This window comes from Grampus griseus, assembly GCF_964374135.1.
Source record: "Grampus griseus genome assembly, chromosome: 16".
NCBI lineage: Eukaryota > Metazoa > Chordata > Mammalia > Artiodactyla > Delphinidae > Grampus > Grampus griseus.
Window position 1 is genome coordinate 65,450,629 of NC_139010.1, and position 72,089 is coordinate 65,522,717.

The window sequence follows — 72,089 nt, forward strand, 5'->3', positions numbered from 1 at the left end:
TGTAACACAGCCATCTCTGATCCCTCCGCTTGTTAGCATTTGGTCAAGGGAGCCTATAGCTGATAACAACACCATCCTGTCTGGAGAGAGTGCTGCCTCAGGACGTAGCTGATCCTATATTCGGGGAGCTCTGATTGTTATAAAGGCAGAACACATGGTTAATTCTAAAAGATAAAAAAAGGCTTCCGGAGGTTTAGTCCTAAACAGGTGTCAGGAACCAACGACAAAGATCGCCCAGAACTCAGGCGTGCCTGCGTCTGACCTGTGCTTTCTCTTCAGCACAAGTAGGTATTCATCCTGGTCCTGGTGCAGCGATCCCTTACAAATACTGCTCACGTTTTCCTGGTGACACAGGAGCAACGTCTGTGGATAATGAGCTGTTAGTCACATACATCGTGTGCCTCTATAATTGGTGAAACACCCTCTGTTGGTTCCTATTTACACCTGCCCTCTGTTGTAGACTGAAGGGAGTTCATCTCTGGCAAAGTGGAGTTTTTGGTAGTTAATTGTGGTAAAGAGCCGTGTAACCTGCTTCTTCTTAATCCTTTACGTGTTTTCAAAACCAGAAAATTCTGATGTTTGAATCTCTAACTTTGGTTTTAATACAGAACACAGTGAGAGATGGATTCTCTTACGGAGAGCGGTTAGAGGAAAGTTATGAGGATGCAGGGTTGTGATGGACAGGGAGATATGGTTCTCCACACTATTATCCTTTTTTTTTTTTTTAAATTTAGAGGATCCAGCAAATCATGTAAAAGTAATAGGTCTCATTATAAGGCCATCATCTAGAGAGATTCTTTCTCCCCCAGACATTATGGAGCTCTTAAATTTTGCAGCTGAGAGTGGTAAGTGATGAGGTGCAGAAGAGCAGTTGCCTGTGGGCAGCTCTGCTGAGGCATATGTAGCAAAAATAGCAGCATGTGACTTTGGAGGGCTGTGGATACTGAGGCCTCCTGACACTGTATATAAGAGAGTGTTAATCTTCCTGTGTTCCTTGAAGCATTTACGAACTGAGAAGTAGAGCCTTACCTAGTGTGCCAGTTCTCCCGTGGACAAGGAGAGCGGTGGTACGGGTACTCTCCTAAGACCACAGTGGCCACACAGGGGAAGTCAAGACCTTCCAGACAAAAGCCAGGGGACAAGAAGCCAAGCCTTGATGTCTTATCCTGGTCTCTGTGCAAGTGTCCAGGGTGCCACATGAGGGGGTCCCAGGGATCTGAAGCAGGGCTTGAAGGATCACAAAGGTGCTTTGCTAAGTCATGGGTCACAACTGGGAGAGACACACATAGCACAAGGCAGACAACCTGAGTCCCAAGTCAGGCAGAAGCAGCCATATGAACACTAATTCCAAATGACAGAGCCAGGCAGGTGGTTAAAATTCTGGGAAAAACTCAAATGTCTGGCAGGAGGGTACTCCTGGAGAAATGAAATAAACACAACATTTTTATGTATATGAGGAAGCCACTTCATCCCAGGAGTATGTGTACACCTCTTAAAGTGGGGAGTTATCCTCAGTCGGGGCCTGATGGGGTCTTAGTAATAAAGATGCCTCTGAGGAATGAGTAGTAAGAGGACACTTCAGTGGTTCTCTCCTGCAGCAGCAATGGCTTGGATTCTCTCAGCTGGAAACCCTTTCAGCTTGCCTGGCTCACTGATGGTAGCAGAGCAAGGGCAGCATCTTAGCTCCTTGATGCTTTTGTCATTTCAGTGCCAGGATGGTGTTTTCTGTGTGTCACCTGTGGTGACTTCTCAGTAAAGATGTGGTGGTGAATCCTGGGTCTGCTCTCTGTCCCTCTGCAGTGTCAGTGACCAATAATTAGTATCTCTCTAGAGATGTACACAGGAAGAAACTGCAGAAACAGGGCCACCAGGAGGTTATTGGTGCCTCATTAGAGAGACTAAACCTATATCCACATATATCCCATTTTTTGGATGTGATGCTCTAGGGAAAGCAGGGCACAAGCCAGCACCCTGGCATTGCATATCCTTCTCTCTGGTGCCTGCCTTTTTGTTGTTATTGTTCTGGTTTTCAGATTCTAAGAAGAACCCTCAAACTGCTTTAATATTTTTTGGTACAAATTTGATCTTCTTATTTTAATTGTTGAAGAATAATGCAAAAGTAATCTTGCTGAAGCAAAGGCATGTGCTGCATGAAGCTGAAAACTCTGGCAGGGGCATTCCCCCCACCAGAAGCCAGGGTTTTCTAGCTAATGAAGGCAAAACTATCAGAGTCTTAATGATCAAATTCCAGCTGCTAGAATAGTATTTGAAACATCTTTATTGTTATGAGAATGTATTTATGATTGGCGAATAAAAATATCAAAGCTGTGTGCCTTCCCAGTCATCTTTCTTCCACAGAGCTGTTTGTGTGTCAGGTGAGCTGTTTCCAGGCCTGGGGGCAGGAAGTGCTGGAGCAGCTGCTACTGATGGGGCTCTCTGAGGAAGCCTCAGTTGCAGGGGGTTTTCTGGGCAGAGGCCTCGAGAATCCCAGCACTTTGCCTGGATTTATTGTAACTTTTTTTTTGGCATTATAAAAATAATTTTTGACGAATACTTTTTGTAATATATTTTTGTAATGATGGTTACAAGAATTTATTCACGTGTTAAAATTCATATAACTTCCCACCAAAAATATAAATTTTTGACAAAAAATAAAATAACAATTAAAATAAAAAATATTAATGATATAAATGAATGATATTCAAACTTTAATGTGAAAATCTTTAACTTTCATATAGCTTATATATACAGTCTTCCTGATTTCTTTCTGTTAGTGGATAAACATACTGCACGTGAATAAATATGTTTAAATTTATATACGCAAACATGCGAATTGGATCATAATATACACATATAACCTAATGTTTCACTTGGTATTATTTTTTAGCCATCTCCCATATTGATAATTATGTCTACCTCATGCTGTTTAATGACTATATACAATTCCATTTTATAAACTCATTTATTTAACTATCTTCATTAAACCTTAAACTCTGATTTGAATTACTTTAAAACAAAATGAACCAAAACTTACCTTTGGTCATTCACTGAAGCAAAGTTGGCCATGTCTGTCGCTTGCTCCAACTGGAGGCCCAGAAAGTGAAATAAACTAATCTAGCAGAAGTTCAAAAATCAGGAAACATGAACTAAACTAATCTTAAGCAGCATGTTAGCCATACTTTGAAATAATATGCTCAAACTGATTTTCTTCAACCTCTACCTTTTAGGTATTCTTAAAATTTAAAGCAATATTGTTAATCTGAAAAAGCACTATAAAAAATGTCCAAAAAATCTGGAAACACAAGGGCAGTGCTGTGTTTATGGACTGCAGATAAAATGTATTTATCATCAGAGCTATGATGAGTAACGGAAACAATATTGGTTATGCTAATAAGAGCTTATTAATGGTATATAAATACTTAAACATAATCTAGGCAAAATTCTTTTCCTTTTTTTTCTTTTTCCAAGAATCCTTGATTTCAACCTGATGTCTAGGTGAAAGGAAGTTTCAGAGCTAGTTCTCAGTTATATTTGTAACCAGGACAAGGAAGAATGGATATGATACTTCAGACTTTCAGGATATATTTGATTCACTAGAGATCAGTTGTTAGATGCCTTTGGTTTATAATTGCTTGTATTTCTAATTTGTTCCATAAGAGTGGACTTAGAGAAAAGGTTTCTCCTTGAATAACTAGACACATAGTGATCATGTCATTCAGTCACTTCCCTCCCCTTCTCCGATAAGTCTAGGGACCTCCTCTTTAGAACTCAATTGTTATCTCCTCTAGGATACCCTGAAGGTTTCTCTTTCTTAGAAAATGGAAGCTATGAATTGCAGCCGATTTGTAGTTTAAACAGACCATAACTCAAGTGGGTTGGCAACTCCACTGTTTGTTCACCAGGCCATTAAGCCTGTCACTTCCCAAGGCAGGCTTCAGAGCAAAGTTTGATTTAATTGGCCAAGCCCAAAGAAACAAAAATTTCCAGGTGCTTTATGCCTGAAGCTTCATGCTTGGGTTTGCCTTGGCTTTTGGCATTTAGGTTCAAGAGAAATAAAGTAGGTAACATGGCCCTATAAAGATTGAGAACCAGGATAAAACTGTAATTTCACAAGAGGACAAAGGGAAGATTGGGTAATAAAAATGTGGGTCAAAATAAATAGTTTTTCTCACTTTTATGTAAATGATACAAAATTTTGGATGGAAAAAGTGGGTACTAGACTAAAGTTGGTGAGTTACCCCATGAGGGTAGGTCTTATTTATTTGATTTGCTTTCTTTATCTTCGTTGTGAAGTTTATATCCTTTTCACAAAGGAGTTCAGATATGAGGATACACTCCTTCAACACACAAGTTAGTAATTTCGTAGGAGTCATTTCTGCCTTTGGTAAAAAAAAAAAAAAAAAAAAAAAAGCTTCTCATCCATGAAGGACGTGCCAGAGAGAGGTTATTCCTGCCCAACCCCTTCTTAATTACTGCTTATCCAGCTAGAGCAACAGGGTCTTTTATGAGAAATTGTGCAAGTTTTAAATGTTGGCAACTGATCACCATTTAAAAACTGAGTAGTTTAATAGTATAATCCATGACCTGAATTTGGCCCATGGGCTCCAGGTTAAGTATGACCTCTTAGACTGCAAGCTTCTTGAGGAGGTACAAAACTATCTCCTTTTCCCCAAGGCCTGTTACACAGGATGCTGAGTGAATGTTTTCCAAACGAATAGATTATTATCAAGAAGCAACCATAGTAACAACTGAAGTTGTCAGTGGTAGCCACTAAGACTTAGTTATTCCCATCACAGTACCTTTGAAAGGACACACTGATCATGATCCGTCTCAGAGCAGAGGAATTCTTTTTAAGCCGGGATGTTCTGTTTTCTGACTGCATTGTTGGTCTCTAAACAACAGTATGCTTTGAAGTTGAAAGGGACCCTGTGTGTCATCCAGGCAATCTCCTCATGTTACAGATGAGAAAACAGGTCAGAACTGCAGACATAGTTCAATGTCATAATGATTCCTAGTCTCCTGGCTCTGAATGCAGAATTCTTTGCAACAGGTGGTGATGTTCCTTTGGCCCTAGAATGCCCCAAATCTGCCTTACAATACAGATACAGATATACAGGTATATCCTCTGCCTCTAATCCTTCTCCTGAAAGGCCACCAACTCCTATGTATCTTCAAATCCTTCCTGTGGAGTCTATTTCAGATCTCAAGTTGTGTGTTTCCTGATGGCTCCAGTTGAAACTCACTCCCCTAAATCTCTTTAGCATTTACTTTCCTTTTGAATCTTAGCCAACCGTTCCATTTTATTATCATGTGGTTTTTTTCAAGTCTCCCCAATGATAGTAGTAGCTTCTTGGGTCACAGTGTCAGACATGTAGAAGATACTTAATAAATTATTAATAAAATCAATGAACAAAATTTCTAACATTTACAGAATAGCAGTGAAAGTGTGCAGACCTGCCAACGATTACTAGCTGCACGATCTTGGGCAAGTAGCTTAAACTTCTCCGAAATCCAGATATTTAATTTAAAAAATAGATAAGAATAGAACCCACCTTAGAAGGTTGTAGTAAGAATTAAATGAAACGAAATGGTGAATGTCAGGCCTGACCTCTTTGTGTAGAGCAAGTTGGGCTCTATGAGAGGGCCTTCTGTTTACCCCATGCATCACAAGGGCAAAAGCCTCCGTATTTGGGCTTCCTTTCACAGTTTGTAGGTACAGTTTGATAAGATAAAGAATAGCCTCCAGGGGTCCCTGACGCTGAACTAGGTTACTGTTTAATTTAGCAGCCTATAAACAATCCTGGGTCAACCAGGAAGAACTTTAATACTGCAGTTATAGTCACTCACTGTATTTTTACATTTTATGCTCCTTCAGGGTTTGCAAGCTCCCTAAAGTTTACATTTTGTTCAGATTCTCAGTCTCATAAAGTCCTGAAAAGAGTTGGGGAAATGGGTTTAATCCTGGGCATTGTTTCTTTTATTGGAAATTTACAAGGAGTGCAAAGAATAATGGTGTGGCTGCTGCATAGTTAAGATTTGATTTGGAAGAAGAATAGCCTCCCCAAGTTGAATCTCTGATTTGACTACAAAAGGCCTTAAATGTTTTAAAAAATAAAATCCCACTTTCAAAGGGCCCAGCTCTTTTCCACTTTCCTCATTTTCTACTGTTACCTCCTCTTACCTCTTTGGTCCCCTGGTAACTGCTTCCCACCTCACTGTTCTACTAAGACTATTTTTAGGAACTCACCAATTCCCTCTCAGTAGGGTGGCTACACATCCCCTTTTACACCTGTTGTCTTGGCATCATTGTTGAGAACACTGCTTTTGGTCTCCAAAGTATCCTGATATGGATGGTAACTTGAAGGATTGCCTATGTCTTAGTCACCAGTGACAGAGGCACTTAGTCTTCAGTCTCACTGATCCTTCTGTTGTATGTGCCACAGTGGGGACTATTGGTGTAGAAAACATTATTTCTTTTTACATTTTTAGAATACATTCTTTTTGACAACAGAGCCATATGGGTATAAATCCTGGCTCCTTTACCTATTAGCTGTATGACTTTGGAAAAGTTCCTTAGCACGTGTGTATAATTATTTTTCCGTAGAGTAGGAAACAATAGGAGTACCTTCCATACAGGGTTGATATAAATGGGTTCAAAAGTAAAGTTTCTAATATAATTGGCATGATGCCTAGCACAGTAAGAGGAAATCATCCTCTTTGTCTCTTGCTTCTGGAAAGCTCTTGGCTCTGACAACTTCCCACAGTCTCCTCTTATCTCTGTGATATGTCCTTTTTTCCTTTTCTGTCACCTGCTACTTTCTATTTATCTTGCTGTCCTCTGATGTCCTTGGCTGTGACTGTTCTGTTTGTGTGTGTGTATGTGCACACACACAGGAACATGGCCAGAGCAGTATATATTGCTACAAATGAACAACAGTACCCCAGCAGTTGGTGAGAGCTGAGGGGATGTAGTGAGTGTCCAGCCATGTGCTAAAATGGAAGGAGGCTGTAGTACAGAGGAGAGAGGGCTCAGAGGCAAGGAGATGCAGAGACTGGCAGAGGGAGGGAGGAAGAGCTGTGCTTCAGGTGAGAAGTCTGAGGCAGGTGGCAGCCATGCCTATTTTTTTTATCTGCTTGAGAGACAAGGTTCCATACTGGAGATATCCAGGATATGAATGATCAAAATAGGAAAATCTTCAAGGTGTACTTTTAGAATTTGGAGGAGATTAATCTTTCGTGGGTAAGAGGAAGAGCAGGAACTTTGGAATCAGATGGGCTTAGGTTCAAATTTTCCTCGATTTGTGGGTTATAGGACAAGACCTAGACTTCCTAGGCCTCAGTATTTTTTGTCTGTGCTTGAGAATGAAGACTTGGAGTAGTTTGACTTGGGTTTGTATTCTCGTTTTCCTAATTGATAGTTTTGTGGCCTTAGGAGAGTTGCTAAACAATCAGAAATTCCATTCCTCAACTGTTAAATGAGGATAATAATAGTGCCTCCTCACAAGATTATTGTGAGGTTGAATGAGGTAGTGTGAATAAATACTTGGCATGTCTTACAGTGTTGGTGCATCTCAGATGCTATAAATAGCTTTGCTCCTGTTGTTATTATTCCTTAGTATTCTGAAACTCAATCTCTTTATCTATAAAATGGGGATGGGAATCACTTTGTAGGGATGTTGGGTGGATTTATTGAACTACCATCTGTAAATGCTGGGTGCATAAGGGTCACTAAATAAAATCACAAATTTAAAGAAGCATGAGGCAAGGTATGACTGGGGTTAATTAAAAGTTATCGTCACTAATTACATTATTTGTATACCGCCATCCTCCTCCTTTTCCTCCCTTCCTTCCTATTTCAGAATTTGTCTCTCATCCATCCTCCTAAAATATAAACTCCAAAGGCTAAGGACTGCAGCTGTCTTTCTAACTCTCTGCCCTGTACTTGGCACAGTTCCTGCTGCATGGTAGATGCCCAACACGAAATTAACACGAAAAATTAGAGGAGCGAGAGATGAAGCTCAATGGAAATTGTGGGACAGGAAAATGCAGATTCAGTGGCTGGTAAAAAAAAGAAAAAAGAAAAAAGTTGCAGATGAGCAAAAGTTGTAAATTATTTGCAGAATCGTGAAAAATGAGGGCTAATCTGTGCACGTCCTGAGTCATGATCCAGCTATCTGGTGCCAAGTCACTGGCTGATACAGAGGTGCCACCTACCACTGGGGTCCAGGACTATTGAACTAATTTGCATTGGTTGGAAGATGGCTTTGGTAATGGAGTCACAGTAAAGGATATGAGCTTATATTTGACCCTGGAGAAGGCCGTGGATATCTAATGCAGGTTTAATTTGCCAGTTAATGTCTTGGGTGCTGGAATTCTCTAATGTTTTAAACTTATTCTGTTCACTACCCCAGCACATGGTGCTGAAGTCTGTCCAGGAACTGATTAGCTAGTTGCCATTAATGATGACAAACTCAGGGTTCCCTGTTTTGTGGATAGTATGTTTCGTCTCCTGCTTTCATACTGAAGTGTCTCACAAAAGACATCTATGCAAAGAAAAACATGAAGTAATTACTGAAATAAGACCCTTCTTTGGTCTAAAAGAGGCTACAACTCAGTGGGGTAAACTGAGTTAAATGATGCATTCATTCATTTGGGGGCATACATGCTTCAGAAGACATCTTTGCATACAACTGTGCACTGTTTCCTTTATTCCCTGCTCTTCAAAATCTCTGCCTGTGCTTTGAAAAACAAACAAGTAAAAAATAATAAAATACAGGCAAGAGAAAAATTAGGCATATTTTTATAGGAGAACCATAAAATGCTAATTTTATCCAGGTTTTTGGCCCCTGGGGGATACTTGTCCCTGGAAATGAGGATTTATTGGAAAAGGTATGTCCAGTGGGCAAAAATATAACAGGTTGTGACTTTCCAGTTTTCTTTGTCCCCTACTGTGCGCAGTGCCAGCTGCCTATAGCCAGGACCCCTGAGCTCTTATTCCTGTCTTCAATTCAAGTTATAGATTCTTTTCAAGAAAAAGGAAATAATTACAGACACAATGACTATAAATGCTGAAAAAATAAGTTAGTTTGCTAAAATTGCTTTTTCCAATCTCTGACAGTGGCTTGTTCTTCTCACCTTTATTGTTCTTACAGCAGGGACCTGTCAGACCATGTTCTAGAACTAAAGGGATGAGATGGAGAAAGTAGATGTGGTCCCTGCCATTATGGAACTGATTGGGGATAGCAATTCTGGGCATCTCTGCCCTCACCATTTATTCTTTGTTTTTTTCTCCTTTCCTTTTTACCTTGTCCTCTCGCTTCTCTGGATTTTCAGTTCATTTTTATGGCATCTTTGTTAGAAGCAAATGGGGCCCCAGAAATAAAACATCTGTGTCTGTGGGAAAATATTATGATGTATTTACTTGTGCAACTATGTTAAAAGATCTAATCTCTGAAAAGGAGGCAAATTGAATTCCCTCAGGAAAGCCAGAAATGTGGTCCTGGAGACCAATAGGAGGGAGGGAGCCTTGAAGAAGAGAAGTGTAAGAAATACAAACCATCAACTTCATGTGGTGGCTTTTCAATACATGTTTGCTGAAACGAAGCTGGTTCAGAAAGCAAGAGAGAGCTCATGTCTCAGGACCTGCAAGCTGTTACCTTGTCATCATTTTTCTCTTTTGAACCAAAAACCCAGCCTTTTCCCTTTCACACTTATAGAAGCCTATCTCTTCATTGGAAATCAGAAACTCACACACTCTAAGAAAAGCATTTGTTGAGGGAACACTCCATGCCAGCTTATGTGCTAAATATATATTTCTTCTTCTTTAATGTGCATTCTGCTATTTAACTAAGTCCTCATGGCAACACCAGGAGGTAGGTAATTTTTGTCCTTATTTTTATAGATGGTAACCTAAGAATTAGTGACAAGGTTATTTTCCAAGATTGTACTGATAATATATAAAAGAGCTAGAGTTTGAATTGCAGTCTGTTAGACTGAGACCCACCTCTCCCCATGCTTTAATGCTTGATTCTTTTATACTCACATTCTGGGAGATGATGCCTGTCGGTGCTTCCTCTTTTCCAAGATAAAATTAGGGTGCATGTACATGGTGTGCACATGCATGTGATTGTGATTGTTCCCATGTATGTGCTCATGAACGTATTTTCACGTGTATTTTAAAATAAGAGACATGATAGTCTTACCTCAGAGAATGTAGCTTTTGGCCAGGAAAGGAAATTTCCTCAGGATAGTTTGAGCAGCTCTCAAATAAATAGATGGAGACTTTTCCTCAGTCTTCTCGGGAGTCATGGTCTCTCACTTCAGTTTTTATAGGGGCCTAGCCTGCAGTTGATGAGCATCATCTTTTCAGCAGGCAGGAGCAGTGGTTTATGTTAATGAACTTCTCCTCACTCCCATACCTTCAAAGCTGAGGAATGGGAAGGCATCACAGGGAGTAAAGTTATAATCCAAGATGGGACCATGTGAAATTGACACTTTCTTACTCATCTCGGCTGCTCCCTTGTATGCCTTACGCCCCCATCTCCGTTAAGTTATAAAGTTCATTCTTTTTTTTTTAAAGCTGTGGTTTTCTTTTTTTTTTTTTTTGCAGATGTTGGGGGTAGGAGTTTATTAATTAATTTATTTATTTTTGCTGTGTTGGGTCTTCGTTTCTGTGCAAGGGCTTTCTCTAGTTGTGGCAAGTGGGGGCCACTCTTCGTCGCAGCACGCGGGCCTCTCACTATCGCGGCCTCTCTTGCTGCGGAGCACAGGCTCCAGACGCGCAGGCTCAGTAGATGTGGCTCACGGGCTTAGTTGCTCCGCGGCATGTGGGATCCTCCCAGACCAGGGCTCGAACCCGTGTCCCCTGCATTAGCAGGCAGATTCTCAACCACTGCGCCACCAGGGAAGCCCCTAAAGTTCATTCTTGATAGCATCGCAGTGAGACTCTCATGGTCGTGGTTTTATTTTATGAATTGGCATGAAGACTCGGGGAGGTAGATACTGCTTTCAGTCCTAAAACCTTACTGGAAAATAATTTTTAAAATATTTTAGTGGATTTTCTTACCTGGTAAATATAAATCCAAAGGCAGATAATGGTAAGACAAAATAAATGAACAATTTATAGAACGTGGATTTGAGGAACAGAGAGAGCTGAGTGTGAATCCTGGCTCTGGTGTTCACTAGGCCTGGGAAAGGTTTAAACTGCGGTCTTTCTGTGCCTGCATCTTCTCACCTGTACTGTATTGATAATACTTAATTTCATAAAGTTTCAGGGAAGATACAGTGAGTTAGGTGCTTAAGTGTCCAGCATAGTATTATACTAGGACCTAGTCAGTGCTCACTAGTAATAATTAACATTAACAACAGTTTCCAGCTGTACCTATTCTTTTATCAGTTACCACATACATTGGCATCTCATCATTTCATTTTTACCATACAGAGATGTACACAGCTTCATTTGCTCACATGAAACACAAGATAGAATAGCTGATTTACTTTGATCCTCATTACTGTGTGTTTTCCAAGGGAAGAGACTCTCTTGGTCCCATGAGACTCAGGGATGAGCCTGAACACTATGCTTAAGGCAGTTTCACTGACCTTCCAAGATAGAACAAAACACCTTAGGGAAAAGTGATCCTCTGTGAGCTCCCAGCTCATCCCTGGCCTTTGATCAAGGACCATAAAGAATAAGACAGCAGCATAAACCATTCCACCTATGGCAAATGCTTCATGAGTATCACGGGGTCTGCATTTGCTTATTACCCTTATTTGGACATTGGTTCTTCTCCCTTTTCCAATGCATTTTAAAAGAGCAGTAGTATTCTATTTACCAACAAGCATTTCCAGAAACTCTCTAGAATCTGAAAACTTTAGGTGCCAACCTCAGTACTGTGCTTTATTTGGTCTCTGTAATAGAGGGTAGATTAGACAACACCATTATATGATTTCAAAGTTTTTGACCTCTGAATTTTTATCTGGAAAAAAATGTGTGGAGGACTTTCTCTCTGCCAGACACTGAACTTAATCCCAAAGAGCCACTTGGCCTCTCTGAAAAGAGAAGACATAACATATAGAGACAAACTAAAGAATGGACAAGGACAGAAAATATATATTTCAAATGAAAGAAAAGTGTTCCAAAGGTAGAGAGTGCTTGAGATTCAAATGAGAGGGAGATTATCAACCGCATTCCCAGAATTTTGCCTGGAAACTTTATTTCAATGCCAAAACACATTTTATAATTAATCTGGATTCTACGAGTCACGGTTCTTTGGGGTAGGGAGATGAGGAAAGGAAAATAGGTTGAGAGTCTTGGCTCAAAAATGAGATCAGGGGACTGGAAACATAGAAATGGAAAATGAAGTCAACTTTAACAGTATTTTATTGCAATCATGGCGTCAGGTGGGGCTATGGTTTTATCTGAAGCTCAATTTGAAAAAGATTTGCTTCCAGGCTTACATGATTGTTGGCAGTATTTAATTCTTGCAAGCTATGAGATTGAGGGCCTCATTTTCTTGCAGACTGTTACCTCAACCCCTTGTCACAAAGCCTTCTCAACAGGACTACTTCTTTCCTCAAAGTCAGCCAGGGAGAGAGTCTGCTTTTATGATGGTTGTTATAATCTTACGTATTGTATCCAAGTATACATAATTAAATGGATCCTGTCACTTTTATGACACTATCAGTTAGAATCAAGTAGCTGGTCTTGCCAGCTAGAAAATAAAATCACACAAGGGTGTGAATCCTAGGAGGCAGGGATCAAGAAGGACACCCTGAAATCTATCACAGGTTTTAAATTGTTGATCTTTGAAATATTACCTTGATTTAACCAGAATGCATTGAATTGGTTCTATGTTTTGGGATCTTCTCAACAAAGTGAACCTACAGAGATGAACAAACCTCAAAGTGCTTTTGGGAAGCTTATAGTCTCAGTTTAGTAAAGAAGATAACGTGTAAATACGTAACTTGAGAATGAAGCACAGAGGATAAGAATCAGCAAAGGGCAATGGTCTTTGGAATTGGGGAGGGATTTCTTCCGGAGGGCAGAAGAATTTTTAATTAGGATGATAGGATAGACGGGATTTGGGGCAGTGAACAAAGAACAGCACAATCGTGAAAATGGACCCCAGAGATTTCAACACAGCCTTGAAGTTAGGTTTGATACCAAATATTGTCATTAAAAAAGTTGGAGGACCTTTTCTTTTCTGAAGGTTAATGAATCGATATATTGGTAACTGAGACAGCTATTACGGAGATGAAATGAGGTGGTGCTAGAGAGTTCAAGCAGAATGAAAAGCTTTGCAAGGGATTTCCTGCTAGGCCGGTGTCCTGTGAAGCAGCCAAATTATGTAGCAGTGACAGTTCAAAACCGCTTACGAAATATCTGTGGAAGTTTCTTAAAGCCATATTCCAGTTGTTTATAATCCTCCGACACGGGAGTTAGCATCCCTAGAAAGTGAACCCAGATGAAATTTGTCGCCACAGTTTAGGTTTAAAATGTGGCCTATTTTGAGCAGTGGCTTTGCTACAGTCATCAAGGAAAGTAGGTGGAATTCCCCTCAGCAAGGCCTCATCGATCATCTAGTGCTCTTCAGAAAATAGCAGTGTGTGTTAAGCTGTGATTTGTCAGGGAAAAACACAAAAGATGTTGTTTCCCTGAAGTAGTTTGTCCCATGAATATTTCTCCAGGAGAAAAGTTGTCAGTTATCAACATGGTAGCACTTTTAACAACTTTTATTTTGCTTCTTTCCTTTCGACAATTTCAAAATTATAGGAAAATTGTAAAAGTAATACACCAAAATTTCCTATAACATTCACCTAGATTCTGAAACTCTTGACATTTTACTACCTTTTATAATTCTCTAAATCTGCCATAAATATGTGTGTATGTGCAATATTTTTGAACCATTTAAGATTAAGTTAGACATGATCCTTCACTACCCTGAATACCTTTCATGTGCATTCTTTACATCAAAGGACATTTTCCTAAGTGTCCATAAAACACTTCAAAATCAAGAACTTAACATTAATAAATACAACCATCTAATCTACAAATGCTATCAATAATTTGGATAATTTTTATCAATATTGTTTTTTTACAGAAAATATCATAGATATTTTGACATATATCCCTCAGTATAATACCATAGAGTATTTGACTTGCCCTAAAAATTCTCTGTGCTCTGCCTGTTTTACTCTCCCTCCCCATCTTCTCCAACAAGCACTAATATTTTTCAAGTCTCCATAGTTTTCCTTTATCAGAACATCATATAGTTGGAACCATACAGTACGTATCCTTTTGAGACTGGCTTCTTTCACTTAGTAGTATGCATGTAAGTTTCCTTCATGGCTTGAGAGCTCATTTCTTTTCAGTGCTCGATAGCATTCCCTTTTATAGCTGTACCACAGTTTATCCACTCATGTACAGAAAGACATCTTTGTTGCTTCTATGTTCTGACAATTATAAATAAAGCTACTCTAAACAACTTTGTACAGGTTTTTGTGTGGACATATGTTATCAGTTTCTTTGGGTAAATACCAGGGAGACTGACTCCTAAATGTTATGGTAAAATTATGTTGAGTTTTGGTAGAAAATGCCAAAATGTCTTCCAAAGTGTCTGTACTATTTTGCATTCCCACCGGCAGAGAATGAGTGTTGCTTTTCCTCCACATCCTTGCCAGGATTTGGTGTTGTCAGAGTTTTGGTGTTTTTTGAGCTTTCTGCATCTGTGGTTTGGTGTCTGACACTAATTTAAGAGATTTCTCAGACATTATTTTAAAGATTGCTTCTGTTCCTTTCTCTTTCTTCTCCTTCTGGTATTATCGCATGCATGTGTTATGATTTTTTGTAGTTGTCCTACAGTCCATGGGTATTTTATTCTTTTTGTTTTGTTTTGTTTTTGTTTTTTGTGGTACGTGGGCCTCTCACTGTTGTGCCCTCTCCCGTTGCGGAGCACAGGCTCTGGACGCACAGGCCCAGCGGCCATGACCCATGGGCCCAGCCGCTCCGAGACGTGTGGGATCTTCCCGGACCGGGGCACGAACCCGTGTCCCCTGCATCGGCAGGCGGACTCTCAACCACTGCGCCACCAGGGAAGCCCTATTCTTTTTTGTTTTGTTTGTTTGTTTGTTTTTCTTTGTTCTCTTTGCTTTTTGGCTTTTAAGATTCTATTGATATATCCTCTAACACAGAGATTCTTTTCCTCTGCCATGTCCAATCTACTAATAAGCAAATCAAAAAAGTTTTTGTTACTATATATATATATATATATATATATATATATATATATATATATTGTGTGTGTGTGTGTGTGGTACACGGGCTTCTCACTGTTGTGGCCTCTCCCGTTGCAGAGCACAGGCTCCAAACGCACAGGCTCAGCAGCCATGGCTCACGGGCCTAGCTGCTCTGCGACATGTGGGATCTTCCTGGACTGGGGCACGACCCCGTGTCCCCTGCATCGGCAGGTGGACTCTCAACCACTGCGCCACCACTGAAGCCCCTGTTACAATATTTTTGATCTCAGCATTTCTTCTGGGTTCTTGCTTACTATTTACATCTCTCTGTGAACATTGCCCATCTGTTCTCACATGCTGTCTACTTTATCCAGATACCCTTAGCATATTAATTATAGGTTTAAATACCTGGTCAGATAGTTCCAACATCCTTCATGTATGGTCTGATGCTTCTCTGTCTCTTCAAACTGTGTTTTTGTCTTTTAGTATGCCTTGTAATTTTTTGCTAGCTGGACATAACCAGGTAAAGGTAACTGCTGTGAATAGGCTGTTAGTAATGTGGTGGTGAGATGGTGGGGGTGGGATGGGGAAGTAATATGATTAGGTGTAAGTTCTTAGTGAGCTTGTGCTCTGGACTAAGAACTTCACAAGTGTTTGTTTCTTTTTTTCTTCCCTCTTACGTGGGACAGGAAGGCTACAGGGGACTGAAGTTGGATATTTCCCTTCCCTGAAGTCACTTCGGCTCTGATAGTACCCCAGTAGGTTAAGCTCTGGTTAATTAGTTTTCTCAAGGACCGTCCTTGTTAAGAACATAGTGCTCTTGGAGTATTTGAAAATGGTTCCTTTCCTCTGCCTCCTGCCAGAAGCATGGGGGAGTTTTTCTCTGTATACTGTGAGACCCTGCTTGAGCTCCTGGAGGTAAATCTTATAAACTTGCATGGCTCCTCCTGTGACTGGGTCTCCCTGGATTTTTTAATTCTCAGAACTGTCTGCACAGAACTTCCAGTAATTCATCAATTACAGTTCAGGTGTTCCTATGCAGGCACTGGTTCCCATAGAAGTTTCAGTGTGCAAGTCTTGGTTTTGGTAAGTTGTGACTCACTGTATTTGCCTGTCTGTTTCTCCAGTCTTGGGGCCAATGACTGGCCCTGTGTCCTCCCACTCTTTTATGGATCCAAGGATGGTTGAGTTTTCAGTCTGTTCAGCTTTTTACTTGATAGGATAGAGTGGCAGCCTCCAAGGTCCTCCCATGTGGAACTGGAAACCAGAAGTGTTCAACACTGTTTCTCTAAGAAATTACCCAGTATAAGATAATGTATTTAATTCAGTTATGTCTTTTTAGTGTTTGAGGATCATTTCTCCATTTTTTCTAATCTTTCATGATTTTTTTTTTAAGATGACAGGCAAGTGATTTTGTCAAATGTTGCTCACTATTCAATTTGAGTTTTCTCATGATTGGATTCAGGTTACATATTTTGGCCCAAATATCACAGAAATATTACTGTGTTCTTGTTGAATCATATCTGATGTCACTATGAATGGATTTGTGTCATAATTTGTGCTAACGTTAGTGTCGCTTGGTTAAGGTTGTGTTTCAATTTCTCCTTTGTACAATTAATTATTCCAAAGAGAAAAGAAAGTAAGTATTTTATGGGGACATATTTGAAATTCTGTTAACTCTTTTTTCTCGTTACATTTCTCATTAGTTTTGACACATCATTATTTCTTGCCTGAATCAATTATTGCTATAGAAGGTGTCAAATATTTATTTTTATAATACTGTCACTCCTCCTACATTTATTAGTGGGCATTTTGCTGTAAAGAAGAGTTTCCTCTTCATCTTTTTAAACATGTATTTATATCAATATGCACTCATGGGTTTTTATTTTACTTAATGGATTTTAATTGTTTGCTATCATTATTAATTCTTATGCTCAAATTACCCAAATTGACCAGTAGAAACCTCTTGCAAGGGCACTCCTATGTCCTATGGGCCTTTTATTATTCTCTGAACTCTTTTTCTTGGTTGGCACAATAAGTTATTCCAGTTTCATCTGTGAGGTCACTATCCGAGTCTTAATGTCATTTCTCCAGTGAGCTCTGGTTCATTTTAATGGAAAATGGATTTAAAAATCAAGATCTGGGTTTGCTATTTCTACTGACTTTGCTATTTAGGTTTGCTCTTTCTACTGACTTTTCAGTGGCTAAAGCTGGAAATATTATGTGTGTATATATTACACACATACTCTTCCTACGTTTATATCTGTGTCTGTACTTCCAATTCAAATCCAACAACTTGTGGTTCATTCTAGGCTGCTACTTTCCATATTTGTAACTCTCTAATAGTGAGAAACCTGTCTCCCATTATCCTCAGTATATTTTCTTATTTGCTTATTACCCCTGTGTGTTTCTATTCCACTACGAGCTCCTTACCAGGACAGCCACCTTACTTATATGTGTTCTTGCTGTGCACTGAACACCCAGAGTGAAACTTGCTCAGATACCCACTTTGCTCAGCCCCAAATCCTGGTGGTCCACTCCTTCACTCAGCCCTCTTCCTGTTTGTCTCCAAATCTTGCCATGCTACTGTTTTTATTAGCTGCCTTCCTTACTCAGTTCTAAATCAGATCAGGCCACCACCACATTAGCTGCCTTCCCCTCTTATTCCTGAACTTCATCAACATCCTCCAGCAAATACTCACGAGGAGCCAAGGAAGATAAGAAAGAATAAAGCATGTGGTAAAAACTTTGACTCAGCAGTTTAATTGGGCTTTGAACCTAACATAATATCTCTCTGCCTAGAACATTTCTGGAACACAAGTTAGAAACTGCCATTGGAGCCACTGGTTGGTGTTCTCCTTTATGACGATATCACCACCTCGTGTGCCAGTGGTATGGGTTCTTCCTATCCACTTTCAAATATCCATCACCTTCTCTCACAAATATATTATTTAGTTAATTATGAGAAAAGAGAGGCTGTGTGTGACAGAATGTAATTTCACTGCTCAGTGTGACCAACTACTTGAGAGGGCTTTTTAGAGGTCACAGTGATTAAATGATTAAGAACATGCATGAATTCTGCTCTTGGGCTGTCTGCATTAAAAACCCACCTCTGTCTCTTACTAGGACAGGAAGTTATGTGTATGGATGAACATTGGTGTCGATCAGACAGATCTCTATTCAAATCCCAAATATATCCATAATAGTTAAATGACTTTGAAGAAACCCCTAATATCTCTGATCCAAGAGGTAGGGGAACCTGGGAGAATTTTGTTCAAGAGTTGGATGTTGAGGGGGAAACTACTGCAGTGAAGACAGCAGAGAAAGTGGGGATTCTGAGGAGAGAGAGATACTCAAAGTTTGATGAACTGTGATGGGTTGTTAGGCTGGTGTGGATGCTTTGGGGGAGGGACCATCTGGGAAGGATATTGGTCACTTAAGCAGTAGAGTTGAATTCTAACCTTCTAAGTATTCCCTATCCATGTGTGTGCTTGCCAGTTGACCCACACAGTCCAGTGGTCCTTTGCAGATAGGGGAGACAAGGAAAACTTCACTACTCACTTGGAATTAGAAATGTCTGGAGGAAAGTATTATTATTTATTTTTTTTAATTTTTAAATTTTTTTTTTTTTCGGTACTCGGGCTTCTCACTGTTGTGGCCTCTCCCATTGTGGAGCACAGGCTCCGGACGCGCAGGCTCAGCGACCATGGCTCACAGACCTAGCCACTCCGCAGCATGTGGGATCTTCCCGGACTGGGGCACGAACCCACGTCCCCTACCTCGGCAGGCAGACTCTCAACCACTGTGCCACCAGGGAAGCCCAGGAGGAAATTATTTAAGTAGAAATGTCTACACATAGGTTCCAAGCTCAATAACTCAGATCTGTCATCCTGCTTGCTCTTGGAATTTACAATAATTTCTGCTAGATCCTAACACAGAGGTCTTATTTGTGGGATATGAGTTCATTACTTGTGGGAGAAGCTTTTCAGCTGTAGTAAATGGTTCTCAGTACCCATATAGCTGTTTCTGTTACAAGGATATCCAAGAGCTTGTCCCCCTCAGAGTCGATTTTGAAGAAGGTTCTGAAGGAGTTGTATTGAAGACCCTTGGGTACTTGACATTTTGGTGTTGGTCGTGTATCAATCCATTATTTTCTGATGGATATGCCCTGATTTTTATCTTTCTCCCTAAGCCAGCAAATTACAGCAGGGAAAACCCACTTTAAAATTGGCATTCGGGACATTCTGACACATGCTACAACATGAATGAACCTTGAGAATATTATGCTAGGTGAAACAAACCAGTCACAAGTGGCAAATGTTGTGTGATTCCAGTTATATGAGGTACCTAGAGTAGTCAGGTTCATGAAGGCAAAAAGTAGGATGGTGGTTCCAGGGGGTGGGGAATGGGGAATTGTTGTTTAATGGGTATAGAGTTCCTATTTGGCCAGATGAAAAGGGTTCTGGAGATGGATGACGGTGATGGTTTCACAGGAATATGAACGAACGTACTTAATGATTCTGAACTGTAGGCTTAAAAATAGAATGGTGAATTTTATGTTTATTTCCCTGCAGTTAAAAATAAATAAGGCAAGTCATATTTTTTAAGTGGCCTTTAGATATTTAGAAAAAAATATATTTTCTGTCCATTTATATGTTGGACCATGGGAGTGAGGGTTGATATTACTGATTCCTAGGGCACCATGATATCCACTTGGAGTTTCTAGATTCCTGTTTAGCTAGAGGTTTCATGTTCTAGGACAGTGGTTGGTGGAAGTTGGGCAAGAAAGAAGAGGGAGGGTAAAGGAAGGCATAAAAAGCATAAAATGATATAATTTTAGAGTCTCTGTAACACCATGCTTTTTCTCTTCCCCTTGAAAACTCTTGGCTGAGTTAGGTTTTATGCAATATCCCTGCTTTAAGTCATTTCATTGAAAGCTGCAGTTGAAACAACATAACTTAAGTTGCCATCTCCACTTTTCACAATCCCTCCAAATCTCACCAAATGGTACTTATTTTTTTCAGATTCAAGATGCCAGCAACTTGATTTTCCATTTTTCCTTTGCTTAAATTTGTGTATTTTTGTCAGAACTCCTTTATGTGGATAAATGTGAGACTGCTTACTCATTGCTGTCTGATTTATACCTTGTTTAGTCTGAAGAAAGAGAAGTATAAGGCAAACACAACTTGATAAGCAGTACTATTAGCAGTGATATCATTAGAAGATCATTCTTTGATATCATTAGAAGATCATTTCTTAGCAAATATTAAATATTCAAAGAATATCTTGTCTACTTTCCTTAGAGAGGAGGGATATGATTTAACAGTCTTTCCATATTAGTAATTGAAATCTAAAACTATAATTTTTAACATTGGATTATATCATGCATGTTATGGTCTGGATCTTTGTGTCCCCCCTCCCCTAAATTCGTGTGTCAAAACCTGTCCTCCAAAGTTAGGAGGTGAGGGCTTTTCAGAGGTGATTAGATCATGAGGATGGATCCCTCCTGAATGGGATTAGAGCTCTTATAAAAGAGACCCAAGAGAGCTCTCTCACCTCTTCTTCCATTTGAGGTTACAGCTAGAAGGTGCTGTCTGTGAACCAGAAAGTAGGATCTTACCAGACACTGAATCTGCTAAAACCTGGATCTTGAACGTCCTAGCTTTCAGAACTGTGAGAAATAAATGTATGCCCGTAAACCACCCAGTCTGTGATATTCTGTTCGAGTATCCCAAGAAGACTAAGAAAGAAAATGGGTACCTAGAAGTGGAGGAGCTTCTGTAACAAATACCTAAAATGTGGAAGTGACTTTAGAAATGGGAAAAGGGTAGAGGTTGGAAGAGTTTTGAGATGCATGGTAGAAAAAATTTGTACTGCTGTGAAGGGACAGTTAATGGTGAGGCTGGTGAGACCATAGGAAAAAAAAAAAAAGCTGTAGTGAAAGCCTCTGTCTTCTTAGAGAATACCTAAGTGGTCATGAACAGAATCTTGGTAGAAACGTGGACAGTAAAGGTCATTCAAATGAGATCTTAGATGGAAATGAGGGTCATATTATTCACAACTGGAAGAAAGCAATCCTCGTTATAAAGTGGAAAAGAGTTTGGCTGAATTGTGTTCGTGTCTTAGTATTTTGTGGAAGGTAAAGCTTGTGAGTGATGAAACGATATTTGAAGGAGGAAATTGCTAAGCAAACTGTTGAAGGAGCAGCCTTGTTCCTTTTGACTGCTGTAGTAAAATGTGAGGAGAGAGAAATGACTTAAAGATGCAGGTGTTCGCCAACAAACACATGAAAGGATGCTCAACATCATTAATAATTAGAGAAATGCAAATCAGAACTACAATGTGATATCATCTCACACCGGTCAGAATGGCCATCATCAAAAAATCTAGAAACAATAAATGCTGGAGAGGGTGTGGAGAAAAGGGAACCCTCATACACTGTTGGTGGGAATGTAAATTGATAGAGCCACTATGGAGAACAGTATGGAGGTTCCTTAAAAAACTAAAAATAGAGCTACCATACGACCCAGCAATCCCACTACTGGGCATATACCTTGAGAAAACCATAATTCAAAGAGTCATGTACCACTGTGTTCATTGCAGCTCTATTTACAATAGCCAGAACATGGAAGCAACCTAAGAGTCCATTGACAGATGAATGCATAAAGAAGATGTGGCACATATACACAATGGAATATTACTCAGCCATAAAAAGAAACGAAATTGGGTTATTTGTAGTGAGGTGGATGGACCTAGAGTCTGTCATACAGAGTGAAGTCAGTCAGAAAGAGACAAACAAATACCGTACGCTAACACATATATGGAATCTAAAAAAAAAAAAGGTCATGAAAAACCTAGGGGCAAGATGGAAATAAAGACGCAGACGTACTAGAGAATGGACTTGAGGACACGGGGAGGGAGAAGAGTAAGCTGGCACGAAGTGAGAGAGTGGCATGGACACATATACACTACCAAAGGTAAAATAGCTAGTGGGAAGCAGTCTCAAAGCACAGGGAGATCAGCTCAGTGCTTTCTGACCAGCTAGAAGGGTGGGATAGGGAGGGTGGGAGGGAGATGCAAGAAGGAAGAGATATGGGAACATATGTATATGTATAACTGATGCACTTTGTTATAAAGCAGAAACTAACACACCATTGTAAAGCAATTATACTTCGATAAAAATGTTAAAAACAAAAAACCCAACGCAGCCAAAATAAATAAATAAATACATTAAAGAAAAAAAGATGCAAGTGTTCATCAAAAGGAAGCAGAAATAAAATTTTGGAAAATTCTCAAACTATCCTTATTGGATTAAAAAAAATGAGACCCTGTTCTGGATAGAACCCTAAAGTTGCGGCCAAATTTGTTAAGGATATTAGTCAGCCATCTAAACAGAGGCCAGTATCTGTTGTCCAAGAGAATGGAAGAGTGACCCTGAAGGTAATTTGTGGTTCCTCATGGTGACCACCCCAATCACAGGCCTGGAGTGCCAGGGCCAGGAGTGGATGCAGAATGATTTCAAAGGAGGGGCCCATCTATGGCAGTCCAAACTGAGTAAGACACAGAGCCTATAAATTACCTAATAAGTTCTCTGGGGGGGAAAAAGCACCTATTTTAGTTTATATTTCTCTGAATGTGAGGAAGAATGACATTTCCATATATTTGTTTGCTAGTTTAGAATTCTTCTGATTTTCTGTTCTTGAAGCAAGGAGTTGTGATATAGACATGTAAGAAAGGGGTGGGCTGCTGAGCAAGGTGAAATGGCCAGCATCCTGGATTTCTTTAAAGTCATGCTGGACAGTCTGTGGGGTTGTGAGAGGAAGAGGATTGGAACATTGGAATAAATAACTCTTGAGTCATTTTCCGTTCTGAGAATTCAACAATTCCAGTTGAGGGAAAGGCTACTCATATACATGCTGTGTCTGATGAAAGTGCTAAATTCAGAGTAGAAAAATCTTAAAGGTGACTCTTTCCCCCTTTTACACATTGCCCTCCTTCCCCAATTTTATTTTCTTTTTCTATTTTACTTCTTCCTAGAGGGTGTAATCTCGATAACATTTCTCTAATGGTCACTTTCTGATTAGCTCTTTTAAGCTCAGCCGAGTTCTAACCAGGCATTGACTTTCCTTCATCCCCAGGGTCTGGAGATCTAGCATTGTTGCTTCACAAAGCTGAATTTCTATCAGTAAGTTGCCTTTTTGAAGGCAGTCAGCAATAAGTGGAGATAAGTACGGGGGGAAGTGTGGTGTGTAACAGATAACTAAAAATATTGGTCAGCTAAAAGGCTACTGAATCTGCTTGCGAGCAGGGCCAATTTTATAGTTTGCTTTACTTAGAGGCAGTGATAACACAATTTAAAGAAGCACATGTTGCAAGAAATAAAGTTGCATTATTTCAAACTGTTTGGCATTCCTAAATATGAAAATGCTTTGTTTGATTTGTTTTCCCTTCCCACCCTCATGAAGAGGTCAGAATGCATCATAGTGCAAGGGCACCTGGCATGTCTCGATTTTCCCACAAGGCTCTATCACCCTGAGTGAGAACCAAAATGGTGACAACAGCCATCACAGAGCATTTATGCTAAATCCTGCATGTGCATGTGTGTAACCATTTTCTCCATATTGCACCATGTGCTTTCTCTTCCTTTCGAATGGCTTAAGCACACTACTAGAGTCAGACAGATTTCCTGACCTCAGTATTATTTGGCCATTAACTGTCTAAAGAGTTGCCGATAGCTAATGGGAAGCAGCCACATAGCACAGGGAGACCAGCTCGGTGCTTTGTGACCGACCACCTAGAGGGGTGGGATAGGAAGGGTGGGAGGGAGGGAGGGAGACGCAAGAGGGAAGAGATATGGGGACATATGTATATGTATAGCTGATTCACTTTGTTATAAAGCAGAAACTAACACACCATTGTAAAGCAATTATACTCCAATAAAGATGTTAAAAAAATTTTTTAAAAAAGAAAGCACATGGTGGAATAAGCAGCAGATGAGGACTATGTAGACCTCATCCTGGTTCTGTCCCAAAGTTGCTGAGTGACTCAGTGCGTGACTTCATATTTCTGGGCACCAGTTTCCTCAACTATCAAATGAAAAACCTAGACTGACAGTGTCTAGGGCTCCTGCCCACTCTAAAATTTCGTGAGGTGGCATCCTTCATGACTTAAAACACTAAGCGGTGCAATCCCATGTCTTCCCCGTGAAGTCACTGCTGAAACTTGGGGGATCAGAAGACATTTTGTGTTGGTCCTAAGTAGCTTAGCCTGTGGAATACAAACGAAATTGTTCCTAAAATTTCCAAGTAACCCCTTTCTACACGTCTCCACATTTATCAGTTTCTCTGTTACGAGTGATAATACGTAACTCTTTTGTGTTAAGCAGCTAAACACTGTACTGCCTAATCATGTGGGTTCTGGAATCACATGGCCTGAGTTGGAATCCTGTCTCGTTCACTTGCTAGTTTTGTAGGCCTAGGTACTTATTTAACTTATTGGACCTTAGTTTTATTCTCAGCTGTGAAATTTGTGTAATTTATAGCTACTTCATTAGGTAGACAAGAAAATAAAATTTGACAACCATATGAAGCCTAGGACCGTGAAAATAATGTGCCTAGTACATAGTGAAGATTCAAGAAATATTAACTTGCATTTTTATCTATTCAAATCGGTTTTCTATTTTTGCTTCACAGATCACTCTAAAATTTAGTAACTCTGAAAAATGATCATTTATTTTTTTCTTCTGGTTTTTGGGGTCAAGAATTTGTGAGGCACCCCATCGGATATTTCAGGTATGAGGTATCTCACGAGACTTCAGGTAGCTGTTGATGGGGGTCACTTAGACGGCCGACAAGTTTGTGCTGGCATGTTACTTTCTCTCCGTGTGGGCTTCTCCTCGGGGCTGCTTAAGTGTCCATAGCAGCTAGATTCCCCCATAGCAGGCAACCCTAAAGGCCAAGGCAGAAGTTACAGTGCCTTTCACAATTTAGACTCAAAAGTCATACACCTTCATACCCACCATATTCTAATGGCCATACCATCAGTCCTAGTTCAGTGCTGGGGAGCATGAATTTCAGGAGATGAGGGTAATTAGGAGTTATCCTATAGGCTGGCTCCCAGAGACTGCCCTCTGACCTCAGTGATTTACAGTCTCCTGTCATGAAAAGTACACTCACGACCTCTTAAAACCTCCAGACTCCTAACCTCAGTATCACATCACCTAAAAATCCATTATTCCATCATCTAAGTCCAGTCCTTGTGCAGAAAAGACTTCTTGGATACCATTCCTCAAATACAGCTCCTACACATCTGGAGACTTATGAACAAAAGACACAAGCTACACGTCCGCCACACATGCAATACGCACATGTGACATAAAGGCTAATCACCATGGGCCTTTTAATGTAAAAAAGGAGAAAATAGGAGCACATGGAGTCATTAGGTAATAGTAATTTTGAAATCCAACACAGCACATGTTGGCAGTTCCTTAAAGTCTAATTTCTATTACAGGGAATTATGTTCCAAAACTCTTGGCTCTGCCTTCTGAGTTCCTGGTTCTAATATCTGACTCATACTACTACTTCCACAGAAAATGGCTAGTGTGTGAAATTAATATAGATACTCCAGCCTCCTTTTGACTACCACTGGCGTGGTATGTCTTTCTCCATTCCTTCACTTTTAGCTTAGCTGAAGTTTTATATGTGACGAGTTTTGTTTATTTTTTTTTAATCTGGCAAAATCTGCTTTATATTTGGTGAGTATAAACCATTTACATATAAACTGCTTACTGATACTTATTGGATTAAAATTGCAAACTTGTGGAGACCTTCCTGTGACTGCTGCCCCCAGTACCACCTTCTTACACTGATACACACTTAGCCACTAACCGTTTATCAATTTTTTTTGTTATACTTTTATGTAGCTAAAGGTGTACAGAATCCAGATAAGCAACTCTCAGGTCCTATGTCTTCCTAGAGGTATCTGTCTTTCCAGATTTTGGAATAGTAATTTGCCCTAAAACCTCAGTTATCTGATGAGACAAAAAACAGGCTTTGTTTTTCCATTTTTATAGCTTTTCTTGTTAAAAGAATAGAAATGCTTGCTTCTAAGTCTTTACAACTCTGAGCTTAACACAAAGCTTCTTGCTACACTTTTAAATAACTTTCTCTGTAGTTTACTGAAACAGGTATGACATTTCAAATTTATTTAATATAGGCCATATAGAGGTCAAATTTAATTCAACTGTTGAAGCAAACTATTAGAAACCCTCCTCAAAGCATTTGAAGAACATATTAAATCTAAATATCTATTTGATGAGCCCAAATTTATCCTTTTCCAACTAATGTTCCTTTAATCCTAATACAACATCTTTAGGATTTATTTTCACACATATTTCCCAGGCATTTTACATATAAATTTTCAAAATAATGCAGTTGATTTGGTATATATTGCAGCTTCTCAGGGGTCACACTTTGTACCTCACCCTCATAGTCTGCTGAGACTTGGGTCTTGTTACAGGTCTTAAAGCAGTAAAGGGGTGGTGTGTATAGATAATGCAAATGATAATCACTTCCTTGTACCAAATCAACTTCATAGAAGAGCTTTAAAGTTTTTTTAGGCAGTGGGAAGACTATCCTACTTAGAGGAGGAAGATCTGCTTTGAATTTACAAGTCAAATGTACCTGCTTCATTAGACTCTTCCCACACGCCCCCATTCTCAATTCCAGGGTCCCATTCCTTCCCAACGGATGCCTTAACTTTGACATAAAAGACATCACAAAGTTGGAAATTCAATGCGTTGTCATTCAGTAATCTGCATGATTAGACTTTGAGTTTGGTTTTCAGAACTCTCAACCCTGCAGCTACAGATAATGAGTTTTATTTTGGGGCAGTCACAGAAACTTCTCAGTCTCTGAAACTGTCATTGACCTGGAAATTTAAAGCCCTGAGCTCATAATTTTATTCTAAGTTTTCCAGTGAATTGAAAGCAACAAATCAACCACAGTTACTCCTTATTTTCACTAAAGTGTTTTATGGACAGCATCAACTTCTGTAGGTATTTGATTACAGTCTTTAATTGATGATCATTTAATTATCATCTAGACCAATGCTGTTTGACTTACTACTGAGAACAGCTTGTTACAGCCTCTAAATCTAATCATATCAGGGAATAACTTCCATGTGACCCATAATTAATTCTGAGAACCTGTCCTTAAAGTTCTTTTCCTCTGAAACTATTTCCGGTATCAACTCCAGGGTTCAACCGAAGAAGAGAACTAGGGGGGATGATATAATACAATGTATTTATTATGACAATTTGGTCACCTACAATTTTGGAAGCTGGTAAGATGGTCTCAGTTTGTCTGTCCTAACTCTGGTTATGAACCTGAAGACACAGGACAAGTTGTTTGGATAGACAGATATGTTTGAAATGAGGGAAAGAAAATTCAACTGGATCGTGTGAGGGAAGAGTAGGAAACTGAATTTCTTTCTCTCATGGGAGCAGGTGTTGGCCTCTTCCCACTTACAAGCCTCCAAACTCACTGACCAATTAATGCTGATTATCACAGTCCTGTGTTTGCTACTTCTAACCTCTTAGTGATTTTCCCAAACTACTTTGTTTCAAGGAATGTTGCCTTGCTGGCAAATTGGAAACAAAGTTTCCCTTTGGCTCTTTGGCTTCTTATCTGTTGGGACAGGTCTGTTATCCAAGTTGCCCATTCAGGTCCAACTTGTCTTTGGACAGTAACACATTTATTCATTCAACAAATATTTATAAAGCACCGACTATGTTCTTGGTATACTGTTCAGGGTAGTTCCAGGTACCAAGAAACATTAAAAAATACCTAATAAATGTGACAGAGTCCAAGTCCCCAGACTTTTTAGTGTTCTCTGAGGGTGTGAGCTGGACTTTGAGAGTGGAGAAGTGTCACATGGACACACAGGCAGCCTGACCTGCTGATCATCCCATCTAGCAGGACAGCAGGAGGCCCACTGCCAGATAACACTTACCCAGTTAGGCAGGCAGAAGCTGAAACTTGAAAAAGGCAAAACAGGGACTTCCCTGGTGGCACAGTGATTAAGAAGTCGCCTGCTGACGCAGAGGACACAGGTTCGATCCCTGGTCAGGGGAGATCCCACATGCCGCGGAGCAAATTAACCCATGCTCCACAACTACTGAGCCTGCGTTCTAGAGCCTGCGTGCCACAACGACTGAAGCCCACGTGCCACAACTACTGAAGCCTGTGCACCTAGAGCCCGTGCTCTGCAGCAAGAGAAGCCACTGCAATGAGAAGCCAGCGCACCGCAACAAAGAGTAGACGCCCCGCTCGCCGCAGCTAGAGAAAGCCCGCGCTCAGCAACAAAGACGCAACACAGCCAAAATTAAAGTTAAAAAAAAAGTAAAATACAATAAAATAAAAGTATGTTGAAGATTGTTTTAAAAAAAGAAAAAAAACCATTCCTCTAATTTTCACAAAACTGTTATGGACCGGATCCTTGCATCCCACATTTTAAGCATCTGAGATCTCCTTCTGTTCTTTTGGATTTTAACTCTGCAAGGTTAGCAATTTTGTCTTATTTCCTGTCTTCCTCTTTTTGTTCCTCTGCAAAGAATGCTCCAAAACACACGTTTAAATTTTTATGAAGTACTTGTTTTATTATACCCATATACTGTTTGTTTGACAAACATATGAAGTGGATGTAAAGAGTTTATATGGACTTTAAAGCAGGGGTATAGCTTCTTGATTAAACATCCTATAAATGAAAGGAAGACATGTATTATCTGAAATGAAGGAAGGTTGGCTGGGAAGGGACTTTCTCCTCCATTTCCATCAGTTAATTTGGAGGCTGTTGATTTATAGGCTCCTTTGATAGATCATCTTCCTCGAGCAGGAAAGGGGAGAGTCGTCCCTTTGCTACCCCAGGTGAACTAATTACTGTAAATTATCCTCCATACTGAATTGTGATAAAATCAAAGTCCCACACAAATGAAGCAAGTTCCATGTTTTCCAGGGAAGACAGCAGAGGCCTGGCTTTTAGCTGGCTCAGTGATGAATTCCAGATGCATATTAGAATCACCCGGGAAGCTTCCTAAGGAATGCTGATGTCTGGGGCCCTACTTCCAAACATTTTCTAGTATTTTAGAATATTTAAGTGTGATATCTTGGATATAGTAGTTTTTAAAGCTCCCAGGTGAATATATATTTTTTTAAAGCCAGGATTAAGATCCACTGGTCTGCATTTTCTAAAGGACTTGACAGTAATATAGAATAATTTAGAAGTATTGCTGCGTCAAATTGAAGCTTCTTGATACTGTTCATTGTCAAATAAAACATCAGGTAATTATATCTAGCCCAGAAACATAGCTACACTGAGATATACACACACGCACACAACAGAGAAATGGACACATAGACAAATGTGAACACACTTGGAGAATTACACACACACACACAAATACAAATGGATTACCAGAGATTCAGACAGTAGAGACACATGCACACCCACAAGGAAACACACATACATGTATAACTCTTGGCACACACTGACATGCACACAACAGCATCACAGAGGTTCATGCTGACACAGAGATGCTGATAGATGAGAGAGAGATCCAGATGCTCTAAAATAGAAAAGAACAGAGACACACACTCAAAATTGCGCCCTCTGAAGCTTTTACTTCATTGCTGCATGCAGGGTCCTGGATCACCTGGATTTGCTAGTTCTTAGTGGACGTAACATAAGTCAGCTCAGTGGCACATGCCCTTCCCTTCATGTAGGTTGTGTATTAGAGAAGGCTAGGTGGGAATTGTCACCTCAAAGGAGGGAACCACATGGCAACTCAAAGGGAGAGGAGATTTTGATGAGAATTTCTGCCTCCTGTGATCTTGCAGCCTTGGGAAGGGAACAAAAAAGTCACCTGGTTTAGGGTGCTGACAGATGGGTGAGCAGATCAAAATAGCAGGTCACAATGTTAACTAATAATATTTGTGTGGCTCTCTCTACATTTACAATGTGAGTTCATACTCAACAGCTTATTTAATCATACCTACCACTTATACAGAGCTTTGTAGCTTTGATCTCCTTTTTTTTCCATTATTTGTTTGGTTGCACTGGGTCTTAGTTGCGGCTCGCTGGCTCCTTAGTTGTGGCATGCAGGTGGCATCTGCATGAGAGATCGAGCCTGGGCCCCTGCCCTGCATTGGGAGCATGGAGTCTTATCCACTAAACCACCAGGGAAGTCCCTAGCTTTGATCTTTTGTGGTCTTTGGAAAATCCTAGTTAAATAAGTACTATTATTATAGTATCTTTTAAAAAGTTCTTACTACAAAGCCTCAGAGAGGTTAATTATATCTCTGAGGTCACCCAGTTTATTTCCTGTGGCTGCATATAACAAATTACCACAAATTTGGTGGCATTAAACAACAGAAATGCATTCTCTCACAGTTCTGGAGACCAGAAGTCTGAAAGCAGGGTGTTGGCAAGGCCTCAGTGCCTCTGGAGTTTCTTTGGGAGAATCCTTCCTTGTTTCTTCTAGCTTCTGATTACTGTTGCCATTCCTTGGTTTCCTTGGCTGGTGCCTACATCACTCCATCCTCTGCCGCTGTCTTCACATCACCTTCTCTGCTGTGTGGCTGTCTAATCCTCTTCTGTCTGTACATCTTACAAGAGCACTTGTCATTGGATTTTGGACCCACCTGCATAATCCAGGATGATCTCCTCATCTCAAGATCCTTAATTACATCTGCAAAGATCTTTTTCCCAATAAGTTAACATTCACAGGTTCTGGGGTTTAAAACGTGGACATATCTTTTTGGGGGTCACCATTCGACCCCTTATACCCAGCTAGAAAGTAGAGTGTCTGAGATGCAATCTCACATGTGACTGGCCTGGGAAGCTGTGATCCTAACTAGCGTCAGACCCTGTCTCTATACAAAGGGGTTATGGTTTAATTGAGGAACTAAATAATGTTCACAAATCACTGTATTACTAGAAACAGAGGCCAAAAAACTAATCTTGCCTGAGAGAGACATTTTATTTTGACCCACATAATACTTTTTAAAAGTGTTTTCACTACCTGCAGATATTTTTGAATTACACATAAAAATCTATATTCCTGGCAGGAAAAAACAAATAGCAGAGGATCTGGCAAAACTAGGCCCACATTCTGTCATTTCAATATTCAGCATTTTTAGCAAGAGCATTTGCTCTCCATTTTAAGTCTCCCAAACTCCCAATTGCCTTAATTCAGACTCTCTTTATCCATTTAGAGTACCTGTCTGGATGCTGCAGGTATCTGTTTAAAACTCTTGTGTTAGCTAAAATTAAGTCACTAACGCATTTACACATATTTTAGGATTCTAGGGAAGGAGGAGTGGGGGTGGGGGGTGGGGGGGTGGAGCAATTAGGAAGCTTCACGAAGGAAATGGGAATCAAACTGTCCTGTAGAGAGTCAGGAATTAGATAAGGTTGGAGGGGGGTTAGAAGGAAATGAAATACAGAGACTATAAGAAGAGGAGGAAAAGGTTAACACAAAAATTAAATTCTGGGGTATTAGAGGCCTAAAAGAAGAAAATAGAGGAGAGTATTTTTGCATTAGTGTTGGGAAGGGATTATTCTCAAAGTTTATAAAGAACTCCTACAAATACAAAAAGACACATAACCTCATAGAAAAATTGGCACAAAAGAGGAAACACAAATGGCCAAGAATTATATTTTTGAACAGACGAGATAAAAGAAATGCGAAATAATTCATCCCCAACATTTATGTAAAATATATATAAAAAATTAAGTGTCTTGTAATTCCAAGGAATTAACAAGGATGTGGAGAAAACTAGGAGCTCTTTTATCCTGCTGAAGAATATATAAGTGATGCGACAGTCTTTGAAGGTAATAAGATAATAACTAATCAAGTAGAATATTTCCATACTTTGGATCCAGCAGTTTCATGTTAAGAAATTTTTAGAGATTTCCTTATATTAGAATACAAGGAAACGTATACAGACATGTTCAGTGTTGCATTGTGTGGAAGATTAAAGAAAATTATTGAACTAAAATGTTCCTCAATAGGAAAATATTTAAGTTGGTATATACTACTCACCCAGTGGGCAACTATACAGCAGTGATAATGGATGAATTCAAGTTATATATTACTTTAGCTAAATCCCCAAATCAGATGTTGAAAGAACAAAACCTTACCATTTAGCAATATACTATTTATGACAAGTGAAACTATTTATAACAAATGTAAAGACTTGCAAAATTAAAAAAAAACACATAAAGTGAACATACATGATCTAGGAGGGCAGTACAGGGGGTGCTGTCAAAATAGCAAAAGTTTGTGTAGCCTGTTCTGGCCCAGGGACACGGGAAGCCTGGGGAACCCGTGAATGCAGGTTTGGTGCTTTTATTATCTGATCAAATAGCCATCACTGCTGTTCTTTTTAAAGCCATTATTTTTGGGAAGGGGGTGAGGGGATTGACATTGTAGATTGATATTAAAAATGCTTGTTGGAAAAACATTGTCTGAAGGAAGATGGGATCCTGCAGGAGGTCTAGCTCTGAGAAGTGGAGGAAAGGAAAAAGACATGATGCATTTATCATTCTTTGTTGTGATCATGACAAATCAAAGTTCCTCAGGTAACTCACGCAACCAGCAAACATTACCTTTTGCCCGTGTGTTTGCAGTGGCAGCCTACCAATCTTTCAGTCCTCTCTCAGTCTTTGCCTCCTACGCACCAGATGAGTCAGTCTCCCAAAAGCATAGCTCTGACAATTTACCCCCAGTTCTTTATTTTCTTCTGCATAAAGTTTGGATTCTGCAGCTCACACCTTCTGGCTCCAGCTTTTCTTTCTACCCTCATTCACCCACTCACTTTCTCAACAGACGTTTCCTGAGAACTCGCTTCATGCAGGCTCCTTGGTGGGCACTGGGGACTGGGGTGTGCAAGATGAACAAAGCGTCTGTTTCCATGGACCTCATGGGCCAGTAGAGGAGACAGACAATTGAGCAATGAACCAACAATTTAGAAAATTGCACCTGGCATAAGTGCTACAAATTCAACAAAACAAATATGTGACAGTGAGTGACTAGGGACATTAGATAGGATGGTCAAGGAAGGCTCCTTTAAGGAAGTAGCTTTTGAGCTGATATCAGAGAGATGAGAAAGTATCAGCCACAGGAACATCTATGGGAGGATGTGACAGTCTTTGCTCTCAGACTTTGACCAAATTTGTCTCTGCCCTGCATACACTCTGTTCTTTGTAACTACGCTGCCTTTGCCCATACTATTTCCTGTGCCAGGAATATGTCTCCTCCCATTTCCTGCCATGGGAAATGCCTTGCTTTAAATGCCACCTCCTCCATGAAGCCTTACTTGATTTCCTCACCAAATCTTTCTCACCTTTAAATGCTTTACTGTGAATATTATAAGTCCTTTGTTTTGGAAAGGGCTGTTCTGATTACAAGTGATAGAAGTCTAGTGGAATAAGTATAAGCAAAAACAAGGGTCAAAACTACTGGCTTAGGTAAGCAAAAACCAGCATGGTCAACCATAGGGCTGGCTTCAGGGAAAACTGTGCCCCGTCGTTCTACCAGTGAATCACTACTTGTTCCTCTCTTTCATGCCTCTCTTTTCTCTTTTCTGAATATTACTTTCCTCTTTCAGGCTTCTTTTCCCAACAAACTTGGACCTATGGTTGCAGGTAGTTCTGTACTTACAGATGTAGAAATTCTGAACATAAGAGAGAACTTTTCCCCACCACTGCAGGTGAGGAAATCCCAGGGAAGGACTCTGGTTCCAGTGTACTTTGTGTTGCCTGATTATGCCTGGGAGCAGGGCTTTGGGGGAACCGAGAACTCAGACTTGGTTGTTCAAGAGTCACATGTCTGTCTGAAGCTTGCTGTTAACTTAGGGACGATGGCTACTGCTGTAATTTTCAGCTTCTCTCTCAGCCTACTTTTTATTAGTTTATTAGAATTGAAATTTTTTCCATTAAGAGAATTTTGTAAAGACCAAAATAAATGGAAATCTGAAGGTGGAATGTCTGTTGAATACGGCAGATGAATCAGAACTTCCCAGCCAAGCTGTAACAGTTTTTGCCTGGTCATTAAAGAAACATGTCGTCTTGTGTTATCCTGATGGACGATGATGCATTTTCTGTTGACTAATTCCGGATGCTTTTTGTCGAGTACTGCTTTCAGTTGGTCTAGTTGGGAGCAGTACTTGTTGGAATTAATCGTTTGGTTTTCCGGAAGGAGCTCATAATAGAGGACTCCCTTCCAATCCCACCATATACACAACGTCACCACTTTGGATGAAGACCAGCCTTTGCTGTGGTTGGTGGTGGTTCATTTCGCTTGCCCCATGACCTCTTCTGTTCCACATTATGGTACAGCATCTTTTCATCACCCATCACAATTTATTTTAAAAACAGAATATTTTCGGGCTTCCTTGGTGGTGCAGTGGTTGAGAGTCCGCCTGCCGATGCAGGGGACACGGGTTCATGCCCCGGTCCGGGAAGATCCCACATGCCGCGGAGCGGCTGGGCCCTTGAGCCATGGCTGCTGAGCCTGTGCATCCAGAGCCTGTGCTCCGCAACGGGAGAGGCCACAGCAGTGAGAGTTCCGCGTACCGCAGAAAAACAAAAAACAAAACAAAACAGAATATTTTCGTTACATTTAAGTAGAGAATCACATACAGAAATATGGTTAGGAAAGTTTTTTTCACTTACCTTATGTGGAACCCAAACATCAAAGCAAATTAGCCTCCATACACTGCACAAATCTTTTTTTGTGTTTCAGTTGTGTTTTTACCTTTCTTGAAATAATAAATTGTAATACGTGGAAAATGTTGCTTTTCTTCTTCCATCTTCAATATTAAAATGGCTACACAATAATTCACCAATTTTGATATATTTTTTTAAAATGCTCACTGTTATGACAGCTGTCACAATACAATCTAACAAAATTGTTTTGAATGAAGTTAAAGACCACTAAGCACTATTAGAAGCATCTTATGGAAAACATCAAACGAACTTTTTGGTCAATGCAATACTTATCATCTTGACCAATTTTGGACATGTATTCAAAGATTTGAAACAAACAAGTATGTTTTAAATACTAGTACCTGCATCTATCCTGCAGTTCCTGGGTGTTAGGCCCACTTAATATGTAAGAGGAGTATGTAAGTTTATGGTAAGGGTCAAGGGTGTGGGCCCTGGGAAAATGCAAATCAAAACCACAATGAACTATTACCTCATGCCTGTTAAAATGGCTATCATCAAAAAGACAAGTGAGTTGGTGAGGATGTGGAGAAAAAAGAACACTTGTGCACTGTTGGAGGGAATGTAGACTGGTAAAGCCACTGTGGAAAACAGTATGAAGTTTCCTCAAAAAATTAAAAATAGAACAACCATATGATCCTGCAATCCCACTTCTAGGTATATATCTGAAAAGAACAGAATCACTATCTCGAAGAGATATCTGTACTTCCATGTTCATTGCCACATTAGTCAGAATATTCAAGACATGACAACCTCAGTGTCCATCAGCAGATGAATGAAAAATGAATAAATGTGATACACACACAACACTCATACACCCATGCAATGGAACAATATTCAGTCATAAAAAGAAAATCCTGTTTTCTGCAACAACACGAATAAGCTTGGAGGACATTATGCAAAACTAAGTAAACCAGAAAGAGAAGAACAAATGCTCCATGGTATCATTTGTATGTGGAATCTATTAAAGCTCAACTTACAGAAATGAAAAGTACACAGTGGTTGCCAGGGGCTTGGGTGGTGGCGGAAATGGGGAGATGTTTGTCAAAGGGTACAAACTTCAGTTATGAGTAAGTTCTGGGGATCTAATGTAGAACATGGTGACTATAGTTAAGAATATTATATACTTGAAAGTTGCCAAGTTAGTAAACCTTAAACATTCTCACACACACACAAAAAGATAATTATGTCAGGTATGGAGATATTAACTCACCTTATTGTTGTAATCATTTTGTAATATATAGGTGTATCAAATCATCATCTTGTATACCTGAGACTTACACAATATTGTATGCTAATTATATCTCAATAAAACTGGAAAAAAAGGAGTAAAAGCCCTGGAGTCATACTGCTTGGCTTTGAGTCCGGCTTTCCATTTCACATACTTATTATTTCCTTACAACAATGCCATGAGCATGTGTTATTACCTTTATTTAACAGATGAGGAAACCGGGGCTTAGAAGTGTCAGGTAACCAGGCTAACTTATACAGCCAACAAGGAAAAATGGAGGGATTTGGCCCAGATCTTCCTGAATGCAAAGTCCAGGCCCTCCGTTGAAGGGACTATGACGGGGCTCAAAACTGCCAGCCTAGATCCCTTTGTCACTGCCATCTATTTCGATGACTCTTTCCTACTAAAAGAAGAGTGTTGTTTGCTAGGACAATTCATATCACGCAGAGCTGACTATTTTAAGGGCTCTCCCAAGGGGAACTTGTTATGCTGCTGAACATTGAATTTATTTCTTAAAGATGCATTTTTTAAATTTAGCTCTGATATCAAAATCAATGATTTCTAATGATCAAAATCAAATCTATATCTCTCTTGATTTTTTGACAGTGTTGATATTTTAATAGAATATTCTATTTAACTATTTTTAAATAACATCACTGCTGCTGGTTTAAATATGTGTTTTTTATGTTCAGAACCACACTGTACTTTTACATTTTACAGGCTTATGTAGTCCTTTAAATGTCCTTCCTTCTTGCTGTAACAAGTTGATTATGTCTTGATTCTGATGTTACTTATAAAATGAAACTTTGTTTTCTTTAACAAAACAGGGTTTTTTTGAGAGTTTATATATTAGAGTGATATTAATCTTAAGGAGAACTTAGCTGTGCTTCCACCTTATACATACGTTTACAAAGTTTCCATTTATTTTAAAATCATTGAGCACTGCACTCTGCTATTACTAATTAGATGCTAATTAATGTTCTTTTGTTTGCTCATTTATTTGGAATCTTCCTTTTTCTTCATATCAGGGCCACTGAAAGTGTGTACATTTCATTAATGGCTTTTATCTGCTCTTTAAACAGATTGTCAAGTGAAGTAGTTGTTTTGAAAATTATAGCAGGCCAACATCTATATTTGACAAAAACACAAAACTCTAGGGGATATTATTAACCTGACAGCAATTAATAATTTCACTGAAAATGCTTCACAGCAAGGTGCGTTATGAATTTAACTGATATAAATCATTCCTTTAAAGTTTGCCTTTAACATTGAGGCTCTCAAAAATGACAAGGAAAAGATTAAAGGACGAAACTTAAAATTCCAGAATAAATGTTTTAAAACTAACATATGTCAGGTATATGCTTTTTAATTTCATCTTTAAGTAGCCCCGATAAATGTCAGATTAGTCCCTTTTTATGGGGGAGAAGACTGAGACTTTCAAGGTTTACATATGCTGGGTTGGAGGGAGAATGCCATGCAGAGGGGGCAGCATGTACAAAGGTCCAAAACTCAAAGAAACCTGGCAGGTCAGAGGACATGAAGGTAAGAGCTGAGCCGGTATTGTTGGCAGAGCTGGCACATCCAGGGTCTCTAGGGTCAGGTTAAGGGTTGGTGACTCATCCATTGTCTGTTGGAAAGAGCACTCTCACCACAGCAATGAAGGAGGAATTTAAAAGGGTAAGAGAGGAGAAACATTTCAAGCAATAACGACAGATAATCATAGCTCCTACTAGGATATTGGAGAACAGGTAGTTTTAAGAAAGATTTTCTAAGGAAACTGATCAGGTTCATTTATAGGTTGGATGAAATTGGCCAAAACTGAGGGGAAGGGAGGTGTTGAAGATGGTTTTTCAGGTGTTCAATTTCCAAAACTGAGTAGAAAGTGGAAACTTATTTTTTTTAAAGAAAGATCTTTGGAAAAGGAAAAAAAAATCAAAGGAAGTGTCATAGATTGGGTTGACAAAGGAAATAGCCCCTGAGGCTGAAATTTGCTTGCAGGAGGTTTATTGGGAAGTCTTTCAAGAAACCATACCTGTAAAGGAGTGAGGAGAGAACTGAGGTGGATGGGATGTAGATGCAATGGAGGCCTCAGCCATTCCTGCAGGGACACGGACATCGGGATGGCTTTTCAAAGACCTTCCAAACGGAGGAAAATAGGGCACATCGGCCAGTAATGGACAGGGGATTCCTCTGGGGGGAAAAGAGTCTAACCTCAGGTGAGTCAGTTCCCAGCACTTCCTGAGGAGGACTTACCTGAACTTTCAGCAGGTAATCATCCTGGCAGCTGAGAAAGTAAGTGAATTGATACTATAGGGGTTATGGGCAACGTACAACCTCTACTACATTCCCCCTCTGCACCCCTAAATTCCATTGGAAACTGCTGCTCTAGGATGCTCATCAGGCTCTTCCTGGGGAAATTTTCAAGAGAACAGTTATTGAGACAGACCTTAGCCCTCTGGCTAGAACTGGCTTGGGTACTAGCGCTGCCACTGAATTTTCCTTCTATTTTGCACATTTAGATTTCCCTCGCTCACGTTGGTGCCTCTGCTTCTCTAAGTGGCTTACCTGGTTGGGTGATCAGATCCTTCCCACTGAGATGTGGGAACCCCTGATAACCATGTCCTGCTCAGATCATGGCCACTGCACTTGTCAATTTGCCATAAAAATTGGATAGGGGAGTGCCAAGAACAGCTACATGGAAACGTTGAGCTTTCCTGCTTCATCATATGACAGAAATCTAAACTCTTCTTCCCTGTCCCCATTGTGTAACAGCAACCCCTCATCTTTCTCTTGATTGAGGTGAATTGCCCCACCTGGGTGAATGACTTCTTTCTTTGTCTACTAGTCTCTCCACAGAAGTAGCTTACAGTGCCTGGGCAAGAGCCAAACCTTAAAGTTTGTCATCTTCTCCTCTGGTGGAAGCTTTCTTTTCTTTAAACCAGAACGTCTTTTTTCTGCCCTGCAGCTACAGGACATAAGTCTCATTATATGCTGCTACAAAGACTCTCTCATTTTTAAATCTCATCTTCAATTGTCCTTAGACAATCAATAACCTGGTTTTATAAAATACAACTATACTCCTTCTAAAATATTACTTAAGACCCTTAAGAACCATTAGAGTAAAGCAGTTTAAACATAACTACCTAGGAATTTTGTACTGGCCAAAATTAAATATAGGTTAAACTTGAAATTTGTAAAGCACTTTTTTTTTTCTGTTCATCTTAATGGATTAAAGTGTGATTCATACTTTACAGTTGAGGTGCTGGATGAAGCACCCTCATTGTTCTGTTTATTGAAGACAGTAAGCCAACCCCACAGGGTGAAATGCAAATTGATTTTTAGAGATAGAGAAAAGGTGTGTTGGAGAGTGACCAAGACTTGAAAGAAGAATGACTTGCAGTTTTTTCACGTGATCTGAGAAACTTGTAATGTACCTGTGTCCTTTCAGAAGAGAGGTACAGACAGCAGGTATAATTATTTAGGTGGTATGTCAGATGGCAGCTTTTGATAAACTCCAACTCAGATTTTCTTTGCTTGAATATGCACCAAACTTGTTTGCTGTAAGTTTCTCGCCCTCCCCCCAACTCTCCCTCACTCTCTGTCTCACATACATACACAAACAAATAAGCTAGGCATAACCTGTCAGTCAGTAAATAAAAGACTAGGACCTCATATTTTAGATTTTTACACCTTGAATGGCTTTCACTTGTGATTTTGTAAATAAAACTAAGTTTTTGTTCATTTTGTTTTCAAAACCATGCTGCGTGTAGCACAGACAAGTTTTTGACAGCTATCTCTGAAGAACTAATGATCCATCTGTTGTTACCTAGAGATGGACCCCTCAAACTGAGAATCAAAGACCTCCAGCCCATGATGACTTCTGCAACCTGCCCTCCTGTAATATTACACAACTTTCTCTACGGTCCCTCTGTCAGTGCCCCTCCCCTTCCTCTTAACTGTGGGACCTTGACCCAGTAACTTGAGCTTCCTATATATCAGTTTCCACAACTATGAAAAGGAGAAGGTCAAGCATTTCTTCACAGACTATTGTAAATACAATGAGGTAATCTCTTTTTCTTTGGACCTATTTTTTTTCTATCACTATCACACAGGACAGGCATTTCAGTCTTGTAGGTACCCTTTCCCTTTGAAGGCAGTTCATCCTCACACAAAAGACCAAGAGAAATTTTTGTAAAGGGCTGGGAAGTGGGAGTAAGTGGACTCAAAGAGCAGGGGCTGACCAGCGAATGAGTGCAGACACTAGAAAATCATTCCAAGAGTATTAACAACAGTATTTCTCAAAAAGTGGATCCCAGCTCCCAGATTTACCTCAGATGATGGTTAAACACTGAGATTCCTCAGCTTGACCCAAGATGCGTTGAATCAAATCCAGTGGAGTTTCCTTTAGAAAACTTCGCTTTGTTTAGAAGCTTTGCTAACCTTGCTTCTTAGGTTCACAAAAATCTTCACAACCAATAGCCTACTTTGTGCCTGTTGCTATAGGAGTTTTAAAGGGGATAGAAATAGAAAAAAAGTCTTTCTAGGTTTAATAAGGTTTTAGTTTTGAAGGAGTAACTGACAATCCTTGCCCACCCTCATACGACCCACGCCACCCACTCCCACAAACAGAGCTACCGCTGGGGTGGGATGAATGGAACCAGCTATAGCTCTCAGCCAGAGAGCTGGTACAAAGGCAGCTCTATTAACTATTTCAAATAAGCTGAGTATGTCTTATAAATAAATGCATCAGAAAAGCAGGCACAACCTTGTGTGCTTTAAAAAAGAGCCTCAGACTACAGCGCTCAGATCCACAGGCATCAGGAAACTTGAAAATATCAAGTCATACAAACAGCCTTGCGAATATCATCAGCTCTGCAAAAGGTGTAAAATGAAAACCTTCTCCTGGTGGATAGTATAATCTTCTTATTAGTTCCAAGCCAGTAGCAAAACTGAAGCACCTTATTAATAATTCTCACTTTTATAAGTGTGTTAACACCTGTGAGATGTGTTTTACTTTTGCTCCAGGAGTTCAAACTGACTAGTACTGCATTATTTTTATTTTTTCATTTAATAAGAAACATGCAACAAAAGAGCCATAAACATGTTCTAAATCCCTTTAAGCCAGGCATAAGATCTTTTTATAAAACAAGAGTGAAAACGTCTCATTTTTTAATAAATGTAGTCTTAAAAGTTAGGGGATATAGGGGGTTGCTCAGTAGGTCCTCTGAGCCACTTTCACATTCACACTATATGCATCCCCATAGATATTTTTCCAAACACACTCACACACACACCTTTTTGTGGAAGCCGAGAAATCACGGTAGAGAAGCAAAATTTGTGACTGGACTCTGATTCCTGGTTCTTGAAATAAAGAATTTATTAGCCTCTTCTCTTTATTTTTACTAGAGAGTCAAAGAGCTAAACATTCTGTATGCATTGACTTCCTACTGTGTCTTTGCCTTTGTGTCTGTTTTTGCTCTACTCGTATGCATCTCTGTCTGCCTTCCAACCTCTCTGACTGTTCTCAGGGAATAATCACTATTTTTCCTTCTATCTGTGACAGATACTTGTTGGAAAATTTAACAACTTCTTGCCTAAATCATCAACCATGTCTTTTTTTCCTCCCTGAAGTGGTATTATATGGTTTGTATGTGGAAGAGGGTTTCATTATTTTTAGACTTAGTTCATATTTCATGTCAAATTTAGTTGCTTTGGTCCACAACCATATTTTAAACCACTATTAATATATTTTTTATTAATAGCGTGCATACACATAGTAAATGTGTGTGTGTATGTGTGTGGACACGCTGTAGTTCATAATTAAAAGCAATGTTTTTTCATACCATTGCGTCCCACCTGCAGCCTTACCCATAAATGCAACCATTATTAAACATTTCTGACTCTAGTGCCATGGTGGTTAATACATAATTTTTATAATACTTTCTTATCACTATATCTTGGTTTATCCACTAAGGAACTGTCTTTGTAATTTGCTCATCTCTCCTCCTTGTTATTTCTCTCTTGATATTGAGTTCAAAGAGAGAAATTTGGTGAAAGGCAATGAGGAAATGGGGATCCCTCTGCCTCTCATTTCAGTGCTCTGGTCCCCTTAGGATTAATGTCTATCCAAAGAAAACACTGATCCAATACCGAAGGCCATTCAGTGATCTCAAGGATGGGAGCTAGTGGAAATGTAGGGTTCCACGTGTCACTGCTTTTATTCCATTATAGGATAAGACATGGAAAAACATGCATAATCTGCTGTATGACCAGCAATCTCGGGCAAATTAAACGATCTTTGAGATGCTGTGAGAGTTGCTTTGACAATAACGTGTCTTTCCTTTTCTCTACCATCTGCCTGCATCTTAACGGCACCAAATGTATAATCAGACGTGGAATCTTACAACTGTCGCAATAAATCAGGTGCGGCATAAATCCCATTGTTTCAGCCTGCAGCACTTGGGGTTGACTTTCTAAACCAATTATCAGAAAATAACGGCATTATTGTCTCATCTCCTTAGGGCAATGGATGAAGGCTTACTATAAATCAATGCCCAAATTTCATCTGGAGTAAGCCTGTGGCTGACTGAAGATGTTACAGGGAAAAAGAGATTTCTTGTAAGGAAAAGTGAAGAGAATTGTTTAAGTTGTGGAGAAAAAGACTTGGTAGAGAAAGTAAAGACGAATACGCATTCATGGCTAGTGTGGAGAAAACCAATAGAATACCCTTGTCAACAGATCTAATCAGAAGGAAACTTTTTAATTTGGATGTAAACAAAACCATTCACTGACCATAGAGGATTTAATTTGAGAGTTTTACCCAGAGGATTAGACACCATAGACAATCTCATGAAATTTTAATAATAGGAAGAATAGAAGAAGTAGGAGAAGGTGGTGGAGGAGGACAGGAGGAGGATGACAGCAGCAGCAATGACAACTTAGCAAAAGAGGAATTGAGGCGTAAATTAGCTGGAGTGAAATTTGCCAGCTCATAAAAGTGCTGTAATCTTTTAGATTTTTAGAAAAGTGTCCATAGACTACAATGACATGCTTTCTACATAGATGGCATAAATAATACAAAATAGTAATACTATCATCTGGGGGATATTTTTAACTTTTCAAAATGTTGAGATTTGTTTCATAAATTTAATCTTGAATAACTGCATAAAGTAGGTGGGGTAGAAGGTTTAGATAACCTATAGAATTTACATTACTTGTACTGAGCCTGAACTTGAACTCTCTTCTCTTTAACTCATAAGTTCTCTCAACTAGATGTCAAGATTCAAAATGACTAAAACAAACAAAACCCTGATTGTCTTTTAAATATATTAATGATGTTTTAAAAGTAGTGCTTTCCTCTTTCTGGTTAGCCAATTCCAAACCCTTCTTTAAATACACCTAAGTTTCTTTCTTCAAAAATATATCTTAAATCCTTATGGTATATTGTATACACCCAGAATTAAAATGAAGAGTGTGGCATACACATACACACGCACACACACTGCATTGATAGCCTTCCCAGTATACCTAGCTCCAAGTCAGAATTTGGAAATACAGTTCAGCATATTAATTTACAGCATGGGTTTTTAAATGGGTCAAATCTGCCCCAGAACTTACACAGGGATGATGTTAGGCAAATAACCTAACCTCTCTAAGCTTCATTTCTTCAAATGTAATATAGTGAAACAATAAAGCCTAGCTGTAATGAACATATATTTTTCTAACACTTATTTATTTATTTATTTATTGGCTGTTTTGGGTCTTCGTTTCTGTGCGAGGGCTTTCTCTAGTTGCGGCGAGCGGGGGCCACTCTTCATCGCGGTGCGCGGGCCTCTCACTGTCGCGGCCTCTCGTTGCGGAGCACAGGCTCCAGACCCGCAGGCTCAGTAGTTGTGCCTCACGGGCCCAGTTGCTCCGTGGCATGTGGGATCTTCCCAGACCAGGGCTCGAACCCGTGTCCCCTGCACTGGCAGGCAGATTCTCAACCACTGTGCCACCAGGGAAGCCCTTGTCTAATACTTTTAATATTTTTCCAGATGATTCTGATGTAGTGGTCAACAATAAAGGGACTTACTCCCTGGACCTCAAGGTTTGCCATGGGAACCAGGATAGGCCAACCAGAAAAGGTCTTCCCCCCAAACTGTGATACTGGTTTAAAAATGAACATGTGACCCAAGGCAAGCCAATTGGTTTTCTTCCTTGGTGCTTGTCAGCTAGAATAAGTTGGGGTACCTACCTCTTGTAGATATAGGTGACTGTTATCCCTGCCACAAAGAGGAGTCATGTTCTTGAAAGAAAAGAAAGATGCCTGATCTAAAGGGAGAGAATGAGAGAGAAAAATAGAATACATAAGTATTCTGAGTATCAGACTGAAAGTTGTCTTTCAGTATTTTGAACTGCCATTATCTGCTAACTATTGATACAACCACTTTCTTATCTTAAGCTACATTGAGTTGCAGTTTCTCATAAACTGGAAGAGTACTGACTAGTATAATACCTTGTAGGTTTGTAGGCTTACAGTGAGCATTAAATGAATTAATACATGTGAATGTTTAGTGTGTTGCCTGGCACACAGTAATTATACAATAAATGTTTGCTAAGATAATAATGACAGTGACAGTGGTGCCTTCTCTTCCTTAGTCATTCTTGGAGAGTTTCCTGTAGAGCACCATGTAAATAGTAGGTGCTTACTCAATTCTGTCTAGAATTCAGAAAGGGTTAAAGAATTAAGACTGGAAGAGAACTTTGAATGACATGGGTGAATAATCAATTTCTGTTGGCAGATCTAACCACCCCTTACTTTCTATTACTTTTATTTTCATTCACTCTTATCATCATTAACTCAGGCTTAGACTTAAAAAAATAGGTCAGTCTCTGCTCCATATGTTTCTATTTGGAGGAGCAAATGCATTTTTTATCTTGGGGACACGGTGACTGTGTGGGGCTGATTAAAAATGTCTGTCATTTTTGTGAATTTAAAGTCCTAGATCATTCTGTTCATTCTCAAATATTCTCTGTGGCAGCCTTGAGAAGGGAGACTCCAAAAATAGTACAGAGTGGAGGATATTTGGGAAATTACAAAAAAAAAAGCAGTGATAACAGTTAATTCTTGTAAGCCTTATTAAGATGATGTACAGATGAGGAAAACTGTGTTACAAGGGATTGAGACAGTTTGGGAGAAATATATGATAATCATCTCAGACTTAGTACTCATGATTGCTAGTTATCATTGTCTTCATCTGTGCCCACATTATCAATGATAACATTGTACTTATCCCCTGAACCCTAGCTTTGGAGCATACAAATGTATTTGCATTGCATATCCAGGAGTCTGATCAATAACTTCAAACAAAGCAAAAACTCCATTGAGATCAAAGAGTAAGTCAGCTTTGAGAATAGAAAATTAAGGACAAATTCTGAACTCTCGTTTCTTTACTGTGGACTTTAGCCATAGTTTGGACTTCAGTGATTGCTCTAGGGAGCAATATCCAAATGAAGGGTTGACATAGGAGCTCATTTTAAACTTTCCATATCTCTGTGAGAAAAAAGCATCATGGAAAAACTAAAATGGGTCTTAGGAAACAAATTCCTGCTTTAATGGGTGAGTGTTATCCAAACTTTTTGACTTATAAGTACCTTTTATAATCATGACAGACACTCATTGACATCCACATCGTAGTCCATATTCCTTAGATCCGTTCCATTGGATGTGACCAAGAGACTAACTCCTGGTCCATGGCAATAGACAGAAGTAATATAGTCCACTTCCATGCCTTTCCTGTCTCCCTTACCCTTTTTGTTTACGAAAAGTAGAGGAATCCTGCACAGGAATATAAAGGAGGGAAGAGCTTGAAGACAGATGAAATCTGAATCCCTGTTAGGGCTATGGAAAGGCAGGCAACAGTGAAAAACATGGGGGACTCGTTGGGGATTCGGGGCTTCATGGGTTATTTTTTAAAATATTTTAATGATATATTTTATTTAACACTGTATGTGTAAAGCATTACCATTACAACGTGTAATCAATATTACCAAAAAACGTATTAGTGAGATATTTTACACCCATTTTTCTTACTTGGTCTTTGAAATCTGACGTGCATTTTATACTTAGGGCACATTTCAGTTTGGATTAGCCACATTTCAAGAGCTTGTGGCTACCGAATCATGGCTTATTAATGCATTTTATCGTGTTAAGCTAGAATGATTCGGGAGTATGTTTGCATAGCAGATAGGGGTAGTTACACTAAGTAACTTAAGAATTACTTATATTTTACATTTTAAATATCATCTGATAAATATGTTTTAGATCACTGACTATATCACTAAAATTGCGTTACAAATCAAATACAAAATATATAACATTTGTGACAGTTAAGAATAAGTTTTAATTTACCATTATTAAACAAATAATGCCCACTTTTGTGTTTAAGTATATGATAATTGCTAACTTATGTAAATTACATTGCATTTTAATCGGTCTTGGTTGAGGCTGTATAGTATGAAGTTAGCTGGGTTTGAATGATGACAAGTTGTATGAAATTGGGTGACATATGTAACTTCTTTAAGACTCAGCATCTTCATCTAGCAGATAGGGATAATGATATTTATTTCACAGTGTATGTCCTCACCCTTGAAATGAGATCTCATATTACAGTTGATCCTTGAACAATGAAGGGGTTGGGGGCATTTAGTCAATGCTAGATAATGAAAAGAAAAGAAAAAAAAATCTTTAAGCACAATTTAATTGAGGATAGAGAATAGAAAAAAACTAAGTTATACATGTCATAAAATAGTTTTGTTATTTGCTTATTTATTTGTAGGTTTTTCTCCTTAATCTGACTTAGTGTTTGCTGTTGAAATGATGGAAAGATACTTGGAGCAAAATTTGAATGATTTCCTCCAAGGCAGAGAGCTGGCAATTATAAATAATTAAAATTAGTTTTCCACTTGGAGATTGCTTCTTGGAAAGAATGCTTGACCATTGGCAAAACATGCATTATAAGTCATACTTTTTACTCTCTAAGTAAATAAAACTGTTTTAGGAAGAGTACAGATGTGTTACCTGGCATCATATCTCATTATCCTATCTCTGTTCCTTATGTTGAAATAAGGACTCTTTGTTAACACAGTGTCTCATGCATCATAGAGGCTGACACTGTTTAGGAGATGAATGATAGCTGCACAGAATGGAGATCACAAACAGTGAAGGCTTAGGGGGCATACAAACCTGAGTGTGTCTCTGTTCATTGGTCACTGGGAATGTGACTAGTGTGAGGGAAGACATGAATTTATAATTGTATTCATTTTAACTTACTTAGATTGACATTTAAAGAACCCACATGTGACTAGTAGTCACCCTATTGGACAACTCAGATCTAGAGCCTTTTGGTCACAGTCAGCACTGCAGGTGGGTTGTCAGAACAGTATGAAATGAGTGACAGTGATTTATAAGGAGTTTAGAATAAGGAACCAGAGGGCTACCGATTTAGTCAGTGTTCTTCAGAGAAACAGAACCAACATGGTGGGGGGGGGGTGTAGAGAGAGAGATTTGTTTATTTATTTATTTTAAGGAATTAACTCATGCAATTGTGGAGGCTTGATAAGTCCAAAATCTGCAGGGAGGCTGTGTGCTGGGAGGCTGGAGAACTGAGGAAAAGTCATAGTTCAATTACAAAGGCAGTCTGTGGGCAGAATTCCTTGTGTCCGGGGGAGGTTAGTCTTTGTTTGATTAAGGTTTTCAGCTGATTGAATGAGGCCTACCCATATCACGGAGAGTAATCTGTTTTACTCAAAGTTCACATATGTAAATGTTAACCTGTTCATCTGTACCATTTTTCTAGATTCCACATATATGTGTTAATACACAATATTTGCTTTTCTCTGACTTCCCTCTGTATGACAGTCTCTAGGTCCATCCACATCTCTACAAATGACCCAATTTTGTTCCTTTTTATGGCTGAGTAATATTCCACTGTATATATGTACCACATCTTCTTTATCCAGATGAACCAGTTTGCAAGGCAGAAATAGAAACACAGATGTAGAGAACAAACGTATGGACCTCAAGGGGAGAAAGTGGGGTGGTGGTGGCAGTGGGATGAATTGGGAGATTGGGATTGACATATATACACAAATATGTATAAAATAGATAACTAATAAGAGCCTGCTGTATAAAAAATAAGTAAAATTCAAAAAGAAAAAAAATAAATGTTAACCTCGTCTAAAAATCACCTTCACAGAAATATCCAAAACAATGTTTGGCCAAATACCTGGGCACTATGGCCCAGTCACGTTGGCATATAAAATTTAACCATCACAACTACTCTAATGAGAAGAAAACCTGGTCATCTGCAGAGAAAAAAGAAAATATTGAAGCCTTAGAGACAATACAAGAGGAGCAAACATGGAATGAACAACCATCTAAAATCTTTGTGCCATTCTGGAAGAGACATTAATCCTTTCATTTGGATCCTTTTTTTCTGGTTACGAAAATAATTCATATATATTTATATTATTACAGAAATATGACTTCGAAAAATGTGTGCAAGACTGTGCTGTGTCAGCTTGTTTAAGACTAAGTGCTACACTTTTCTGAATACTTTATATGGTTTTGTGTTCAAGTTGGGCGAATAAAAGGAAGTTATGCAAGATTTGAAAAGCAGCAGTGCAGGAGGTCAATACTCTTGGGAGGTCATTACAGTTAGGTATGTGAGGAGGTAATGATGAACTTCTCTTCAGGTACCAGCTTCTCCTAATTTTCCTCCTCTCCGTGTTCATTCTGTCTCCCCAACAGCTGTTTTTGCAGACTAGCAGTGGCCCCAGCCTATCAGCCGAGGGACAGCTGAAGATTCACAGAGGCATGAGCCATAGGGAGGCATTATCTCCCTGTGTTCATCTCCATGAATCCCACCACCATCCCATTCCCCCTCCTAGATATGTTTGGCTTCTAAGATTTCCCTACAGGTTTCAACTTATCCACCCAAGTTGGTGTTTCAGGTAGACTGGTTAGTGATTCTTTTCCTGATCCACTGAACCGCCCTTTTAGACTTTACTTTGCCATCTTCTCCTATGTTTAATCATATCTAATAACCATTATCCATCTCTTATTCCCATAATAAAGTTGCTCTCCTTCCATGATTAAGCCCTGACTGATACAAAGCCATCTCATAATTGACTCAGTTATGTTCATCTGTGAAGCTGTGAGTCTCCATGCTGAATTTGTGGAGTTGCTTTTTTGAATGATTTTTCAGTTATTCTGGTTAGATCTTGTTCAAGAGATTAAGGACATCGTTTGATCACTCTGAAATAATTTGAGTTGCTGCTTCAAGTGATCCTTTTCAATTTAGCAGTGCTCTCATCTATAAGCAGGGAAGCAGCTTTAGGAAGTGAACACATAGAGCAGTAAGGGAAGAAGTGGACAATTTGCTTGTCATGTTATGGATAATTCAAACATTGCGATTAACGGGACTGTGGTGGACTGTAATGATAAGTAAGACGTTCCCCTGTGTGCTTTCTTTTCAATGTGACTTTGTAGGTCTTCCATTAAAAAACAAAGTTGTAGCTTGATTTGACCAAGACAGTTTGGCCAAAGTGATGTTATGTGACCAAAACCTGGGCCTCAAAAGGCCTTGTACCCTCTTGTGGTCCTGAGAAGAAGGACCATGTGAAGAAGCTCTGAGCAGCCCACTTGAGGATGAGAGACCACATGGAAAGTGTGGCTCTAAGGATGTGGAGAGATTGCTCTGACTCTAATCTGATCACCAGTTACACTGTGTGTGGTATATACACCAACAAGCAATTCTCAGACACCAGGTAGTTGTCCTAAAATTCAACTCAATTCTTTCCTGAAGACAGTATCAAATCCCACAGGTTAAGGGTTCAATCCTATAACACTTCCCAGTGTTAACCCCAACACACACACTCCCAGTTCCAATGGCAAGTCCAAGTTGTCATCTGTGCCTTTGACCTAATGGCTATAAATCAGAGATTCCCACGATTCCCTCTTTGGGTTTAGTTAATTTTCTAGAACGGCTCACAGGACTCAGGAATACAGTTTATTCACTAGAATAAACCAATTACCAATTCATTATTAAAGGACATAACTCAGGAACAGCCAAATGGCAGAAATACATAGGATAAGTTACAGGCAAGGAACAAAGAACTTCCATGCCCTTTCTAGGCATACCACTCTCCTCACATTTCCATGTGTCAATCCAGAAGCATTCTGAGTGCCATCCTTTTGGGTTTTTATGGAAGCTGTATGATACAGGCATGACTGATTAAATCATCAGACCCTAGTGGTTAAACTCAATCTCCACCTCCTGTCCCCTCCCTGGAGGTCAAGGGGTGGGACTGAAAGTTCTAACTCTCCACTCAAGGATTGGTTTCACTGACAACCAGTACTCGCCCCACCCCACCCCCCAGGTTACCTAGGGGCTTTCCAAAAGTCTCCTCATTAACATAACAAAAGACACCTTTGAATCCCTCTCGCCACTTACATTCTAAGGGTTTTTAGGAGTTCTGTGCCAGAAAGTGGGATGAAGACCAAATATTGTGATTTTTAATAAGAAATATATATCACAGACTCCAGCACAGGGATGTTTTCCTCCACTTCCCAATTACTAATATAATTCCCCTTTTGGAAGATTTTCTTTGAATATTCTAGTACTAGAATTCCCATTTATCAGATTTTCTAGAAATGTTAAATCATTAATGAACGAAGAGAAATTTTCGGGTTTCTCTTTCCTTCCTCTCACAGATTGGAGCCGATGCTCATGTTTAATAAGTTCTTTGGTGTTCAGTGATTCTATAAGTGTGTTTGGTAACATCAGTCTTTTCTCCACTGCAGAAGATCATGTTACTTTGGGAATTTAAACCTCAGATCCGAGCTCACCTGCAAACATCTGCTTTTCATTGATAATACCACCAGGCACTTATTTTAGCTCCTCTTTCTGCTCTGTAACCATCTGTGAAGTGCCTCTCTAGTTTTTTTTTTTTTTTTTTAATTCTAAAATGACATGTTGAAAACATAGTCCCAAAAGTGTAGTTTTGTCGAGAGCAACAAGCCAATTTGGGACTTTTCCTTTGCTGAAATGAAGATTTCTGATGCCTTCATCTAGTCAGGGATTGAAATGTATTAAGTACATTACATTTGGGAAAAATATATATATTAATGTTCTGAGCAAGTAGCTTGGAAAGAAATGTGTTTATTTGCATATCACCAAAAACTAATGGGCATAGGTGTCCTGTGGTCTAAATAATTCACTTGGAGGGCTATTTAAGATAATGTGGGTTGAGTTGTATCTGTTATAAGAGCTTTTATAGTATCCCTTAGAGAAGTGATTAATTTAAATACATCCTGTGCCCTGTTCAAAAAGTAGTTTCTTGAATTATTGATCAAATACATCAATTTGCTGAGGACGCTTGGTAACTTGAGGTTATAATGGTGTGAGTCTACTAATCCAGAGTTGTATAATGAAGTGAGAACTGGTTTGCATCACTAGCTAGTTGTGTGACCTTCCGTAAGTTATGTAACCACACTGGGTGTCAGTTTTCTCCTTGGTAAATGAAATGTCTTACCTGTGCCACACCCTATCCTCATCTTCAGGTTGTTGTCATATTCAAATAAGATGTTATATATAAAAACCGGTTGTAGGCTGAGATGTATCCCTATTATCCAGGACAGTTGTCTTTTTAAAATAAAACAGAACCTGACGAAGAATGATGGACCTAATTTTGTGACTTTGAAGTAGTTTAAGTGAAAGTTAAGCTTTTCTGGATGGCAAAACTGGTTTAGAGGCAAATTGTCTCATTTCCGCTCACCTACTATAAATTGCTACCTTCTGAAAACTCTTACTTCTGACAATAATCACCTTTTAGAGTTTGGACCATCTACTGGTTATAAGGTTTAGTGCAATGATTCTCTACCTTGGCTTATCATAAGAGCTTGTGGTCCTTTGAAAACTTACCCATGCTCCATCTTCATCTGAATCAGAATCCCTGATGATGTGGCCCTGTTCTTTATATTACTGAAATATACTCAAGAATATTAATGGACAGAGAAGAATCAATTCATTGGCTTAGCAGAAATGACACCAGCTTTTGTGTCTGACATCCTTTGTTGTGCCATTTGCCAGTTGTATGAACTTGGGCTGAGAATTCGATAAAAGTGTTACAATAAGCAGTCTATTGCCAGGCTGTCTTGAGACTGGGAAATCACTTACGCAGCACAATTAATTCAGTAGGAACTCAATAGTGCTAAACATTGTGATTACATTCTGCCATATATTCTGTGCTATTGTTTCATGGGTATTTGCCTTGTGGCCTCAACTACATTTTAAGAGTTCCACAGGTGCTCTTTGAGCGCAAGACTCTGAATCACTTTTCTTCTATATGCTCTGCAGCACATAATAGAATGTTGAGTGTATAGCATGTTGGTGTCTAAGAAAAATTCATTGGCAGAAAAAGTAATCAAAAAAATTTTAAGCTTTGTCTAGTGCAATTAAAACACCAAAAATGCATTCTGGCATATTACTCAGAGCTTCAAATAAGACTCGTGGAGCATTTTCTCACCTGCAACCAGATCACACAGAAATGTTTTCTAAATCAGTCTATGGAGCCTATTGGTTGAGAGATGCTTTTTACAGGAAAGTTTGCACTGAATCCTTCTCTTTGTTTACGGAGTATAAGAAAGTTTTGTATACATTATGAGGACAGTGGTTGGGTAAAACTTCTATAAGTACCAATAAGAAGCTCTTCTTAAGAAATAGGGTTAATGGGCCAGGTTAGGTGGGAGAGAGTTCAGGGTATAATTTTAAGGGCTGGGGTACAGAAGCAGGTTAAGGATTTGGTGCAGACTGGAGAAAAATATGAGGAACTGAAAGGCATATATTGAAGGGCAAGTGTTGTCTCTGGGAAGAATTACGAGTCCTAGGGTCAGCCCTGGTTCCTGCATGATGGTCAGTCAGGCCAAACAGAAAGAAGCCTGGAAGTTAAGCAAGATGCAGTGGATTTGGGGAGGAGTACAAGGATAGCTAAAGATACTAAAGTCTTCTCTTCCTGCATCCCAGAGGTGTCCCACATATAGTAGAGTTCTGAGCCTACAGATAGAGACATCATTGGTTCTAGTCATGGTGATCTAGAAAGTGCTAAAGGAAGAAACTGAAGCAGGTGCCGGCATTCCATCTGGACTGAGCTTGCTGTATCACTGTGTGACCTTCCTTGATACTAACCACACTGAGGAGTATAAAGCGCACGTGGGACTCACAGACATGTTTTGAATGACACTTTTATTGGCCGAGATTGTGTTTTAAAAGGCTACTTCTGTCAGATGTTTCTTTTGGTCTTCAACATCTCTGTAATGTCATTATTTTGTGCTACATTTATGGTCTCTGTGGGTATTTGAGCTTACAAACTCTGAGTAAAGATACATTACAGGTCTTAGGTCTTCACTGTAGTCTCTCTAAACCATTCACCTTTCATTACACATTCCATGATTCAGTGTTACGATAGTTTGTGATTTCTTTCCCATGCCAAATGGACAACTGGACTATGAAATTAACAGCATTTAGATCTTATCCTGAATTACTCTGTGTCATAGGTGTGCATTGGGTTTGGGGGATCAAGGAAGTTCTACAGAATCCTCTGGTTGTAAGAGGTCAAAAAAAAAGAAGCAGTCCTGAAGTCAGGAAAGCAAAACTAGGTTTGGGGGCAGCCCCAAGTCAAATGCTAATGAAAATTAAGACTACAACGTTACTAAAGAATAAATTGAGCCAGTAATTCAGCCATCTGAGCACGTGATGTGAGCCAGAAGTAGGGATAAAGTCTGCCTCAGCCAGAAGTCTCTCATCTCCAGTTCTCTCTACCAGGTGGAGGGGATCCAGGCTTGAGATGACTTGAGATGCAGCTTTGATAGTATTTTTAGCTGTCTGAGCAAGGCTGTCACCACCTTAAATCAAGATATATTTCTAATGTAAGAAAGTAGCTACTCCTACTGTTTTCTCACAGTGCTCAGGGAAAACGACAACAAAGTTTTGTGAAGCAATTAATCAAATAAGAGGCTTCTGATAGGAAAGAAAATATGGAAGATTACTTTGAAATTGATGATTGCATGGTAAAATTACCCTCATAAGTGGAATTTAGTAGCTAGAACATGTTTGGGAAGATTCTGAATTTTGGATTTTTGTTTTTATTTTCCCAACCACAAGGTCTAGCTTATTACTATTTCACTGTCTTTCACAAATAATACTGTGACATTTTGGGATCAGCTGGTGGTGAAATTACATATTTTTTCAATGACTCCAGGATTCTGAAGAAACGAGTTAACTTCTGCAAGGTGACTTAATGAGTTATCAGCTAGCACAGTCCCATGCAGTCCATTAGATTGAACTGCTTCCCGTGATGAATGAACTAAGGGCCCCAGGTTGGTGACTCAATAAAGCAAAAGAGATGAAACTATTCCTGTTTTAGCAGTGGATTCTTATATGACTCCATTGTGCCTTGTAATGCACAATTGTGATTCCTTTAGGTAAATCACTTTCCCTCCCTCCCTTAATGAGAGTGGGTTTGTTAATACTGTGCCTCTGACATGCCATCTATTATGGTGCCAGTTGGGCCCCTCTGCTCTTGTTCCAGATGGCTTCCATAATTACTTTTGCAGGTGTTGTAAGGGAACTTCAGTATGTAAGTCAACAGTGAAACTCAGCAGGTAATAAAAATAGGCTTTTTCAAGAGATCATAGGAAAACAAATATATTCTTTTTGTCATAACCAAGTACTATGGACTATGAGTCCAACATATCTTAGATATTAGGAAATGCATCTTCTGTTATTTACAGTTAGAAATGATTACTTCTTTGGTGATTGGGGTTACGGAAATAATTTTAATAAGAATCACTTTTCTCTGAGCTAATTAAAACAAAAAATCTTACGTAATTATAAATTTTGCATTTTATGTGAATTTAGAGATTTAAAAGTATTTTGACAATAATCCTGGAAAGAAAACCAAGCAAGTGCATTTATCCTCATGTTTCTGGTGTGGAAACTGAGGTTCAAGTGGGTTATGCATCTACTCATGGTCATATAGCAAACCAGTGGAGAAAGCAACCAGTCTTTGTTAATCTAGTCTCTCTATTTCCCAGCAACACACTACGTCTTCTAGATAACAAGCACCAACTGAGATGTAGGAACTAGGCATTGTATCTCCTTCCTGAAACTCTATCTTGATTAGGAAAGCAGGTTGTGTTTTCTATGAATTTCTTTAGGATCTAATGATAGATTGTAGAATCCTTTATCCGCAAAAGAAGTCAGGAAGCAACTTTTCACAAAATAGCCTCAATTATGTAATTTGGGATGGTCCTTGAAAATCATAAACATTCAACCCATTGTAAAGACCTTTCTGGTCTGGCATCAAAGAATTTTTAATAAACCCATAGTTAGTGAACACATTTAATTTGTCTCACATCTGCATTTTGGGCAGAGCTTAGACTTTTTTTCCACTTAGATTCAATAGAGTGTCTCAAAGGCCGGGGGCTCTAGTCATTTGAATGCTCACTCACACTCATGTCTGGTGCCTGGGCAGGGAGTACTTGAACTGCTAGGGGCTAGAACTTCTGGGTTTGTTTGCACATCTTTATCTCATTGTGGTCCCTGCATGTTCTTTCCAGGATGACAGCTTCAAGATAGTGTCTCATTACATGGCAGCTCAGAGCTCCAAAGACACTTACCCTCATACCCACACCCAGGGTGGGGGGCAGAGGAGGGAAAAGGGGGATAGAGGGAGGGAGAAAGAGGGAGAGGAGGTTCTATCACGTTTTCTAACTTTATCTTGGAAGTAGCACCACTTAATATCTGTCATAATCACAGACTTGCTCAGTTGTTCTCACGGAGAGGGAATAGAGACCTCAGCCCTCAATGCAGAAGTGTTATTATCATGAGAAGATCATGCAGATTAGTATACATGAATACAGTGCTCTCCTGTAGCATCTCTGATACTCATTTTAATTCAGACTGAATGTTTCTACAGTTGATTTGTTTCATTTTTGCCTGTGGTGAATAAGGGAGGATGTTGGATTTGGTTATTTCAATGTTCTGTCTATGTCAAATATTCTACTTAGAAATGCTTAATGTTAGTATAAAATATTAGTATAAAATAACTTACCTTTCTAAATAGTTTACTAAATGCATCTTGAGTTACCAGTGCATCATCATATTGAGATGATTCCTGGATGTGCCCTGTGTTGGTCATGTTCATATGTCAGTATATTTAAAATTCTCCAATGTGATAACACTTAATTTCTAGCAAAATGTCTGCTGTTAGTATAAAAGGAGTAGTAAATGTCATCTAGTGAGGGGATAGGGATTTTTTTCAGTAGGGTATTATTAAGCAGCATATTGATGAGAGATTCCTGTTTCATCATGATTAATTGGTAATGTTATTTATGTGATGGAAGGAGATAAAATTGTAAAACTGTACTGTGAATTGAATGGGTGAGGAGAATAATGAGAATTGTGCTCTAACTCCTAAAAACACAGTAATATAAGTAATCTAAATGGGAATTTATTGTACCAAGGGAAAAAATAATTAAGATTAGTTAGTATGAATAAATTAAATAGTAATACAAAATTTTATTGAATAATGGATAATATAAGGAGAAAAAGGACTTCACTTGGAGTCCAGCAAAGTATATCTGAAGTCTTGATTCATGTTGATTCATGTTGAATTGTGTATGTTCCTATACTCTGTCATTTTCAGGGGTATTCTATACCTGATGATAATTTTAAAAGATACAATTCAAAGACTACAGAGTTACACCTTAAGGGATGATCTGGGGAAATTTTTAGTAGGTATTCATGCAACATATGGATGAGATCATCAAGAAACAATGGTGTTTTAAGAGTCTGTGCATTAAAGAATTTCCTGTTTAGGGTGGACCTCTTTTATTTCCCATGGATTTTATTTGGGCTCTTTAGAGGCAATATTCTAAAGGTTTTGATCATCTACTTTACATTAAAAATATTGTTTTATGTCATTAATACATGGAAGGAAATCAGAAAGGGAGCATCCTTTGAAATATTCAATATCTGTGGCTAGAAGACTTGACCAAGATGGGCACCTTTTCTGATCCTGACTCAGAGTTGAAAACACTTGAGTTCAGATTTGTTTGTTAGCTGGGATGAAATGACAGTGTTAAGTGTACTGCAGAGTGGCTATATCAGGACAGCAATAATCATGCTCTCCAAGTTCCACTACTGGCAATGGGGCTAGAAAAAATATTGTTTATTTTTTATTATACATATATATACATATATATATAAATTGTAGAAATTTGGAAAATGGAGAAAAGAGTTAAAAAAGTAACTTTAATGCACATATTTTCTATGTGAAATTATGTTTACTTGATTTAGATATAGCTACATTTTGCAAATATGGGGCTGTACTACCTCTACAATCTTTTAAAATCACTACCCAGTATTAATGAATATAAATACAAGGGAGTATGATCCTGTCATTTAAAATTATTGTATAAAGCTCTATTTGTGGACCTAAATACATGTTCATGATGACTATTATTTTTAAAAAAACTGATCACAACATAGCATATATGTCATAGTTCTCTGTGTTTAAAATTATTTACGTGCATCTACATGGGGCTTGAGTACAAGAAATGTCTGTAATAATGTTGAAAGTGTTAGAGTATGCAATTTTTCGGTGGGATAATGATATTTTAATTCTTTAAATTCTTTTTGAACTTTTCAAATATTTATACTTATTATTTATCATTTGTACAAAAACAAAATAACATTATTTAAAATAAGACAACAATTCTGATTCTGTGAGTTTTCTTTAACTGTTCAAACAGTTTTTTGTTAAATTCTCTAGCTGGCCTCATTTCTCGCTCCATATGTAGTTTCTGACAATCCTGGACGGAAGACATTTTTTTCCACTCATTTGTATCTTTCTAGGTAAATGGAACCCTGGAGTTTCTTGTATTTTATTGTAGTTAGTAAACATAAGTTTGGGGAATCATTTTCTAAAATTTAAAGCATACCGTTATACAGCCAGCAATACTGCTCAATAATCGTCTCTCCCAGGAGAGATCTTTTATCTTCATACCCGTGACTAGGGTATGTTCTCTGATTTTATGGCAATGTTATCTGTTTAGATGTATGAACAACTTGGAAATAATCATGCTTCTCAAGAAACAATGGTAATTGTCAGGCTATTCAGCAAGTGAAATGAGGTCTTAGAATGCTAATTTCAAACACATTTCCTCTGTGTATTTTTATAAATAAAATGTCAATTTTGGGAGAATATTTCATTTCTCAAAGTTAATATGAAGGAAGAAAACATTCAAATATTTGCTTTAAATTAGGCTTATGAATGACAACTTATGAGAATGGACTAAACTTTCATTAATAGATGCTACATGGGTAAGACCGTAGACTGAAAAAAAGAAAGGTGGTTTATTTTTGTTCCTAGTCTGAGCTTAGTACATCTTGTTACATTTATGCTTGTTTTCATGCAATTTAAATATGTTATATTTATACTTATCAGTATTCAGCACTGATAGGCAAGTGAGAATAACAACAGCTATCAATTACTAAGCATTTAATGTGTGTAGTCAGTGCACTATAATATTTTACCTGTATTTTAAAATTTGATTTCCACAATGGTCCTTTAAGATTTAAAACTACAGTGACCTCCATTTTGCCCGAGTTTGTTGACAGTTAAAGAGTTCAGCAACTTTTTCTAGACTGAAAATATACCAAGTAATGGATGTTGTACTTTGACTCATGTTTACCTAAAAATAACATCGAAAGTCTTCATCATTGAGCTATTATCTAATATTTCCAAATAATGGTTTTTGGACACATTGACTTTATGTTCTTACTCTTTTTTAATCTTATTTTAAAATTTTGTTTTTAAAAGAGCCAGTGACTGTCTGACCTTGAATGACTTTGATAGTGGATTAGAGTGTGTGCTCTCTGCTTTATGTTTAGCCAATGACAGTCTCCCAAACCACATTTTGATCAACTTGTAGATAACAATTATCTTCTATTTCATGGAAAATTGATTCTTACACTTCTTTCTGTTTTAGCAGCGGAAACTCAGGGTCCCATCACTGTCGCTAAATGACATTTTGCCTTAACAATACCTGATAGGGTCCAGCACAGTAAATCCCAAATATTAGCAACCAATTAAAAATTAAAATGAAGGTTGTTATCATACTGTGACCTGTGAATGTGAATGAGTGAGCTAGAGAGTGCAGGGCTGACAAGATCTTGCAGGCTCACTCTGGGCACTCACATTTCCTTCAGGGCTGGCCTTGACAACAGTAGGAAATAAACGGAACTTATCACTGGGTGTGATTGGTCTTTCTCTCTTCATGTTCCAGCCTCTCCTATTCTCTGTGCTCTTCTTTCTCCAGGGCTGCTTCCTTTCTTCCCTTCAGGTCCTCAAAGCCTTGCTGCTCTCTCTGAATAATTATTGACTATTGAATGTCATAGACTCCGCTAGGTGTTTTAAATTTTATCCAACACTGACAGCATCCCTTCAAGGCTCAAAAAGATGAAATGACTTTCAAGGTCACAAACTCATAAAAAGGTTAATGTGAGATCTTAATTTAGGGCTACCTGATTGCAAAGGCAATATTTTTGTTTCTATGCGCTGCTCTTTTACTAAGCCCCCCACAATTATAACACGTCCTCAGGAGCTATTCTGGCTCCAAGTATTTTCCTAACATGTACATTTCAGCAGTGATAAGGTTGCTCTCCTCTCGGGGATCTGCTTATATTTTAAGGGTTCTATCTTCCTGATGAATGGGAATTTCTATCCTTTGGATAGTTTATGTGGTGTAGTTGGCATTTGGGAGACTATTTTTGGATCAGCAGGACTCTCCCGTGCTTTTGATGTGACCTCCAGCGGGAAAATACCTATTTTATTTATGTGTAAGGACACCATTGTTTGTTATCATAACAAATAGGGAGGTTTACATTTGGGTGTTTTTTACCTATATAAAGGAGATCTACCTTTTCTTGGGAATAAAAAATTAAGTCTCCTCAAGTATCCTCCAAATGGACAAGTTGTATTGTGACCACTTAGGCTTTTCTTTCATCTGAGCTCTTGCTTAAAAATTCTATTCCTCAGTACAGATATGAAAGGGAGGAAATTTATGTACGTGTCCAATACATGCAACGTGTGTATGGAAGTGCACATGTACACATGAAGTATGTATTAAGTTAGTTTCACCTTTCATGCATTGTAAATCGGTAAATAAAAGTATCACAGGATATTAGAAACTGAGAAAAAGAGGGAAGCTCATAAATAAGGAAGCTTTATGTTCCCTTTACTTTTTTATTCTATCACTTATAAGGAAGCCAGCTGGTTCTGCTTATTCTAATACTGCATATGTTTCCAGAGATCATCCAGACACCATCGTAATTGGCATTCCAAGAAAGTCGGGGACATTCTATCACCTGTCATATGAGTTGCTTTCTTGCAACTACAATCTAGGTGATCAATCTAGGTTGATCCTTAGGTTGAATAAAAAAGTCAACTTTATTTGGAAAGGACATAATTAATCTGATCTAATGATAAATATGTGCAGCACATGACCACGGAGTTGCTCTTAAGCAGTTCTATGACTAACAAATCCCATTTCATAAATTACTTTGTCTCTTTATATAGGGATATGAGAGTTCTTTGAAGGCAACAAGAGGATAATTCAGGTACTGGACAGTGTTGTGTGGAATTATGGATTTATTGTTTTAGGGGATATCTTTGTGAAGATCTGATTATTCAAACATTTATTTCACGAATGAGGAAAGCACATCTAAGGAAAGCCTTGAATATTTCTGGTTTTCTAACAGAATTATGGCTGAACAGCAGAAGTTAACACAACATTGTAGACCAACTATACTCTGATGAAAATTAATTAAAAAGAAAACAGAAAAGGAAACAATCTCAGAATTGCTTAAACAAGGCTAGAGGTAGGGTGGGATTCAGGTTTCACTCAGTCAAGATGCCAGTTTCCCTTTTTTTCTGAATTATTTTTCCCCCCAAGGTATACTTGTCTCTGTGTACTGGTTTCATTCTCAGGCTGCTTTCCTCACGGTTGCATTGTGCTTGCACCAAGACTTAGGTGTGTTCCTCCTCACTCAAACCTGGGGGCAGTAGAGATTTGTTTCTTAAAAAATAAGAACGAGAAGTCCTGAATTTTAACATAATTAGGAAAAGAAACCAAACAAACATGGTCAGGTTAATTGAATGATCTGATTGTCTTAACCCTGCATTACAAATCTCTTAAACTAGCATTGTGGCAAATTACATAAAATTATAGTCATTTCCCTTTAACTACCACCGAGTGAAAACTCTGAGCGAGATGAGAAGTGGAGAAATGGAGACATGGGGTAGGCAACAAAGTACCATCGGTTACATTTAAAAAAAAAAAAGTTCTATTTGTTCCATAATCTTCTATATTAGCTCCCTCCCTCCCTCCCTCCCTCCCTCCCTCCCTCCCTTCCTTCCTCCCTTCCTCCCTTCCTCCCTTCCTCCCTTCTTTCCTTCTTTCCTTCCTTCCTTTGTTGTTGTGGTAAAATACAAATAATGTAAAATTGATCATGTTAGTAATTTTTAAATGTAGAATTCAGTGACAATAAGTATTTTCACAGTGTTGTGCAACCATCACTACTATCAATTTCCAGAAGGTTTCCTCATCTCAAACAGAAACCCATTAAGCAATAATTTCCCCTTCCCCTCTCCCTCTAGCCCCCTGTCAGCCTCTGTTCTAATTTATGTGTCTGTGAATATGCCTATTTTAGGTACCTCCTGTAAGTGAAGTCATATATTATGTGTCTTCTTGTGTCTGACTTATTTTACTTCACATAATGTTTTCAAGGGTTGTCTAAGTTATAGCATGCGTCAAAATTTCGTTTTTTTTAAGGTTGACTAATATTCCACTGTAGGTATATATCATATTTTGTTGATCTCTTCATCTTTCAGTGAACATTTGGGTTGTTTCCACCTTTTGGTTATTATGTATTGTGCTGCTAAGAACGCTGGTATACAAGCATTTGGTTGAGTCCCTGCTGTCACTTCTTTTATGTAAATACCTAGAAGTGGAATTGCTGAATCATACGGTAATTCTATGTTTAACTTTCTGAGGAATTACCAAAGTGTTTTCCACGGTGGCTACACTGGTTCACATTTCTACCAATAGCACACAAAATTTGTCCACATCCTCTGCAACACATATTTTTCTGTTTTTGTTTCTATGATTTTTTAAAAAAATAATAGCCTCCCTAATGGATATGAAGTAGTATCTCATACAGTTTTAATTTTAATTTCTCTAATCGTTGCTGATTTTGAGCATCTTTTCATTGGCTTATTGGCTTCTCCTTTTATTTTTTTCTCTCATCCTCTTCCTTTTTTTCCCTTTTCAATTCACTCTCCCTGTTTTTCTCCCCTTTACTTTCCTTTCTCTACCCTTCCCCCTTCTTTTCCTCCCTCTTTCCTCCCTTCCTTCTTTCCTTTTTTCCCTTCCTCTCTTCCTTCCTTGAAGGACATGATAAGATGTGAATTGACTCTGCACACACAGGGCTTTGTCCCTTCTCCATTCAGTCAAAACCCTAACTAGCCCAGAGTTGCATGTCTGGTAGGTAGTAATCAGCATTCGTAATTGTGTGTTTGACTGTGATTTCAGAGGTCTTAAAAATATGTTACACTAACTTCAACAAAAACCTCTGAGATTTATTTACATACATTTAATACATGGCTACTATGTTTCAGACATTTTTCTAGGTGCTGGGGTTACATCCTTAAATAAAAGCAATAATCCCTATCTTTTTGAAGCTCACTATATACTAAAAGTAAAGAGATAGAGGTTTCAATGGATTTTATGAGTAATAAATTAATACATCACTTCTCTGTGGACCTCGGTTTTGTCAACTATAGAACTGGAACATTTCACTATAAGTTATCATTTAGCTCAAGCATTCTATGCCTTTCTTTTTTCTTCAGTTCCCAATCCCAACTCAGTCTATCTTTAGGCCACTTTTGGTTTTGTCCTAGACTGACAGTGGCCACATGGGAAAGCAGAAGGGCAGATCTGAGAGGCAATCAAGCTGCTGCGATGTGTTGGTTTGGTAGCAGCAATATTCTGCCAGCTCTGCTCCACCTACCTTTTTCCTCATACCTGTGCCAGACTTCTGATGGCCCGTGGCCTGCCACCATGCCTGAGGGCTCCCTGCCATTCTCGCAGATGGGCCCAGATGATGGGGTCAGGTCATGGTGTGGCAGAATCAAATGAAGTCATTAGAAACTATTGCCAACAGCTGTTCATGGGTTTTCATAAAATGAAATGATCTACCCATCTGGGCCTAGAAGAGCCATGGGTCAATATGGTTGAGTTCTTAAGCAACATGCTATAATTAGGCATTTCAAATACGTTTTTTTTTCCCCCTCATAAAAAGACACTAGAACTGTGGATAAGAGGATTTTGGGGGTGGATTTGCTGCATGATGTCTTTGCTGAAAATGATTGTTATTAGATGTCCATCTCAATTTTTCACCGTTAATTTGCAACAGTTTATTCATTCAACTATATACATTTATATATTTTAAGACCCATATTGGAGATACAAACATTATCAGTAAAATGTGTCTCCTTTAAGGAGTTCACATGACTTACAGATATCATAAAGGGCTTAAGTGATTTTTCTCCATTTTAGGTAAAAATTGGGTATGGTATGTAATAACAAGAAATCTAGGTTTTCAGACACACATGCAGATAATACTGGTGATATATTAATAAGAGCCTCATTTTTGGTGGCTAAAAATGTATGAAATACATAAAGGTGCCCAGTTTCAGAGGAAGGAGCAGAAAGCTCACTTACGTGGGTTATAGCTAGTGGAGGAGTGGAAGGTATTGATATCTTTGCAATTTTGTTGACTTTGCACACCCTGCCAGTTCAGACCTTGTTATGCATAGAGAAAATCGTCTTATTTATTATTCTCACTTATGCAGGGAATGAATGGTTTCAGTCATCTGCAAAGATATGTTTAGATTTTTATCAAATAAGACCCAAATATCCAGCACTCGTTTTTCTCCTATTGAGGAATCTGGCACATCTCTGGGCTGCACATAAGTAACTGATAGTAGCAAGATAAAACTTTGGCTTGCCAGGGAAGTCTAATAATGTGTCTAAAACACTTCATACTTCCTAGGAGATGAAGCAGCACATAACAAGGTTAACTGTCTCAAGAATAGTCCTCATTATATATTAATTGTCCACATGTTCTGCCCGGTTCACTCTCCAAAACTTCTGGGTTGAATGGTACATTTTATGATCAACTGCACACATATCCCACAGATCTTCTTTGCATTATCTCTACAAATTCAAATCCTGAGACAAGTATGGTACACCGGTACTTTTCAAGAAGAGATTTGGCCAACAAGGGGGAATGCGTCATAACAGAAACTGTGTCTGTTCCCTGTAATTAAATTCTCTTGACAACTCAAAAACTTCTGTATACTCCAAAGCCAATAATGTGATTTTTGCCTTATTACTTTAGAGAGAGGGGTGTGTGAGAGGCAGACATAAAATAACAATAAAGCTCAGTTGCTTGTTGAAATGCATTCCCATTTCTGTCACAGAAGGATATGATATGTATTTAATAGACTGTGGCTAAGCAACATGTGGCTGTGAACAGCAAATTGCTGAAAATAGCAGAACGGAACAGTCTTTTCCAGGTTGGTAAGTACGGCTGCTGCTAGGAGGACTCAGATAGTAACTCCAACAAGAACCGGAACGATATTTTTTTAAGAGGATGGCATAGCAAATAAGATAAGGAATTTTGAAATAATGTAGACTTGTCATTAAAGTAAATAGCTGTGTGATCTTGGGTCTCATGCTTATTAATTAAAACCTCAATTTCCGAATCACTATAAAGTGTGAAATATTCCTCTCTCATAGTTTTATGAAAATTGAATGAGAGTATAGATAGAGATATATGAAATAAACATGTAACTATATAGTGTGTATATTATGTAGTATAGATGTAAATGTATATATGATGTGTGCGTGTGTGTATGCATATAATGTGTTAAATAGTGTCTCATATCTAGAAAAAGCTAGTACATTTTGTAATTGGTGCCACTCTTCTGATTGGAACTAAATATCTCTGTTAACTCTCTTTCTCTGTATTTTTCCTCCTTGTTTTGGTTTTATACAAGCTCTGGCTGTGGCTGGAGGACTTTATTTCTTTGCTGTATATAGTTTCAAATATAAAGTTTCATTTATATTGTATTCAGGGCAGCCTCTCTACATTTTTATCTCTTTGATGTCTCCATTTAGCAGAGTTGAGGCAATTTATTTGTGCAATGTGATCAAGTTATAGTCTTATGTGTGGGTTTGTTTCCCAATAATTATTATCCAGTGTTTTCCTTGAACACACAAGCAGGAGAGCAATTCTACATTTCAGAGGCTCTTTGCTTTGTCTATACATTCGCTTCGCGTCCTGAATACTCTTTAGGTCCCTCTTTATCTTCCTTTGCTTGGATTTCATGCCAACCTACACCTGTAACTGCTGGTGTAACTACATCAACTTCACATTCTGGTTTGGAAGGTTTTGTTTCTTGATAGTAGAACATCATGTTTGCTGAATTCAGAAACCAGAAGCTCTCATGGCCTAGGAAAAATAACAAAGGAAAAATGGAGAAATAAAGAACTGTATAAGCATCTTACAAATAATAACTAAAGGGTAGAGACAAATTGCTTTATTTAATCTGTTGGGATTCACGACAGTGCAGGTCTTTCTGGAATATGAGGGAAATGGGAAAATGAACCAACACTATGGTGTGTGGAGCACCAAGCACTGTATAAAACTTGGGTTACGGGCCTTCCCTGGTGGCGCAGCGGTTGGGAGTCTGCCAGCCGGTGCGGGGGACGCGGGTTCGTGCCCCGGTCCGGGAAGATCCCACGTGCCGCGGAGCGGCTGGGCCCGTGAGCCATGGCCGCTGAGCCTGCGCGTCCGGAGCCTGTGCTCCGCAACGGAAGAGGCCACAGCAGTGAGAGGCCCGCGTACTGCAAAACAAAACAAAAAAAACAAACTTGGGTTACCTCTTCCACCTCTGGTCACAGAAATACATGAGTTAAAATCCCCTTTGTCTGCTTCCTAAGCCTGTGATTTTTGGCAATTCACTTACCCCCAGGGGTCTTTTTTCTCACATGTAAAATGTGGATAATAATTCTTATCAGATTGTTCTGTGGGGTGAAAGAGATAATACAAGTAAGATATTTATTAGAATGTCTGGAATATGATAAGTACTCAATAACTTTCAGTTATGATCAGTAATATTATGGATGGTATCTTGTTGTAGACACTATCTTAGTCCATTATCTGCATCATTTTATTTTTACAATAAAATAGTAGTTGTTATAAGCCCCAGATCAAGATTCAACAGCTAAATATTCAAAGAGCTAAGCAAGATGCTCATGTAAAGAACAGAACTGGATTTAATCTCCTCTCTGTCTGACTCTAAAGACTTTTTTTATTATCATAAAACATCTACTATATAATAAATGCATTCTTATTAGGCTTATAGCAGCTCTGAAACTTTGTTTCTTGAAAGAAACATCAGTGTATATAGAGAATTTGAATAAAACAAAAACAGAAGACGTGAGCATTTAATATATTTAAATACGAAACACTACACATACTATATATCACCATGCTAATTGCGGAAAGGTAAACTATCCCAAATGTTTGATCAGGGGAGGGTCCAATATGCAATTCTTATCTAATGTTCTAGGAGCTTGGGGATACATCAGTGAACAAAAGATACAAAAATTTTTCCTATTGCCCCTTAGTGTACATTCCAGTGAGGAAAGACAGGTGATAGACAGTAGCACAATAAAGAAATTTAAAATGTGTATTTTAGAAAATTGTGCTTTTTAAAATGATGATATTAATAACAACAGAAATAATAGGCCAGGGTAAGAGGGAAGGCATGATTGGGGAGTTATTGCCCTTTTAGATGAGGTGATAAAAGTAGGATTTATTAAAGGTGGTATTTGAGCAAGACTTTAAATAGGTGAATAAGTAAACTGTCGCACTATCTGCAGGCCAGAAGTGTAAGCAGAGAGAATAGTGTGGAACAATGAGGTGGCCAGTGTGGTGTACTGAGTGACCAAAGAATAGAGTGGACCGAGCTGAGGTCAGAGAGATTGCAGGGGGCAAGTTCATGTAGGAACATTGACTTCACACTGAGAGAAATGAGGAGACCTTAGAGATTTATGCACAGAGAAGAAGCACGATCTAACATATTTTGTATAATTGCTCTGGCTTCCACAGAGTAAAGAGACTTAGTTTTATGGTTTTCTCATTCCCTTGTTATTCCTACTTCTCTTTTATGGTCAGCTGCCTCCTTCTAGAATCTAGATCACTCCTCGCTTAGCTCTTAGAAGGGGAAGGGTTCATGGTGTAGACTGTTAACCCTTGAAGAGAGAACAGGATTCCTCCCATCCCACCAACTGGACAACATTTTAATAATATATGAAGTATATGTAGTATTGCTAAAACAATATGGCAGAACAAACACTTCAAGTGAAAAAACAAATTACCAGGAGAGAAGATAGAGAAGTTCAAATCAAGTCCTATGTGATAGTATTTATTGTGAGTCAGGCTCGCTCTCTCTCGCTCTCTCACACATCACTGGAATTGAGATTTTACAAAAGACTGAAAAAATCCTTTTTGTATTCTCCACAGTCTTTATACCCTTCCCAGAGGATAGGAACACTCAGATCTATTAATCATATTATAGAACTGAACTATGCACTGTTTTATCAGTGAGAGACAATTTGACTTTAAAGGCAGAATGTACAATGCAGTGATTAACTGTCATTCTTTCAATTGAGATTTAATTTAAATATAATAAAATGCCCATCTAATTTTGACTGCAACCACCAACACAATCAATATGTAGAAGTATTTTTTTCTGTTACCACAGGAAGTTTTTTTGGTCCCATTTGTACTATAAATGTGGATTAATTTCCTTGTTCTTGACCTTCATCTAAATCAAGTCACACATATGTACACTTTTGTGTCTGGCTTCTTTCATTTAGCATAATAATTTTGAGATTAGTTGTTGCAGGTAGCAGTCATTAATTCCTTTTACATTCATTTTGTTAGTGAATGATTTCCGCTTTAGGATATACCACTTTTTGTTCGTTCTCCTGATGATGAACATTTGGGTTGGGTCCAGTTTTGGGCTATTATGGATAAAGCTGCTGTAAATATGTACAGCATATGTCGCAAACATAAGTTTACATTTCTGTGTTTAAACCCCTAGGAGTGGAATAATTGGATCATAGAGTAAGTGTGTATTTAACTTTGTAAGAAATTGTCAAAGGGTTCTCCAAGGTGGTGTAACATTTTATACTCCAACTGTGATTATGAATTTGTCTATTTCTCTCATTTAGTTCTTTCTACTTTTGTTTTGTTTTGAAGCTCATATTAAACATGTCAACATTTAAGATTGTATTCTTGATTTTCTACTTCGTTATTTTTGAATTGTCACTCTTTATCTCATAATACTCCTTAGTGTTTACATAGAACACATTTCCCCATCCTCTGACTTCAAATCTTATTATGCTTTTATATGAAAAGTGCATCACTTATATACAGCATATAGTTGGATCATCACATTCAATTCATTCATAAAATCTCTCCCTTTTAATTTTAGTCAATACTCTATTTATATTTAACATAATTTTTGGTATATTTGAGATTCACACCATCTTGCTATTTGTTCTCTGTCCCTATTCCTCTTGATTTCTTTGATTCTCCTTTCCCATATTCTTTCACATTATTTCTAGCTGTTTACCTACTTTATCAGCATTTTGCCTATATCTCTTTTCATGTTGTTATTTTTATGGCTTTGGTGGTTACAACATGTGTTCTTAATTTATTCAGTCTATCTTGAATTGATGTTATACCACTCCCCATGTTATAGAATAACCTTAAAACAGTATAATTCACTTTACATCCTCCTTCCATCTTCTGTGGCATTTTCACACATTTTACTTCTCCATATGTTATAAATCCGAAGGTACATCCTTCTAATTTTTTATTTAAAGAGTCAATTGTCTTTTAAAAACTTTAAGAGAAGAGAATAGTATATTTAACCAAGTATTATCATTTTCAGTTATCTTATTCCTTCTTGTAGATCCCTTTCAATTTTATTTCTCTCCAGCTTAACAAACTTGCTTTAGCGTGTCTTGTATAGTTTACATCAGCTGGTGATGGATTATCTGAGGTTTTATTATTCTGAAACATTATTTGATTTTCTTACAGTATTTTTGCTCGATATAGAATTCTATTTTGACCGCCCTGTCACCCTACATCCAGTTCTTTTAAAGAAGTTATTCTATTATCTTTTAGCTTCTATTGTTTCATTTGAGAATTCAGGCATCATTCTTATTGTTTCCCCCTTGTGAGTGATGGGTGTTGTTTTTCGTGCTGGCTCATTTTACAGTGTTCTCTTTATCTCTGTTTTTCAGTGGATTTTAATAAACTGCTGAGGTATGGTTTAATGAGTGTTGAATAAAGACATAAATATTTCTCTGTGTAACAATTCTTTTTGGTATAAATGATTTTTCTCTCTCTTTTCCCCCAATTTCCAAAATACAACTACTCTGATTTTAAAGTTTGAGCATTTTAAAAAATTTCTCTCATATTTGTTAATTAGCTCAGTGGCTTTATGAACCTTCTTGTGCACAGTTCAGTGTGTATTTATCCAAATGTAACAGCTTATTTCTAGTCTTACCTCTCCCCATCTTTTTCTTGACTTTTTTTAGCCTGTTTTATTTTCATTAATGTCTGTTTTTCAATAAAATTTATTTCAAAACTTATACTCTTCTCTTCCTCTGACTTCTCAAGCTTAAGTTCTAATTCAACCTCCCATTTTTTTTTTTCTGTTCCTCCGAGTAGATCCTAATACTACAGGAACTTTGGCGTAAAACTGTGGAAGAGAAATTACACACTTTGCTTCATAAGCATTATAGAAAATACATCCAGATTAGATGGTCTCTCTGACATCTTTCAGTTGAATATTTTCCCCATAATTTGTTTTCCTTATTAACAAGGCCTGGCATTTCTCCCGAACCTGAAGATTTTTCCTAGAAGAAAATAATATTAGAGACATTAAAGCGATCATTATGATTGCATTTATCCATTCTCCACATTTATTTTTATGGAAAAACTTTCTATAATTTTGTAAAAGAGAACAAATGTAACTTAATGCTACTTACTCTCCATAAATCATTCCAACCCCATCTTCTCTAAAATTCTCTAACAGTTTTACTTTGTGGACTTCTGCTAGCTTTGCTCATGGTGGTGCATGTGGCTAAAGGAGGGGGAGAATGAAAAGATTTGCACTCCTATGAGTTTGAAATTGTGAAATGAGTTTGAAAGTGTGTTTTGACACAAAGGGCTTTGTGATAATTCATCTTAAGTGGGGATTTAATAAAGATCATCAAAGTCTCTACTAAGTGTTTTGGCTATAAAAGCATTAAGCTGAATATAGATACTACTCACTAAGTGAATATATTGAAAATTCAGAAAGTTGGAGTAGTCTTTGAGTTAAAGGACAAAGTCATTTTGACATAATGTTACACTTTTCAATTAGTGACAAACATGTCAATGTTGTTTGTGTGAAAAAATAGCTATTTCATTCAAACCTTGACATTGGTAGTAGAATGTCCAAAATGCAGGTCACAAACTATAAAGAAAACTCACTGCTAGCAAGACTGAGCCAATAGATCATTGATATTGTTTAATGGTTGGTGGAAAACTAATTTTTACATCAGCTCTGCTATTGTACAATTGTCCATTTTTGGAGTCCAATCCAGTAAAAATTTCTTATTTGGTATAACCTTCTTACACTGTGTAGCATACATCTTAGATTGACTAATTCTAATTATTACTGCAGTCATTTGCTGTGTTGGTATGACTGCCACATTGTGAAGTCTCCCTCTTTAAAGGCTTTGTTTTCTTTGCCTATATCAAGACTGATCAGTTCTATCCACTCTATTTGCAAGCACAATGCCTTGATATGCAAGCACAAAGGTAGGGTGGTATTTGATTGATTACACCATCACCTGCTAACCACGTGTTATGCTTGACTAAGCTTCTAATTATTTGACTCTATTCAATATTGTGATGAGATACATAAAATGACACTGTTTTAGTAATCTCACCTTCTTTATAGGAGTTCTAATATATGAATAAACATGGAATGAAATATTTTGGTAATATGTAATAACTGAATTCTCTATATTTTCAATGAGAAGATAGTGGACATTTAAAAGAACAGACCCCATACTCCCAATTACGTGTAGTGTGTGTGCATGCATGTGTGTGTGTGTATTTAGTCTTACAGAATTTTGTGAAATAGTAGGTTGTTGATTTGCTTCTGACCTCTAAAATAATGTTTTAAAAAATCTTTTCTGTAAATAGACGAATTTGTGGATATGTAATTTGTGTATGTGGAATTGCATGCTGCAGTTATACCTCTTCTTTTCTCATTTACCTTTCCTCCAGACTTACTGATCTATTTTACTTCCTTGAACAAGTTTTTCATATTTGAGAAGCAGAATAGAAGTCTATCATTGTAGAATCTGGAGTCAGGCAGCCAGGAGTAATGTCCCAGCTCTGCCCACTTGATAGTTCTGTGACCTTGGATAAATAGCCTACCTTTCCATATCTGTAAAATAAGTTTGATATTAGTACCATTCCTCCTAGGGTTGAGTTAATATTTCAACGTAAAATGGCATTGGGCA